The 72,089-nt window shown below is 34.4% G+C and overlaps 1 long non-coding RNA gene across 2 annotated transcripts; it reads left to right on the top strand.

Moving 5' to 3' along the window:
• Positions 1-33,327: 33,327 nt before the first annotated feature.
• LOC311609267 lies at positions 33,328-67,940 on the top strand. Of its 2 annotated transcripts, none has more exons than XR_014783334.1 (4): positions 33,328-33,364; positions 43,566-43,667; positions 45,858-45,919; positions 67,707-67,940. It is a non-coding gene; the product is annotated as an uncharacterized lncRNA (long non-coding RNA). The 2 variants fall into 2 exon arrangements; XR_014783335.1 differs by lacking the exon at positions 33,328-33,364 and adding an exon at positions 34,281-34,385.
• The last annotated feature ends 4,149 nt before the right edge of the window (positions 67,941-72,089 follow it).

Here is a 72,089-nt window from a genome sequence, read left to right as displayed (position 1 = left end):
TTGAATGATCATGCATAATGGTTTCATACACACTCAGATGATAATTTTGTGTTATTAAACCATCCCATATATTATTAAAATTGTAAGTTTGGTGGAATATAGTGTATAAATAAGCATGATTTTTAAGACAGTACTAAATCCTTTTCCCAAAAGGTTGTATCACTAAGAATTCTTACAAGAAGTAGATGGAAGGAATCTTATTTGATATTTCTGTTAACAATTAGTGTGCTAGTTTGGGAGCTTTCATATTTCTTCTGGAAAAAGTTGCCACACTGTGGCCTTGGCTGGTGTGGAGTTTGCTGGCTATGTAGACATAGCTGCTCTAAATCTCACAGACATCATATGCCTTTGCCTCCTACATGCTGAGATTAAAATGGGTGCCACCACACCCGCCTGTATAATTTAGTTGTCTGTCCTTATTTTTTCCATCATTGTTTAGATTTGTATTTATTCATGATATAACTTTTTCCATTTACTTATTAACTACACTTATTATTTTCATACTTTTGCAACTTGACTTTTCATAAATTTTAATTGCTTTTAATTATCTTATTCCCTTGTTACTACCTTTTTTGCACATTGCAAGCAAGTTTTATATCAAATTGGTCTTTTGAAAACACTTTCTTAAGTTTATAGCATCCCTTTTGATAATTTTAATAATGTTTTAGGCAGAACAGAACCTTCATTTTATTGTCATATGCTGCACTGAGGAGTTTCAGTCAGCACGAGATTTCTTGTCCTCCCATATTGCCTGACAGCATTTCATACAGCTGGGACTCCTCATACCACACCATTGCAAAATATTCTCCTGCTGCTTGGTTTAATTTCTTGTTTTGATTATCATGGCCCATTGCTAATTTTCACAGTTGGAGGTCATAGAAAACAACTGACCTGGAATTGATATTAAAAGTGATTAAGGGCTATGAAGGCTGAAATTCAGTAGTGGAAATTGCACACCAGAAAAGCAAGTATAATGCAGCTCTGGTGCAATAATGAAGAATAAGAACAAAGAATGAAAGATTTCAGAATTATCCATTGAAGTCAATTAGAGATGGCAATCTTGTAAAAGCCTTAACTTATAAGAAGGCTCATTACTAGCCACATAATGATGACTAAAACAAATACAAAATTTTTATCTTTGGTGTTGAAAGATAAGGCTGAACCTAACTAAAATATCAAAGTAATACTTATTGTTTTTAATGATTCATTTACAATATAGGGAGGAAATATATTACTAATGTATGTTAAAGTAGGTGAAAATCTTTTGGAAATTCTAAGCTAATTGCAGAACAAGATGGCCTCCTTAGAAGTCTTGTACACTACTCTTTTACATATGATTATATAAGTATAAAATTCACTCATTATTCAATATTCAGAATGTATTGACTCCTTAGGTTTTAAATCCAAATTTTGGGCATTTTCTTCATGGATCATATTTTCTGTTTGCTTGTTTGTATCCACAATTTAATCAAAAAGTACTATGTCCTGTAGAAGTATCTTATCTTTTCTTCCTCAATTTTGGTAGTTTTAGTTTTATAACCATGTTGAATTTATCTATTTCCCATATGAATGCACAGTTATTTTCAGCAAAAATTAAAAATTTTTAAACAATAATTTATTCAGATTACATCTATATTATTGTCCCTTCACTTGTATCTTACCTTTCCCTCCCTCTTCCACCCTATTCCCTTCCCCTAGGCCTGTGAAAGAAGGGGATCTCCTCCCCCACAATTTGATCACAGTCTATCAGGTCTCATCTTGGTAACCTGCTTCCCCTTCCTCTGAGTGGCACCAGGGTCAAGCAACATTTTTAAAGAAGGCTTAACATTTATATAATGCCTAATTGTTTCATGGTCCTTCTTTCTGTATGTCATTTATTGTATATATGTGCAATAATATAAATGTACATGTAAAAAAAAAGAAAAGAAAAGAAAAGAAAGTCTTACTTCCTCGATGAATTCCCTTTGCTGTTTGGTATGAAGTCAGTTGTCTGAATGAATGTGGACTCATTTGTATGCTAGATTCTGTTTCATACATCAAGCTTATGAAATTTTAACAGAATAATATTGATTCAATAATTATAGCAGTAGCATGCATCTTGAATTTGACCATGTGAGTAATTTTATTGAGGTATTTACTCTTACTTCTTTACATGCGTGCTTATAAAACCTTCTCTGTTTACGTACAAACAGCTTTCTATGGCTTTAAGTGACAATGTTGTTAACGTGTTAGAAATTCAAATGTTTACAAACAATGCTGAAAGTTTTTATGATGAGCACCTGGAATTACTCCAAACATATACCTTTCACTTTATTTTTCTAACCGCATCTATGCATATGCACACACACACACACACACACACACACACACACACACACACACACACACAAACAAACACCTTAGACAGGAAATTGGCAGAAAATGATACATTAAAATTTCTCTAGTTGCACTTAAAAGAATATGATATCACCCAAAGAAAGCTCTTTATCAAGTCTAGAAAAATGTTTTGCCTTTTGATTTTGGCTCTTTTGTTCTATTTGAAGGGTAAGGGTTGACAAGATACCTTCTATTTTCAAACCATGAGTAAAAGATGAAGATTTAATCATCTTTTATTATCATATCTTTTCATATTTTACTTCACATGTTACCTACTTAGTTTTTCTATTTTTTTTCTCAAAAATATGTTAATTGTTTAGTAATGGATGAACATTTTCTGGTCTTGACTTAGGAACATCCAAATCAGTGCAAACTTCTGTTCTGCTGAGGAAAGACTTTGTTATATGTGCCTTTATTTGTATGGTTTGTTCTTTCCATTACTACTCAATTTCATGAGACTTCTGTCAAACAATCAAGAAGGCAGCAGTATCACCGCTTTTCATTAACTCTTTTCTCCTGTCCACGGTGCTTGATTTAACAGTAGACACAAAACGGAAGCATGATCAAGCAGAAAAGGAATGAATGTAACCTTCGGTAGAATGGGGATTTCCCATTTGCCATAATATTTTAGGCTAGGTAAACTGGGAGCTTCAATACAAGAGAAAATAAAATCAGTATGAGGAATGATGAGAGCAACCAAGAACCTGATGAAATGAGTTAAGACAAGAGTTCCTTTTGAGCCTCAGACAGCATCTTTCTTTGGACTCTTAGAGGAGGCTCTTTCAATTATGTTAACTGAAACAGAATTGGAAGGTTAAACCTACTTGGTTTATATATGATGCTGTGTAAATATTACATTGACAACATGTTTCTTGTAATCAAATCAAACATATTTGGAATATTAAAATCATTTTTTTCTTGCAATTATAGAAGCATTTTTACCTGGTGATATTTATGAGCATCATAGCAAACAAAAAATGACTCAGGACAATAGTTATGACAGCACTGGCATATTTTAGAGGACTGTGTCTTGTGCATTGCAGATGACATAATACTTTATAAACTTGTAAGTTATTCGAGGCTGATGTAACTTCATGAGGAGTATTAGAATAATAATATTCCTGACAAACGGTTTGGTAAGGACTGATGGCAATATAATATTTAATTGCACAACTTCAATTACCTTGAGGTTCTCAATTATCAAATTTATTTACACCTCAAGTGACATGCACTTTACTGAACTACTTTGACGTTTTTTATTGATAGAAACATTGATTTTTCCAGAATGATATACAACAAAGTTTCAAGTTCAGGCAGCAGCTATTTCTACACTTCTTGATAACTCCGTGAGGAGGCAGAATGAGGACAGGACATCTACAGTGGCGTGGGAGGCTGTTAGCATACCCTCCTGTCTTCTCGGTCCATCTAGGTGATCCAGATGATCTCATTTCCTACGCTCCATTTCTCTTGCTTCTAATTAAGTGGAATATGACTCCCAGTGGTATTTGAATTTAATTACAAAAGTCACAGAATTGATAATTATTACCTGCAGAAATTAGGAGTAAATGGTACCAGAGGCCTTGTCTCCACAGCTCTACCCTTCCATCATTATAGATCAAGAACTCATGTAGTGATTTAGCAACATTCTCATAACTTTTTAAAAGTTGACAATTTCTTAGATCTTAAAGACAGTATTCTTTTATTTAAAATAGAAAGTTCTACCAGATCCAGAACTGTCCCTCATTTTTCTTAAGATTACTCTAAAATATAGTTGAAATACTAGGGGGCTGATATGGCATCTTAATAATACGTTTTCTAAAATTATCTCTATCGTTATGCCTAAAATTATCTTTAAAACATTTGTTTTATAATATATAGAATAAATTAAATAGATTAGTGGGGTTTTTTTTTGTCACTTTAAATTTTACTCTGTGAAGGGACACAGTAAAGGAAGCTACTGGATAATTCAGATGGTTCATAAACAAGATCACCATATTAAAGAAATGTACTTTTCTGGTTGTCATAATTTCCAAGTTGGCCGTGAGCATGGTCATGTTGTCCAGTTGGTGTGACTTGGACTTCATTGGTCCAGACGATCACTGATAGTAGTTGCAGCCAGTTATGTTGTTCTGAGGTTTATAGTACTTTATACGGAATTTCTCTGTGGTAGGCATTGGTCTACACTTAAAAGGATAAAAACAAAATAAAACAAACTGAGTCTAGGAGATTAAACAGCTTGTTCAAGGTCACATGTCAGCAGCACACAAAAGTTTAAAACTATCATATGCAGCATCTATGTTGCAAGAATATAAGGCTAACTAACTTTAAATCACTTTAAGTAATTGTTACTGGTGAGTGGAGAAGGAGATCTAACTTTCACACAAACTCTGGTGCCCCATATTTGAACATGTCCCTTGGATGGAGATGCCTGGTGGCACTCAGAGGAAAGATAATATGTCACCAAGGAGAGACTTGATACCGTATGAGCATATTCAGGGGGAGGAGGTCCCCCTCAAACACAGACTTAGGGGAAGGGAGGGGAGTAGGGGGGAAGTGGGAGGAAGGGAGGAATGGGAGGATATATGGGATGGGCTAACAACTGAGATGTAATATGAATAAATTAATTAAAAATGTATAAAAAAAGATTAGTGAGTTTAAAGTAAAATTAGAGATGTTTTGGACTTCTCATAACTTTTTTACATTCTGTTCCACTCGGTTCTTTTGTACACTGATAATTTTTTTCCTCTTTTTTTAAGCTTTCCTTTTGTGGTAAAAATGTCATAGGAAAATTATTAATAATAAATTTGTCATTTCTTTATGTTATTATTGCCAAATACGTTTTACTCTTGGAAAAAATGAAAACAATTGGTATTAATAACATCTAGATAGATTCTCTTACTTAAATTTTATAAACATTTTTTAAAAACTCTTCATAGATTTGTTTTTGGGTATGTTGCCTATTATCCCCATGTTTGTTAATTAGTGGCAACAACATCAGGGGCTAGGCCTCAGCTCCCAGGGCATGGCTGTGTGCTCTAATTGTTTCTCTCTATTGGAAAATATAAAGGAAGTATACAAATAGCATGCACAAAATATCTTTATGTTACATATCCTTCATGGAATACCTTCTTCTATCCTGAGGCACATGCCCCACCAAAGTGAATGGCGCCAGACCTCTTATTACTCTTTGCCCTTATGTTTCATATGGCTTTGCCTCCTGTCTCTGGAAATACTCCTCACATTCCATGGCCTGTCAACATTATCTAGTATCAGATGACCAGGGCCTGCATCTTTTCCAATCTCTCTGCCTTCTCTGTAGTGATATTTCTTGGGCCTTAGGCTTGGGGCTATGTTGTAGATGGATCAGCTTGGGTTGAACACCGCACAATTACTGATGTTCTGCATCTTCACAAGTTGTTGATCTCTGTAATGGTCTCCCTCTGTTACAAAAAGAGGCTTCTTTTATAAGGGGTGAGAGCTACATTTATCTGAGGGTATAAGGATAAGCATTTAGAAAACTGTTAGAAATTATATTGGTTTGGGAAAATGGCATTCTTGACCTCAGATGCAGCTTTGAGCACAGGCTTATCTGTTTTGCTAGGAAAGGAAACTCTTTTGAATGAAATCTCATTATTCCAGTACTTTTGAATGTCCTAAATCATCCTTAGTTATTTATATTGAGTTTATAATCTTACTGACTCAGTAAAAGAGTTCAAGAAAATGAAATAGACTTAGTATAACAATGCGGCTTGAATCAGAAAGGCAATGGATGTGTTGTTCTGTCAAATCCCATTGCGGCAATAGCTCCGCCAATTTATTTGAAAAATGCACAGGCCTGGATTTCTAGCATCACTTAACAGCTGGGGAAAACAAAGTGTATACAGTGAGATACAAATCTTCCATACCATTAGTTCAATGTATTTCTGCATAGAAGCTTTTCAAAGTCTAGAAGCATATATTGGGACCATGCTGTTCCAAAATAGAAAGTAAATCTATGAGCTATAAGCTAAAATCTGTCACTGCTTAGAAATATTGTTTAGAGTCTCATTGCAAAAAATCTGATGGGCTCAGTATTTTCATATTCATCTAAATTATATTAGCATGGCCTTTTCAAGCCAACTTGAAGTGTGTTAATTGTGTTTGTGCCTCTGCATCTCAACTTGGATAGGATAAGCCAGTCATTTCTTACTTAAAATTTTCTTGACTGAGGATATGACAGCATGATCTATAACTTACAAAAATTAAAGAAGAAAAACAACTAGAATGTTACAGCAAGTGCAATAAGTCACCTAAGGAGGACAATATAAGCAATATCTGTATTTTGTTTTAAAAACTAATAATCCTGTTATCAAAATTAAACAAAATAAAAAGTTAAGACAAAATTGTCACTTGACTTACTCAACAATACTTTTAAAAATGATTTTATGTGTGAGCTTTTTTTTCTTTAATGTATGAATATGCAAAGGTATGATGCCTTGTACCTTTGGAGGCAAGAAGATGGTGTCCTAGAGTTTTGCTTGGTTGTGAGCCACTGTGAGGTGCTAAGAACTGAACTCAGTTCCTGTGTAGTATTAGCAAGTGCTCATCAATACTGAGCCATTTCTTCAGGAACTCATTATCACTTTTTGATGCTCTAATGCACCTGTTTCCCATACTCATACACATATATTATACACCAAAAATAATACTAGTAAAATAAAATGAATATTTAACAATCTTAATTGGTTAAGGTGGAAAGTATATTCTGCAGAGTGTATCTTATAGGACATAAAATATGATTGGCTAGTACTATAAACCTTTTTTAAATGTATTTATTTATTTATTCACTTTAGATCCTGATAATATTCCCCTCCCTTCTCCCATGCTGCTTCTACCCTCCATCCCTTTTCCATCAACACCCCATTTCCCACACTTCAGAAAATGGAAGTCCACTCTATCCACCAACACAGCTCATCAAGTTGCATTAAGTTCTATCAATTTTAAGGCTGAACTTGCCAGAGTTGAAACCATTCCTGAGTCCCGGGGATCATATTGTCATCTGTAGCTTCCTTTTTCACTTGCAAGTGGTTGAAAGACAGGAGCCATATTGACACAAATGTAAATCACAAGGTGCAATTTAGTATACACCAAAGAAAGGATATGAGTTTCAGGGAAACCTCTAGGTTGCAAGTGAAAAGGAATTAAGAATTGAAGTGTTGCTTCATTTAGGACAGTAGTGTAGATGGCACTCTTTTTTTCTTTTTTAATAAATGGAGATGAAGAGTATCTGGGGTAATTTTGTGGAGTGCAAACCATGAAAACCATATATTGTGTGAGAAAATATTTTCAATAAAGAAGTATATATGAGTATCAGGGCTATGACAAAGCATGTGAGATTAGAGATAAGATGCTTGACTGACCTAAGTAAATATATGCCAAGGGTATGGTACATTTTAATGTAATGGAGGACAAACATTACAAACTCAGAGAAAACTAAAACTATAAAAAAAATGCCTCTACAAAAGTTTCTTAGGATACATTTTCTTACAAATTTATAATGTACATATAAATAGCAAGTGATGATTTATGAATAAACTGGTACCTTTTGGGTGTTTTCTTTTGTCTCTGACAAAAAGAAAGAGTCACCAATATAGGATAAAATTGAGATAAATAATTGTATCTCCTCAGCACATGTCATTAGCCATAAATGCATTTTTCTTGTATCAGTTTTGATTCAGCAAAGATGTATTGAGCATGCAATATGTAACAAAGGCTCATATGAGACAAAAGATATAAAATATTTTTTAAAAAGAACAGCTGGGTGTTGTGGTGTATACTTTTAATACCAGCACTTGGGAGGCAGATGCAGACAGATTTCTGTGGGTTTCTCTACCTAGGGAGTTTCAGGACTGTCAAAGTTACAAAGTAACACCCATCTCAAAACAAAGCAAAACAAACAAGGAAACTCAGATAAAATGAATAAACATAGTTATTATTACCCTGTATGGTCATCAGATATTATTCATGTAGGCTAGACAGAGTGGATAAATAGTTAATTGATGGGACTAATGGACTTACACCATTCTCTTTTGAGATTGCCATGGGAATTTATTATATACATAGAAACTAAGAATCAAATATCCATAATGAAAATTGATAGGATGTTTTGTAACTTAAATTTTATTATTAAATAAAAACTTGATGTTAAAACAGTAGTTTCTTGTAAAACAGAACTACATAAACTCAATTGACCATGCAGGGACTTAAAAGGCCAGAATATTATTATTAAGTATTGCAGTATTTAGTAAAACAGATATTTAGAAATAATTCAAATGATCATCTAATGATAAATTATTAATTAAAATGATGTATTCTATACAATGGGACACTATATTGAAGGACTTCAAAGGCATGCTAAAACATGAGTAATGATTAGGAATGTTTAGAAAAATGTTCAATGTTAGAAAAACTAAACAGTCAAAGAAAATCTGTATTCCAAGATTCAGTATATTTAGGTGAAATATACTGAAAATAATTTTTTATTTCTCTATTTTTTACAATTATAAATACTATGTAAAAGAAGATTAAGGGAGGAATAATGATTTGGACACACAGGATCCAAACCAGTTTTTAGTAAAAATTTCTTGATAAAACAACTTTGAGGCTGGTGGTCACATTATATTGGCAATCAGAAATTTAAAAAGAAAAAAACATTGTCCTCAACTTGATTTTATTTTTTATTCATTACAGGACCCCAGTAAATGGAATGTTTAGGCCCAGAACTACCGTGGCCTCTTTACTTCGGTGAACCTATTGTGAAGTATTCCTCACAAGGGTGCCCAGAGACTAATCCAATGTAGACAATCTCCATGAAGTATATTTGAAGCCATCTTTCAGTGACTTCTAAGATGTGTCACATTGATAGTTCACTTTAACCATCCATGAGAAAGATAGACAATTAGTTAGTGGTTTTTGAAATGATCATTTATTCTTTGATAATGGTAACACTTATAAAAATCTATGACTATTCTAAAAGATTGAGTTATTAACTTGTAACTTGAATGAGTGACTTTTTTAGTAGTATTATCTCATAAAGTAAGTGTTACTACAGAGAGCTTTACATACACACATACATCACACACATACACACACACACTACACAAGGCGCTTGTTTACCAAAGGACTACATTCCAAACTTTTTTGTGAAAAACAATAGATCTTGTCTAGTACACATTAGTAAGCTATACTTTTTCTTTGAGTAAGGGAATATAAACATTATATGCACATTCTGCTCAATTCAGACCAATGGTATTGAGGTGGTTAATGACTCTCCCTGCACACTTGCTCACTACATGCTACCAGGTTGGATGAAGGACTATAATATCAGCTTTATGGCTGATATTACACATGTACTGTGAGATTGACTATAACTTCTTCATTTTTTCCCATAAAATCTGCAGGATATAATCTCTCCAAAAGGAAAGAGGAAACTATTTAGCTATTATAGCTTCTATACGCGTTTTATCCTCAAGTCTCTGAAAGTCTAGATTTAGGCTAAATGCATCATTAATCTTTAACATACCCACCTAAGAACTCAATTAAAGTCAAACAGAATAATGAGTGTTATCACAAAGGCTTCAAAGTAGCATGCTCAAGAAAACATTCAACTTTTCCATATGCTGCATAATTACACTCACCCACCAACTTGCACAGTGCATAACCTAGAAAAAAGTTAACTCTTTGATGAATTAGAAATAGGATAGTTGCTGCTTGTGAGACCATGACTATTGGATAGCTCATACTGTTAGATCTTCTGATGCAGCAATTGTACTCTGGCATTATGTTACTGCCATACTTCTTCTGAACTCTCATTTTGTTTACTTCAATCTTGAATTTAGACACAAACATGCTGTTTAAAAGTTGAAAACTATTGATAAATTCTTAGCTGCTAATAAATCAATTTCTTGTACCCCCTAGTGAGACAATATAAGGAATTCTTATTATTCAATAACATAAAAAGACAAATGGCACATTTTCTCTTTTATTTGTAGATATCAGCATTGAATCATTACCTTTTAGAGCATTACATGAAATAACCGCAGCATTGAGGAATGGCGCAGGAGACCTTTGAAGCAAGGTTGGGAGGAAGGAGTTGCAGAAAAGTGACTAAGAGACAAGGATACAATAAAGGGAAAGGAAGCACATGGGAGAGACCAAAGTGTAGTGGAGGCTATACTGAGAGAGTTACAGAAGTTAATACTAAGAATATTTGAAATACTTACACTGAAACATTATCATAAGTTTAACATACACACACACACACACAGGGGGGATCATATATAGTGTTATGTCAAACATAGTGAAAATGCTCCCCCCAGAAACCATAGAATAACAAAAATGCCAGATTAAAAAAAAAAAAGTCCTTCATGATATGTATCAAAGGGATACAAGATCTCAGCATTTACATCTATTTTCCAGTGTTTTTGCTTGTGTTTCAGAACTTGAAGGTCAGACCATATTGCTGATGACACTAAGCACTTCAAAGAATGTGGAGAAATCAAGATGAAGTTAAAGCATTCTCCCTGAGTAATGCCTTTCATAAGTACTGAAGGTGCATGATTCCAAGGAAGAAAAGTAAACAAATAGCCTTATCCAGTAGTTAAGACTACCAAGCACAGTGAAAGGCCTAAACATCCTATAGGAAACCACCAACTGTTTAACTAAACTCAAGTCTAGCTCCATAAGAGAGTCTCATGACCTGCCACTCCCTCAGTTGGCATAACAGTTGGCAGGGCTGTCGTGAGTGCCTTGTGGTGTTGTTTTAGCATCTCTGCCAAGAAGAAAGTGGCTCAGCATCTCTGGTTGGAGGACAGGCTCAACCATGTGAAGGTTTTCCAGACAGCTGCAGGCTTGGAACAATTCTGTCTGCAGAATGCTCAACACGAACCTCTGCTGACTGGAGCATCTTCAAGGACAAATCACTTCTTGTAGTCACAACCAATGAATATTCAGGAGAACTAAATTTGAAGTCTTTATAAAAAGCCTTTTTATAACATGCACTATATTATACAATCTTCTACTCCTCAGGTCTTAGCAGCCACCTCTCTGTATTTTCATTGACTTCTGTTTGACAAGGTTTAACTATTTTATGTAAATTGACTGTAGCGTATGATAAAACAGCATACTGAGAGATAGATGAGAGAGAGAGAGAGAGAGAGAGAGAGAGAGAGAGAGAGAGAGAGAGAGAGAGAGAGAGAGAATTCATGCCTGTTCTTGCAAACCTAACTCAATGCTTATAACCAGAGTGATCGTAGTTTTCCCTAGTGAAGAAATTACTGGTAAAATGGACCTAAGTCACTATAGCTTCTAATTACATTCAAAACAATTTCCTTAATACTGACAATAAGCGTAGTTCTCATCCATTGTCAAAGAAGCGTATTTTTTAGAACATAGAAGCTACTACAGAGTTCCACACCAAACAAAATGCAGATAAGTCCTTGTGAGATTTTCAATTATAGTTACTACACATATATGTAATGTACATTACAACACAAATCCTACACCCAAGGATTTGAAATCATCATGGAGGAGGAGGTTAAGATTTTGATCTAAAATTTCAAAGCTCTTCAGATCTGTTGTTTGGTCAGAACTTACAAATAGATCCTAAGGAGAGCATGCCTGTAAAAATGGTTCATAGTTCATGGTTGAAATTCTTGGCCAAACTTTAAGATAACTTCTTCTCCTGATTATTCTTTCCTTTGAGGATAAGAAAAAAAACATTGCCTGGAATAGCAATAAAATGCATGATTGTGCATATGTTTAGAGTCCCAGAAGCCTCAAATTCACTCTTAGTAAGTGAGAATATTAGTGAGTTTTGCAATGCTTGTTGTTATATTTCTTGTTTAAGTCCTTTGTGAGTTTATAAGTAAAGTAACATCCATGATTGCCCTATTAAGTTAAATATTTCAAAAACACCTTAAAATGTACATTTTGCTCTGTGATATTTGCTTTAACACAGTCTCCTTTATCTTTCATTACAAGTGTTACATTCTGTTTCACATTTTCATTCTCACATATGTTCCAGGGCTGTCAAGTAATGTTTGCCCGATTTTGGTACATACTCTTATTCCATTTTAAAACAACTATTGACATCTTCTATAAATATTCAAGAGTAGATAAGGTTCATTAGATAAGATTCTTTTCTTCAGGATTAATGACCTGATTTCACTCCCTGGAATCCACATAGTGGAAGAAATAGATTCCTACAAGGTGTCCTATAAATATCCTAACCTGAGACATACTATATATGCAGATGGATACACACACACACACACACACACACAACACACACACACACACACACACACACACACACAGATACACACACAAGAGTGAGCAAAGAGTAAAAAAAATCTCACAACCATTAACAAGAAATTAAAAAGTACTACTAAACTAAAACAAATGAATAACTAAATTTAAGATATATGCATATTTTACCATTGTTAAATACTATAAATTTAAAATTAAAATGATATAGCCAACATTTGCAGGCATGTCCAACCAGTGGCCCAAGACTGATGCACTGAAAGATAGCTATAAATATGGCCCAAGTCCAAACAAAACTTCAGTTCTGATGAGTTTGTTACTTGTTTTTGTAATGCTATAGTGATCATTGATGACAAGGCCTAAGAGTGCAAGTGTGAAAACTGTTGGTACACATGAATCCTTTCCTTAAGTTGTCAGTGCTGCAGAATGTATCCAGAGTTGTTGACTCATTGAAGGATTCCAGGAAACATCTTATTGCTATAAAAATAATATTTCATTTATGTTTAAGTTAATAATGCCTTTTAAGTCTGAAATAGTATCCACTTAGATGACTATTCACTGCTATTAATGAGTATTTCTATCATATATCTTATATATGGTACTTTAAGTAAAAGTAGGTGACCACAGCTGACTTTAAGTGATGCATTAGATCTGGAACATTACACTGAAGATATTATACATACACATTGGCATGAATCCTCTCAGCAAACACTGTAAAACAAACTTATTATAAAATGAGTATAGTTATAAACAGAGAAAATATGCATTAACTCATGGAACTCTAGAAACATTACACAAACACGGTGCAAACACATACATGACAGACAGAATTTTGGAGAAAATCAAAGCTGAGGAAACTTTTTGGTTAGTATGTTTAATGACCATAATCCAGGAAGAACTAAGTAAAAATGAAATAAATGTTGGCATAAGGGACTTCCATAGTAACAGAGAGTGTGGGCAAGGAGGTCTACAACCTTGAAAATCAGTTAACTTTGTATTTAACAAAATGTATTTTCCTTTTTGAAACTATTACAAAACTAAACTGTTCTTAAAATAGAGACCATATCACTTACATAATCTCAAATACAGTGAAATAGAGTAAAATTGGTTCTAAAATAGAGAATATTATATTTAAAAAACCTTTCTTCAAATTCTCACTCCTTAATTCCCCTGTACTCCTCGACTCTCATCCAAATATATATAGACAAACATAGCATACAGATATTGACACATGAATATATAAATGTAGTATACATCTGGATATAAATGTAATAATTTCTTATAAACAACTAATAAATAATTAAGTAAATGATTTGACACTTGAAATGGAGAAGAAAAAATCCATACAAAAAATTGTTTCCTAGAGCTACATACTCTCCACATCTCAGAAACATCTTGTGGTAGAACAAAGAGAGCATGCAAGCTCTAATAGCAAAAGCCATGGGGAGATAAGCTAACAGGAAGATGATCAGGAAATACCGCTCAGAGTTAGAGAATGTGGTAGACTGAGCACGGGTTAATATTTGGTTCAAATAACTGAAAACAGATACCTGCTCGTGCACACAGGGAAAATAAAAGCAATTAAACATTAACTAGTTAATAAGGAAAAGGAAGGGAGAGAAGGCAAAGGAAGAGAAGTGAAGAATCATAAGAAATAACTAAAAGAAAAGGAAGAGACAAAATGTAAAATGATAGAATATAAGTATATTCATATACATAACCATCATGTATTCATGTAAAATGAAAACAACTTTAGAGAACAATAAAAAATACAAGAATGAGATTCTTTTTTCATTTTCAGTCTTAAGTTATGACATATTTTCATTACAAAGATATGGAAATGTATCTGTTTTTTTTTCAGGCAATAAAAAAGTAGAAATCATAAAGTTCAGCTCTCTCACTGATAACACATTTCTCAGAAATTACAACTTCTGTTACCCTGACATAAAAATGTTCTATTTTTCTATGTAGCTATGAATTTTGTTCAATAATTATTTTATGATAATGTAGAAATTTTACACAACATTATTTCAATAAAGTATCATTGACATCTATAATTTTTGAGTTTAGTATATTTTTACACCAGATAAAATAACAATCACACAATCTGAAAAATCAGGGCCAAATGAATACTTAATGTCATGGTATTAAACATGAGTATGCTCAATCAGGTTAAAAAAGAGAATACAAAGTAATTTAAGTTATTTGTAATTCAAACTACTCTTTTGGGTTGATTCTGTGTTCACAGACTTATACTGACATTCATATCTCTGTTGTGTTGAAGTGGCTACTCTTCCTTAGCTGTGCTGGTTAGTTATTTGTCAATCTGACACAAACTGGGCAGTGCCACCTCCGGGCTGTTGATGCTGTGATGTGTAAAATTTAGGCTGAATGAGCCATGAAGGTCAAGCCAGTAAACAATGTTCTGCTTTGGTCTCCAGTTCAGGTTCTACTTCCGTGTTCCTGCCCTGAATCTCTCTAGGATGAACTATTATCTGAGAGTTTCAAATTGATATAAGACCTTTGCTCCTTAAGTTTCTTGGGTCATAGAACTAGAAAGCAAAGTAGAACACTAGAGGATTGTAAAAGTGAAGCAGGCCCATCTTCTCAACAAATCTAGGGGCAATCTGTTCCATATTTTACTTTTCTCAAGGAACTAATAATATTCAAGTCTAACTTCCACCTCCTTTCATAAAGCAGTTGCCTCCCACAGATTCCTATGAGTGGTATATATTTAACTAACCTGCAGCATATAAAAAAGTTCAGGGTCTAAAATGATCAAATTAAGTGACAGAGGAACCTATGCTGTGGGTATAGACAGTTTTACACACTGTCTGGCCTCATAGGCTTCTTTATGGAATGCTTGTATAACTCACTATGGACTTAAAGCTATTGCAGTATACATGGCTACCAAACCAACACTACATGATGGGTACTTCAAATTTTGAACTGGATCAAGATGTAATATGACACACGTTGGGAAAAAAAAAACAACTGCAACAGGCTCATATGTGGTAGTCTGATGCTGGGAACACATTTGCCCAGTTATTCTTCTTGGACCTTATATGAATGAGTCTCACACGTGCATAGTCCCGCCATCAAGGTGCTGCTATTATCATTCCATTGTACACTGTGTGGTCTCCACTTAATTTAACTAATGTCTACAAAAAATACCATTGATTTTTCTGAAAACACTTTGGATTCATTGTTTTGGATATGTTTTTTTTTAATTCATTCACCTTTTCTTCACCAAATGTCATGTTTTACACATCCTTCTACTTTAACTATTCCTTCCCTCCCCCCAATTTTTTTCACTGCAAACTTAGCTACAGGAAATGAGTAATAACCATGGAAATGACTAAATGTTGTACTGCCATTAAATTTCTTTTAAAAAAAACAACATCTAATTAGTCCATTATCTGTTTAATTTAGCTTCATTCAAATATTCACGATGTGGAAAACATACAATTAAAATCCTTGCTATGGTGCAACACAAATGACCTTGGTTACGGTGGCCAATGGAGTCAGAATGTTCAAGAATAGAGAAATTAATGTTTGTCTTTGGCATTCTAGTCTTGTGAGTGCCTACCAGAAGGGTCCTTTAATCTCTGTAATAATATTCTAGGAGTTCTTTGACTATAGCTTCAGTCTTCATGCCACCTTTTCATTCTTCACCAATTATCTGTATTAGTTTTCTTAATGCTTGGACAGAAGAGCCTAACAGAGACTTCTTAATGTGGAAGGACTCCTTTTGGCTCATGATTAGATGACTGTATTCCATTGTGGTGGTCATTGTTCACTGTTGATCTTGAGAGAGTGAGAATGGGGAATGTTCTCATATAACAGCAGGTCAGAATACACAGAGCAGACCAGAAGCACAGCCAGGTAATATTAAAAACATTCCTGACACTCCATTTCCATATATGCAACAACAGACCATATGATGGATGGTTTCATTTTCTTCTAGACCATCACCACTAGTTACAACATCAGCACTGAAACATGCAAGACTAACGTTTCACACGTAAATGTTAAAGGAAGATGTCCCCAGAGAAGTTGAATGACCCTTGCCTTGTACGTTTTGAAAATACGCAACAATTACTGATGTGAAAGTACTGCTTTCTGTGTCTTATCCATTTTCACTGAGATTTAACTCCCTGAGAAGTTGTTCTGTCCATTCTGAGCTCTCTATGAGAGTTGTTAACCCATGTTGCTCTTCTTTTCCTAACATTCCTCTGGCCTTGCCCTCAGCTTCCTTTGTTAGTTTTCATGCATGGCCTGAACTGTGTTTCCTTCCTTGGTGTCATTTTCTTCATGTTAGAGCTTTACTGAGAAAAAAATAAGTAATGTCGTTGATGAAACCTGAACTAAAGTAGCCTTGCCTGTGGCACCACTGAATGATACTTCATGTAGTGCACTGAATGTTCTAGGTGTTACTGTGTTAGTCTAAGGGAATATGGAATTCAACTGACTACTGATTGTATTTAATGAAAAAAATTATTGATGAGTTGTGCTGTGTTTATTTTTTCAAAATGCCAAAAGACGTGTGGTTTTCTGCTAAAGATAACAAATTAACATTTATTGACTATTTCTAGAAATGCATAAAGATTTATAATTCAATAAATGTTCATATATGTTACTTTTCTGAGCCAAATACTCCTTCATTACTCTTCATAAAAATCTTACTTGAATAATTTTAAGCATTGAGGAAAATAAGTAAAACAATTTCTTTCTCATTTAACACTTTAATTTAAATCAGCTCCTTGCAAGAATGCAAAACTGCTCAAGAAAGATATAAGCAAACAATGAGTTAATTAATTACTTACCATTCATACTCAATATAACTTTTGGAAATAAATGTGATATCCTCATGTCAAATATCAAATAATCTTTTTCAGTTACAACTTAATTTTAGCATTCTTTAATGTTATTGACAATCTATGAAATAAAAACATTAAAATAGTTTTAAAATTCCTTTCATAAAGCTTGCCAGGTTTTAACACATCTTCACATGCATTTTAATAATATAGTGTCTTTCAAAGTCTTGACAGCTACATCTTAATAATGTTACTTAGAAATGTTCCATAATGTTGCTAATCAAAGAATGAAGCCATTAATATATGTGTTGTGGAGAGACTTATCCAACCGAGTATATTCTGTTCCTGAATCACATGGATTCATCCAATTCTCTGAAAACAAGATGCCTTGCATCCACCTTAAGTAGTCCTCAGCTTTATAGTACTAGTATTGCAAGAATCCAGGATCACATTAATTTCTGAGATTCAAACAGATTTTTGGTTCTTTATTTCATATACTAAATACTTCAAATACAAAATGATTAGTAGGCATCTATAACTAATTCCATCCCAACTGGGATAAAAAAACGCCAAGTGTTAGAATTCCTTCTGGACATCTTATCCGAGTAGAAAATGCATGATTTAATGTTCATAGTTTTAGCTTCTTGTACATGAACTCTTCTTGACAGAATGCTTATACATATTTTTTGCAGTTAAAAATGAATATTTTCAAATATTTCTCTACCTTTCACTCAGTGTAAATGCAGATAAAATTAGGTATTCATAGTTATGCTACTTCGGGTTGTTATGCCACTTTGAAATCCTTTTGATGTACTGGTCAATTTCATTTTAAGTAAGATGTACGTAGGCAAATCACATGTATCGTGCTGAACATAAGTATTCTCTACACTTCATTGACAGCTAAATGATAATCATTCTAAATGTTATATTGCCCACACTTGTATTAGCATTCTGTTCTGAAAACATATGAAAAAAATTATTTCCAGGGCTGGGAGGTGGATCAGTATGTAAGAATACTTGGTAAGCAAAAATAAAGACATGAGACCTAGTCCCCACCCTACAAAGCTGGGCATGATTGCAAATCCCATGAATGGGAGGAGATAAACAAATAAAAGAAGTATAGTGTCTACATAACATAATTAGTCACTTCCAGATCACTTAGCAGTCCTATATCAAAGTAGTTAGGTAGAGATGTAGAAGAAAATATCTAAATACCTTCTTATCTCCACATGTTTGGACACTGTCAAATGCAAAGTCACATGCATGGAACACACACACACACACACACACACACACACACACACACATGTGCACACACCACATTGTACACAAAACTACTCTCCAGTAAGGTAATACTATCCAAGAACTATGTTTGGAAAAACACCTGTTACACTAAAATGAAAACAACTGTATTAAGCTTGGTGTATTTATTGCTTTCCTAGTTCCTGAAATAAATACCATAAAAAAGAACAACATAAGGAACAGCTGGCATACCTCATTTTCAGGTTATGGGAGGGCATTGTGCTTGAGAAAGGACAAGAGAGAATCTTTCACTTTCCACTCACAATGACGAGGTGAATTTAGTTGCTAAATTCCTCAAGTCCACTACTCAATCTCACATAGTAGTCTGTGGTCTTACAGATTTAAGATGGACTTTCCCACATCATTAAACTATTTAGAAAATGCCTCACAGTCATACCCAGGGATTTTTTCCAGGTGATTCTAAATCTCATATAATTGATAATCTATATTAGTCATCACGTCTTACATGGAAGCCAAAGCTTTTAATCACAGCACTCTGGAAGCTGAGGAATGATCTCTGTGTGTAATCAGCAACCTGTGCTACATGACAATATTCTTTATCAGAACAAACAAAAAGGAAAAAGAAAAAGAAATCCAAGTTGACATATGCAAATATGGATTTATGAAACGTATTGAGTAATATGAAAGGAAACATAACTTTACAAAGAATGCCTGACTTTAGAACTAGATTGACTATGTTGTAGATATATTTATTTGCTCAGAATATTGGCCTGAGGACGTTCAATTGCATCAAGTTAAGAATAAAAAATATGTAGGGCTAGGGGAATAACGCAGATTCCCTAGAGATTTGACAGCACTGCGTGGCCTTATCTAAAAACTTGAATATGAACAAGGAGGCCTTTAAAATGAGACTTGGGCTTGAGCGGCTGTGGATGCCACAAGCTATTAAAGCTATAAAGTTTGTATTCTGAGGCTGTTGATTTCTGAAAGTGAGTAGGGAGATCTCATGGCCAAAATAAAACAGAAGTGAATGAGCTTTTGGCCTGTTTTGGGATTATGGGTTTGATTTTTTTTACATTATTCCTTCATAGTAGAAGAAGAAAACTATGAAGAGAAAAATTGAAAGCATTTAGAGTAGAAATCCAGAAGGAATCAGGAAGTAGAAAGTTTATTTTGAAAGGCCAGTATCATGGCAGGAGGAATTAGTTTGGATATTTCCCATGTTTGAATTGTCAGTCTGATTAATGAAAGAATTCACCATACAAAAAGGAAGCTGACTGGAAGAAGTTTGTCTCACAAAATTATGTCTGTCCCATAAATCCTGGCAGCAGATGAAGGACTATTCTAGGTTATATTGATTCTAGTAATCTGGCTTAAATTAATAGTTTATACATACCCAATAATATTTTTTAGGTATTTTTATTTTTATTTTATTGCTACTTTCTTGTTTGATACAGAAGCATTAGAAACAGTGTGAGGAATTCAAGTGGATGTTAAGACAAAATTATTTATCCTTCCTGGTTTTTAATCTTTTACCTTATCTTACCAAACTGCTGAAATTATTTGAAAAACTACCACTGAATACGTCTCTTTACATATAAACATATACATATATAAAAACAGCTTAAATGGAGTTATACAGTAACAAGGTGTCACAGGTAGAGTTACTGCTTCTGTGATGAAATAATTTAACCAAAACCACTTGGCAGAAGAAATGGCTATTTCAGTAACAGCTCCATATAACAGTTTATCATCAAAGAGACCAAAAATAGAAACACAATAGGACAGAAACCTGGAGGTAGGAACTGATGCAGAGGGCATGGAGACATGCTGCTTACTGGTTTGCTCCCCATGGCTTTTTTAAGTACAGAACACAGAACTAATAAGTAGCTATGGTGTAGGACCATTCACAATGGAATGGGCCTTCTCACATCAATAACTAATGAAGAACAATGTCCACAATCCTTTCCCATATCCCTATCTTAGGGAACCATTTTCCTCAACTTAGGTTCCCTCCACTCTGAAGACTCTAGCTTGTGTTGGGCTGGCATAAAACTAGCCAGCACACAATTAACAATGCCTCTACTAGGAAATATAAGATAACAGATAAATAGCCTAGTATCAGGTATGGGTTACATTTATTGGAGTTGCTGACTAGTAAAATATCATGAACCCTCAAATATTAAAGGATATTGTGATTCTTCCTTTTGACCACTCCTTGTGAACTTGATGACACTCAACTTTTACTGGAGATATTATTACTCATGTATCACTCATTTGAGTTATAAAACATGGGGAAATAAAGGATGGGACTGAGTTGAAATCTTCATCCCTTATGGGTAACTTCAGAGTACTAGATTTAGTATGCCTGCTAGAAGAGAATAAAGGTAGTCATCAGTGATGCACAGGTGTAAATTAAAGAGCTGGTAATAATGATATTTTGTCAAGATATGACCACTGGTACAATAGTGGCAGAAATGTCATGGAATTAATCTTAAAATTCTTTCTGATTGTGTTTGAAACCCACTTCACAAGCTGGAGTTCATATCTGGCACAGTAATCTGACCTAAAAACTTATGGTTAGACAAGTCCTGTGACTTAGACTAGAACATGTCAAGGCATTAAAGGAATACCTTGTGATTTTTAATGATACTCGTAGCTTATTATATCTCTCAAACATCTTCATAAAATCTGGCTTTTGTTGTGGTTGTTAATGGTCTTTATTTTGTTGTACAAGATGATTATCATTGAGACAAACAGCTGGTCAAGGTTCAGAAAATAAGTGACTACAGACTGCTAGATGGGATATATATATCACATAAGCCCTACCCCAAGTCACAAGGGTCATGTAGAAATGTTGTAAGAATCAAGAGTGGTAAATAAGTGCAAGGAGTAATACTCTCACAACAAAGAAGCATAGTTGCACATATGAACTTATAGAGATTATGACAGCATAAATAAGATCTTTGCAAAATCAAGACATATAACATCTCAGCCAGGAGAAGTCAACATGAAGCCCTTCCCCTACTTAAAATGATATTCGTAGTTGATAAGTACCCATACAGATAGCTTTATTTAAGTGTGCCTTTAGTAGGCCAACAAGCTCTGGTAGGTAGCCAAACAACCAAAAACATTTATTTAGCCAGCACTAATTGTACTTGATGGGTTTATAAAAGAAGATAAGGACACAAAGAATGATGATTATGACTCAAAGACTGGGTCAGTGAAGAGCTGTATAAGAGAGATGCATATGATCAAAATTAAAAATAAGTTGTTACCACATCCTAAAATTCTTAATAAAAATATAATATAGATTCTTCTGCTACTTATTTCGTAAACTTTTATCCACAGAACCAGACCCAAGGGCATCTTCTCTCATGCTCTATTGTGCTATATTTTATGCAAACTACTTTAATAATTGACAATTCCAAAATATGTGTACTTTAAAATAAGAAAGAAGAGATATATTAATGTATTTAAGTTTTTAAAATCTGAATGGTGGAAACTATTTTTTTCAGCCAGGATTTCACTCTTCACTCTTTATCTTGAAAAAATCTAATGCAAATAGTGATCTAAAACACAGGTTCAAAAATGATTATTTGAATTCTAATAAGTGAGAGCAGTAACACAGTGAGGATGTCAAAGACAATTATGGGAAGAGAATAAAGTTCAAACATGTTTATGACACAGAGGTAATTTTCTTTCTCTATGAAAACTGAAGTTATTCTTTCTGAGTAGTCAAAATAAATAAAGATTTAAATAGTGGTTTCTTCTGCAGATTGTTTCTTGCAAGCATAATTTTTATCTTTTTTTCAAAACACAGTGATGGCAAACATTTAGTAAATACAATAGACAATAGTCCTGTTGCAATAAAGCCACACACTTGGTCTTGAAGATAGCAACACTTCATAAAGGGGTGAATTTCTAAAGCTGTTAGGGGTAATGCACTCTTTCCCAAAGTATTGTTGTTTTTGTACATTATTCTGTTTATGCTCACTTCATCTTGTTTTTTTTGTCCTCATCATTTTCTTTGTCTTGCATGAGAATCAGCTTAACAATAGAACTCTTATTTAGTATAAAATTCTTTTCAATTTTGGTCCTAAACACTCACCACACACACACACACACACACACACACACACACACATGCATATTTGTAGTGTGTTCAATGTAAGACTAGCAATGTTCATATTAGCTAAGAATAAAGGGAATTTAATTCAATGATAAGAAATACTCATAGAGTAACTGAAAACTACTTTTCATAAAATACATTCCAAAACTGGAGTCTTCTTCAAGTTAAGAAATCTCACAGGCCCTCAATAAACAATGAACTCATCCCAAGACATTCCATGACTGGCAATTATTTGTGTCAAGAAAATGTTCTTTTATTTTTTAATCACGGAGACTGAAAAGGATAATGATTTTATATGTAGTTTTTACATTTATAAGTAGCCGACAGTTCTGGTCTTTGTCATATCCAGCAATTTTTTCACCTACCTTTGATAATAGGCTGCTCCTTCAGATCAATAGAGCAAAAAATAATAAACTGGAATAGTTCAAATAGAGCTAGGCCTCCTGCCACTGCCTACTTTCTTTACATATTCCATTCACATTTTTCTTGGAAATATATGAATGACTTCATGAATGTCAGCATGCATCAATTATAAATTGTGTCAAAATAATAAACCTTTGTTCTCTTTTTTACTAATTATCCTGGATTATACTTCATGATTTAAATTGGCTTATAGCCTTGACATTTAGATATTGATTAATAGCCAATTGAATATTCATTGAATGTCTACACCATAACAGATGCCTTATTTGGTACTGAGGAAATCAAGGTCAACAAGGGTAATAAATCCAAACTCTCTGTCTCTTTGCACTTGTAGAAAAGACAAGTGCAAAGCAAATCATCAAATGAGTTTAATTTACCACTCCAATAAATAGTCTGGAAGAAAACCAATGTCTTTGGAAGAGTGAGCCATAAGATATTTGTCTCATCATCTGGCTTTTAAATGTAGCCAGAGGAATAGGAAATGAACTGATATTCAGAAATGAGGGTAGAGATCAGTCCTGGGAAAAGCAGGGTCGGGAGAACAGAGAGTTTGCAAAGAGTAGAGAAACCATAGACAGAGGCATCTCTGTGACAAGCTGGAAACAAAGGGCAGGGTAGGCTTCTGGGAGAATATGAGGATGACTCTAGCTGAGTTTACTAGTAGTAGGGGTCATGGAGAATGAAGAGGACACCTTCTAGACAGGACTTCTAGTGGAGGGAAGGGAACACAAACTCAACGACAAAAATTTAGACCCCTAATTTACCCTACAAGATGTACATGGTAAAAGATAAAGCAGAGATTGAGAGAGTGTCCAACCATTTCTTAGCACAACTTGAGACCATGGGAGAAAGCCAAACCCTGACAGACAGGAACCTCGCACTATCATCCTCTGATTGGTTCTACCCGGCACCTGATGGAAACAGACACCGAGACCCGTACCTTCATGTGGGTCTCATAGTAAGTAGTGGCTGTCTCTGACATGGACTCTGTTGCCTGCTTTTTGATTACCTCCCTCGCCCTGGTGGGACTGCCTTGCCAGGCCACAAGGGAAGAGGACACATTCAGTCCTGATGTGACTTGTTGAGATGGGGTAGGTGGGTAGGAGGTCTTCCCTTTTCTGAGGAATAGGGGAGGAGTAAGGGAAGAGGGAGGGTGGGACTGGGCAGAGTGGAGGGAGGATATCACAACTGGGATTTAAAGCAGCGAATAAATACATTAATTAAAAAAACAAAGTAAATGGAAGTTGGAGAACCAGGTGAGAAGCAGATGTAGGCAATGCTTCCTGTAGCTACACTGACAGAGCCTGTGCTTAACATTTTTGATTTTTATAGACTCAGACACAGCACAAGACACACTTAGAGTGAAAATGTAAAACATGCTTTTATTAGCACTTCAGAAGTAAGTGAAAATAATTTTTTATAGTTTTAAAAGTTACCACAATGTGCATGGGAATACAGAGAAGATAAACAAAAGTCTTTATAATGTTTTGAGTTTCAAACATAATAAACAGAATCCACTGCATGGAGAAATGAAGGCATTTTCTAGAAAGTTTGTTCAATGTGCTGGCCTGTGTGAGTGTTCCTCTATATTCATGTGGTTTTTAAATAGAGATTTATATATTTTATATTAATATATAGGGAATGAGAATATTTTATTCGTATTAATAAATATGTTAACATTTATATTGTACCTCAATTTTCTATTAGTATTATGTTCTTATTTATGTTAATATATTTAATCTTACAACTAACATGATGAGATATAAAAGCTGCCTTTTCTTGATTTGGTTATGATGAGAATGATAGAGGGCATATGAATTTTTAAAGCTAGTGCACGGGGCAAACAAAAGGTCAGCAGTCAAACACTATTGTCTCTGTCTCAGTGCCTCAACTCTAGCAAATATACCATTATTGCTCTCAAGTAGTCATCCCCCTCCTGGTAAAATATTTCATATTTTATCTGATTTCTGTGACAAGGACTGGCTTCCTAAGAAAGATAGCTCCAGAATGAAGAGAAAATACAAGGCAAAGAAAAAATAATCCAATTTTACAATATATAGTTTTCCCTTCATTCTTTTTTTAAGTATAACTTAATTTCTGAATAATTTATATCATCTGGAATAACCAATGTCTCTGAGAAAATTATAAACTTTTCTGTATGGATTAAAAAATCTTTGCCATGAATCACACAAGTCATTAATTAGTGTCAGTGGTGGCTATACGCCAAAGAAGCCCGCTTCAAATACATAATCTAAGCCAGCCATGCGCATAAAAGAAAGCTATAATCAGGGCACAGCCTCAGAGCATAGTATAGAGATAAGCACAGCCAAAATTTGTCAAGCCACAGAAATCTACAACTTTAGAACATAAACTATTTTTTATCAAAAAATGCAGTCACTGTAACAAAACAAAGCTACCCTATTATTTAAGTGATAAACAATTTATAGAAGGAGACTAGGGAAAGCAGCGTATCCAACCATTTCCAGAGATATCCACACATGTTCCAGAGCCACCTTGGGGTGTCTGATAAGAACAGAATCTTCCTGGAGAAATGGTCCATCTCCTCGCTCTGCAGTTCTCACCCTCATAACATAGTACCTGAAATTATGTGTTTGTTCTGAGGTCATTTGTCTTTTTCCCATACTTTGTTTTAACTGTTAAAATACTTTTAATTGAAATATATCTGAAAAATAGGACTAAGAGTACCAGTTTTATGAAGTACCTTGGATGTACTCACTTTTACTTTTTGTGAACACTAATGACAAAAGGGCAAAAGAGTCAGACTAATACACTACTAAGTGACATCAACTCCTACGGCAGTTACAATGTTCTATATTTCCTAAGAACCATAGGCTCCTTACTATTTACAATATTATTCATGTCATATGCAAAATAGCATCAAATAATAATTCACAGGGATTCTGTAACCAAAAAAAAAAAGCATTTTCTATGCATAGACATTCCTGTCTCAGCCAGTCTCAGAGCTATTCCCATGTAGTTGGGTTAGCAATATGAGTTACCTGCTTGTTCTGCAGATTGAATTCTTCACATCCCGATTATATCCTCCTCCTTCATCCCCTCTCCATCCCCCTCCCTTCCTCGTCTAATTCCTAATTTTTTGTGGTTCTTGCTGTGGGTAGTTTATTGTATATATATAATAATACAAATGTATATGTAAAGTGAAAAATAACAAAAACAGTACTATACTGTTAGTAATTGCATCTTTAGGACAAGGAAAATAATATTACTCTGATGGGAAAAGCTATATGACCTATATTATAAAAATATATTAAAAGTTGACTTTTGCTATGGGATTAAAATGAATTCCACTATCCATTACTTTGAAAATTATCACGACTTTTTTTCACACATACAAAGTAATGCATCAGATATTTTAGTAGTACTTGAACAAATTACAAGGTAGGAAAGATGGAAATAATTAGGAATGTATTTAGCCTTCTGCATTGTCTTACTGCTTTTCTCCAATACTGAACACTAATTAAAATAATATGAATCTCCTCACTTGTTTTTTTTTTGGATATTGTATAATGTTATAAAACATATGCAGAAGCTTTAGTAAAAGTTAGAAAGAATTTAGAATTTAAACTCCCAGTATTTTTCTATTTTCTACCAGTACTGTGACTGATACAAACACTAAGTCTTGGGAAATTACCTTTCAAATGTAACTCAAAGCCATATATTTATGGTATATCATATATAATAAAATACAAACACACATACACACACACACACACACACACACAGAGAGAGAGAGAGAGAGAGAGAGAGAGAGAGAGACAGACAGACAGAGACAGACAGAGACAGAGACAGAGACAGAGAAACAGCATAAAACACATGATTTATATGTCCACTACAGATTAAATTTATTTACTTAAACTCTGTTTAGTATACTTAAGTTAATTTATATTTTATTTTTGATCATCTAAATGCCTCTACAGCTTTCTTCTCCTTTGTCCTTATAGTACTATTCATCAGATTTTCCTTTTTATTACATCTACTTGCTCCTAAAAATTTCTTATGATTTTTAGTCTCTTGTTTGTCTGAAAAAAACATTGCATTAATGTAAAAATTATTTTACATTAATCTTTATGGCATTATTTATATGGAAATGTTTGTATATTTTAATTTAAATTACACATTCTACAATTACTCCTAACATCAGGCATTTGTTCTATGTCCATTCATTTTTGTATTCCGGAAATCTCCCAAAATAATTATTCCAGAAGTTCTGTAATTCTCATTTTTTTATTCCTACAAGTCATCTTTGGTCCTCACTCCTTGGATGTTTTCACCCCATTTTTATCATTAAATAAGAATATCCTTGATGCCTTTATCTCTTTCTAAATGTTTTTAATCACTTGGAAAACAAACACATAAAATTAATTTGGTTTGAGCCATCATCCATGTCTGTATGCCTCCAGAAAAATGCACTACCTTGTTAATGGGAATCCCAAGTGACTTGAAGGTGAAAATTGTAAGGGAATGCTTGATGTTGTCGAATAGGACAGGATAATCTTTAGCTTAGTTTTGCACAGGCCACACTACCTCATTCTTCTAAATCTATACTATCCATTTGATATTGCCGCTTAATAGCTAGATTCTTACTTTTTTGAGTTAAAGAACAAGAAAAATTCTCAATAATCCACTACCGGCCAATGAATTTGTGTACCAACATATGGCGCATACTCCATCCACATAACCATGGGCAAACTGCACATGTTCCCAGATTCCCCACTGTATTGGGGCAATAATAATATGGAAGCAATCACATGTTGTATAATTCATGATACACACTGCAAAATTATCATTAACAGGCAAAATTAATACTTTTCTGCAGTTTCTTAAATACATCCAAACAATACTTGTCATTATCCCTGATTTAATCTACTTTTGGAAACTCACAATTCTCATTCAGCCTCTATAATTATATATAATGTGAATTTATTAAGTGGGATATTTTGCACATTGGTTCTATTTTTATTATTTTCATATGTTGTAAGCTATTTGATATATATATATATATCACTCCTTTCCACTATATTATGTTAACTCTTAAAGGAATAATAATAAGATTTTTTAGAGCATTAGTGACTTGATTTTATTCATGGGAAATAACTTACATCTAAAATTGTTTAATACATTTGAACCATAATCCCATACATACACATGTAAATTCAAATATTTTTAAATTATCCCTCAGATAATTTAGAAGCAACAGGTAATTCTGTGGACTGTAGAGAATATTGTGCGTTGGACTCAGTTGATCATGACGTATGACAGACAATAGATAGTTATATGTCTAAGAGCAATTTACAGCTCAGGATTTTCACATAACTGAACCTAACTCTCATAACTGTTTCCTGCTCTATGCTGTTAAAAGGCACCATACAGTTCTTAGGATCCCAACTGTTTATCACTTTTTTAACAGAAGATCTGGGTGTCCATCCTTTACCATTTTTTTCCTCTGATAGGATTAATTTCTCTGCCTTTTGCTCAGATTTTACTTCTTTTTCTCCTTTATTATCAGGAACTATACCTGTCGACATATGACTGGTCTGCATTCTTGCACACCGGGCATCTTTGAGCCAAGTACACCTGCTACGCAAGGGCTGATATGAGAAAAGTCCTCAATTTGATTCTGCAGTTCTGTGCCTTTAATTAATTTAATTATAAATTTAAAACCATATAAAATTATAAAACCAAGCACTTCAAATATTTATTTCTACTTTCATGGTTTTGGTATAGTGTCATTAGAATGAACGTATCATGTATTCAAAGGCCATGAAGCCCACTCATTGTGAAGGCTGCCCTGACAGTTCTAATCTATACTTATGTTTTTTTTCCTGAGGTGTTACAATGTTTGCATCACAAAAAAAATCGTCATGTATGTATGGATAGCATGTGGCTAGAGTAGTTACAGCCAGGTGCTAGATACTTATGAGAACTAGGCCTTTGTTTCTTGAGAAGTATGCTAAGCCCAAGATGTTTTTAAGTGTAAGAAAAATGGTTTGCTATATATGTTGTGTTATATGCAAACTGACTGCGGATTAATGGTCTTATCTTGAAGTTTCCTCTTATTGTAAATGAACTGAATGATTAAAGGAAAATATTTTACTGTGACATTCTTTGAGAAGTACTCAATGTTAATAGGCACTCTATTTCATATAAAACCACTGAGGTATCTGCTATCTTTTCCAAAACCCTCAGAGTTAATCCCTGTTTTTTTTCTTTTTCACACAACATATGATGAGACTGGTTTTACTGCTTATACCAATTATTCAATATCCTTTGTAGCTATATTGGTTTCTAAGACACTAAAAATAGTTCTTTGTGAAGTCCTGGCTTTTAACTCTTCCAATACTGTTTTAAACTTAGGTATTTTCATTTGAAATAAGTTTAAAACACTATTGTTCTATGCGTATAAGGTGTGTATTTTGTAGATAAAAAGTTCAACATGCCAGACACTGTTTTTAATCAGGAATCTATAAAGCTCCCTACCTAAAAATTTATAATTTTTAAAATATAACCATTACATCAAAATGATATCCAGTAAGACAATTACAACCCTTTCTTTTTCTTCCAGTTTTATCCTTGTAATTTTTTTAATCTAATACTTAAAGAAAAGTAGAGGGAACTGTCATGTGATCATACCAAAGGCCTTTTTCACTTACAGGGGAACCGATCATCTCAGTCTGAATCTACAGCAATAGGTCAGTTCTTTCAAATTAAAGTTAAAAACACAATTTTAGTTGTCTTTTACTTTTTTGCTGAAATTTCATATATAGCATGCTGGTAATTGCAATGAAAAATGTATATTTTATGGAACAGAATATTTTATTTTATTTTTTGTTTTCCTATAGTATTCCTTTTCTTACTATTCTCTGAGGCCATTAAATCCCCCTGTGATATTTTACCTGAAATAGAACCTATGAAAATAAAATTCTTCAAAAAGTTTATTAAAACAGCTCACAGTCTTGTTCCTGTGTGAGAAGCTCTATGCTGGCTCTCCTCCTCCTAACACCACTTGCCTTCCATTGTATCTAAGGACAGAATTCAGACTTTCCATGTGCTTACTCTGAGAAGAGATTTTCCTATTCGCAAGAGATTGAAATTGAGCATTAGCTTTACAAATTTGAAACTATACATGTTTCAGAAGCCAAAATCAGGTCACATTATGGATGGTTGTGAGACACTTGTGGTTACTGGGAATTAAACTCAGGACCTCTGTATTCGTAATGATGAATAAATCTTAAAAAGAAAAAAAAAAGGCAAGATCATGTGCAGAGTCTCTTCTTATTGTGTATGGATCAGGATGCAACTGTCAGCAGCCTCAGCACCCTGCCTGCCTGCCTGCCTCCATGTTCCTTGACATAATGATAACGGAGTAAATCTTCGAAACTGCAAGCAAGTTCCAACTGAATGTTTTCATTTATGTGAGTTGCTGTGGTTATATTGTCTCTTTACAGTAATAGAACACTGACCAAAATAGCCACACCCGAAGCTGAACAACAATTGTCTCTGTATATAAGTTTATTCAAAAGAAAAGAAAAGAAAAGAAAAAAGGCAAGTTCTTTTTATTAATCAAAAAAAATCTTTAAATTGTGTTTGCTTCTTTGAAGAGATTTATTCATTGAAAATTGAACTCTGTTATACTTTCAAATAGATATGCTTATGCTAAGGTTCATTCCTTTCTGTTTTTTGTTGTTGTTGTTGTTGTTGTTTTGTTTTTGTTTTTTTTTTTGTCTATTTGTTTGTTTGTCTTAGGATTTTCTTAGACCCCTCCCACAGGGATCACCCACAATGACTGTAGTAGCAGCATAGAAGTAAAGCAGTTGTGTTGCTTTATACATAATTTTTTATGTAAATGTAACTGAATAATTGAGCATCTGATCGCTTTTATTTTTTAGTACCTCTCCTTTGATTTCCCTTGCAAAACTAGACTTCTCATCAGAGCATAACAATGGTCTCCCGGAAAGCAACATCCTCTGGGCCTATTGGCCTTTCTCCAATAAACATGCTACTTCTCTATTTAAAACTGCCTAATGGAATCTCTATTTTAAAACTACAGCATATTACTAAACAGAATCTGTAGGAACCAGGCCTGACTGGGCTGCCTGCCTGTCTTGCTGTTTCATGTCCTGTTTCTAGCAGCTTCCATGTCTGTGTTTATCTTGGTTACCTAGTCCTGTTTACTGCTCTGAGAATGCGCCCCTCCCTTCCTCAAGACTTTTCCTCCTGTGTGCGATTACCTCTTGAGGGATTTCACCTGAGAGGAGGATTCCTGTTTGGCTGCCTATAAGAAGGCTCTTTGGAACTCTGGGAAAGAGAATAATAAACCGCTGCCCGGCTGCTGCTCTCTTAGCATGAAGGACCTGCTGTGTTAGTGTGTGTGTGTGCGTGCGTGTGTGTGTGTGTGTGCTTGAGTTAAATCCACAGTCCCCCGCCCTCGACTCGGTACCGTGGTGGCACGGGCGCCACAAGAATCTATATGGTCCAGACTCATCAGATCCATGCAGCCTCCCTCTGTGCTCTATCTGCTGCTTTTGTCTAACATGGCACTCGGTGTCTAGAGCTTCTGTAATGGAGTCTTTGCATAAATTCCTACTTTTCTACTTTAGCCTGGTACAGCTACTAAGTCCTGACAATTTTGCATATCAGACACTCTAATAAACCAACCCCTGTAAAGATCAGCTGTCTCCTCTAGTTCTCCAACTCTTCTCTTCCGAGCAGCCTGCCATGCTTGCCAATAAAAGGTATTTTAATTTTGAAATGAGCCATTTTCCCTTTCTTTTAATTCCTCAACTGATGGAGAAAAAGAACTGCCCAGCTATAGCATACTAAAAAGGGCTGTCAGCTGAGCACTTACTATATTTTTCACTTTATCCTCAAAACCGAACAGCTATTATTAACTCACATTTGCAAATGATTTTATGTAGATTGACATAGACTTAGCTCTACAACTTCTAAAATTCAGGAAAAGACCCAGAATACAAGTGTTTGCCCCATTCCCGTCATTATGGTCTCAATATTCTCAATGTGTTTATGGACAATTAGTGTATGCTCTAAACTGAGCTGTCTATGAAACTGTAACTATATTTAACTGTTTAGATTTCTGTGCTTAAATTTAAGTATTTATATACTAGTATGTAATTTAATTATGTTTTAGACCGTATTGCTTTCCTTCAGTTTATAGGGAAACCACAGTATCTTTGGAGAAGCATTAAAACAAGCTTGCTCAAAGTGAGATTTCTTTGTACACCCACTAACACACACACACACACACACACACACACACACACACACGAGCATACACACATACACACTCGTATGTTTATAATATATTAAACAATGAAGAAATAGTGCCATCTTCTGTCTATGGTTTATTCAACAGTTGGAAACGAAGAAATATTGAGTTAATGCAGATGAGGAAAAAAGAACTCAGAGTTTAAAGACTTTAGATCACGCGTAATGTGCTACATTTCTGAAGACTTGCAAAGAGGCTAATTATTTGAAAGGTCTCTAGGGGCAAGGATGTTTTTAAAACAGTTCCATGTGATTAATTATCCGAAACATTTGAATATCGAAACAATAGAGTGGAGAGGAAGGAAGCACTGGAGATATAACTGAGACAGAAGCAGCAGGTAAGTGTTTGCAGTAATTTCATGTTAACAGTGTTGAACAAAAGCAAGAAGTCTTTGGTGTTGTCGGTATTGTTTTATGATTGGTTAATCCTCTATTTACTAATCTCAAACTCCACAAGATTATCCAGGGAGGCAATAGAGTCAACTAACCTGGGTCCAGGCGGCATATGGAGACTGAAGATTGAAGCACCAACAACGGACCATGCATGGACTGGCTGTACCTCAGCTACGCAGATGTAGCCAATGAGAAGCGCAGCTCAGGCTTCATAAGGGTTGCCTAGTAAGAGCAGCAGGGTGGGGGCGTGGCTGTCTCTGACGTGAGCTCTGTGATGTTTTATCACTTACCCCTGGAGGGGCTGCCTTGCCTGGCCTCAATGGAAGAGGAGGTACTCAGTCCCAATGTGGCTTAATATGTCTGGGTTGATTCCAAAGTGGGGGTGGGGGCTCCCCTTTTCTGAGGAATAGGGGAATTGCGATAGGGGGAAGACGGAGGGAAGGTGAGACTAAGAGGAGAGGAGGGAGGAAAAGGGCCGATTAACTAGATGTAAAGTGAGAAAAAGAAGAAAGAAAGAAAGAAAGAAAGAAAGAAAGAAAGAAAGAAAGAAAGAAAGAGAATGAGTATGAAAAAGTTACAATAATTGTAATGATATTCAACAACGGGAAGCCGACATAGGTTTTGGTGACATATAGTAACTTTCACAGTAAGCATAGTTATAAATAAATAATACATGTTTTACATGCAAACATTTCTACTCACCTGTTTTCAAGGATAGTGTTAGGGTGCTTCTGGTTCAACATTAATAAATATCATTAATTTGCGTGTGTCTTGTATCTCCTAGACTTCAAATTTTAGTCAAATATCATAACAAATATAATATATTTAAATTTATTATTATTTGTGAGTGATTATAAGTATGGCTTAATATATATTTATTATTGCTACGCTATTTTCTAATTCACTATCAATCAATGAAAATAAAATCACTTGTGTACTTTAGCATGAGCCTTTACCTGCGGCAAGGCAGATATTAGCTCCTAAGCTATGCTCCAATAACTCCCAGTCTCTTCCCACTCCATCTGCTTCTAATAATTTATACTTGGTCTACCTCCCATCCATAATCCCAAAATGCTTGCTAATGCTCTGAGTTCCTCTCCACCTGGAGCTTAGGCGTCCCTTCTCTATTCCTATCTCATGGCGATCCTTCCCCTTCTTTCTCAGTCCCATCTCCTTTTCCCAGGATTCTCTCTGCCCGAAGATCTCAGGCCTTCTCTCCGCCCCTTTCTTCTTCGTTGTCCAGATATATTTATTCAGCTAATCGGGGAGGCAAGGTTCGGGGCAGTTAGGAAGATCTTAGGAGCCCTCATTTAGCATCACAACACAGCAGACCGACCTCCTACAATTACTAGGTAGGATGTCAAAAGTCTTTTTTTTCCCTTTTTTTAAAAAATTAATTTATTCATATTACATCTCAATGGTTATCCCATCCCTTGTATCCTCCCATTCTTCCCTCCCTCCCATTTTGCCCTTACTCCCCTCCCCTATGACTGTTCCTGAGGGGGACTTCCTCCCCCTGTATATGCTCATAGGGTATCAAGTCTCTTCTTGGTAACCTGCTGTCCTTCCTCTGAGTGCCACCAGGTCTCCCCCTCCAGGGGATATGGTCAAAGGTGAGGCACCAGCGTACTTGAGAAAGTCATATCCCACTCTCCACTCTACTGTGGAGAATGTTCTGACCATTGGCTAGATCTGGATAGGAGTTTAAAGTTTACAGCCTGTATTGTCCTTGGCTGGTGCCTTAGTTTGAGGGGGACCCCTGGGCCCAAATCTGCCATATTGCCATGCCAAAAGTCTTAACATTCACAATAATTAGAAAGTATATTCTTGAGTCTGAGACAGGAAAAAAAAAGGCAATTTATCAATGAGTTTTCAACAACGCTCATCATTATTACATAAAGATACTGGTCTTATAAGGAATTAGATTGTAGAAGCAGGCAATTGATGAGAAATTCTAAATTGAAGTGCTCTTAACTATGACCACAACTATATGAGAAAGAAAGGGTGTTAATTAAAGATATTTTTATTCCCTGTCTTCTCGTGAGACTCCAGGTAGTATGTGGTTGTTTTGCATATTTGTGTCCATGTCTCTCATTGGAACAGGAAAATACATGGAGGTACAAGTCAGAGATCACAGAAATTACATCTTATCTTCACATGCAAGAGAGGAAAGCAATCTCTCCCTTTCTGCCTCACTTTTTAATATTAATTTATTTGGCATAATATAATTTATGAAGAAATATTCTAATGACTCATAGTATATTTGTTAATCTTTCCCTAGAGATTCATTTCCATGTTATGAAGAATCTGCCCAAGTAGATTTTTATTTTGTTTAGGTTGTTAATTATGTCTAATAAATTGATTTGGCAGGTAAATCAGTAAAATTACACAATATTAGTGAAATAATTGTATACCAATCACTGGATAGCTGAGGTCTGCAAGGTTCTATGTCCTTATAGATTCTCCAGTTCGTTTCTGATTGGTCCTAGTGAGGGTTCAGAGACGACTGCAAATGTATGGTAGCATCCACTTGTTATTCATTTTATCTCAGAGTATAATAAACTGATTGGAAGGTAAGAATGACTCCATGGAAGAATCATAAATATGTCTGTTGTTCAATTTAATCAACTCAAAAAGTTATCAAATTTGAAATAATACCAGCATGCACACAAACACACACACACACTCAAGCTGTTGTATGTGTACTTGTGTATATGTGTATATTTCCAGTCCTCATTTTAAGGCATCTTGACTGGCATTGCTTCTATTTACAGTATTATTTAGAAAGATCAGTAGGTGTGAATATTTATAAAAATATTCCTTTCAATATATATGGACGTATTATGGCAATGTTTTTCATTTTATCTGAATGATGTTTAACCATCCCATTGTCTTTTATCTGGAAGGATTTTTTTCTAAGAATAAATATTGTGATTTTAATAAGGATGGGCATGATAGGATCTCTAATGAAATCTGAATGTTTTCCACTTGGTGGTCTGTTGAGGAAGGATTATGAAATGTGATCTGTTTGGAGGAAATGTGTCACTGGAGGTGGTTTTGAGGCTTCAAAACCTCAATTCCTAGCCTACTCTGACATTCTTTATCTGGAACTTGCATATCAAATATGAGGTCTTGGTTGTTTCTCCAGCATCATGTCTGCCCCTGCTACAAAGGGCTGTGCCTGATGCCTGATGGTAACGTATTATATTTTGAAACTCTGCATATGTCGTTAATTAAATGTTGTTGTTATTGTTGTTTTTTAATACTTTGCCTTGGTCATAGCATCTGCTCATAGTAATAGCACAGTAATGAAAAAATATATTATTGCAGATGCTTATTATTATAAGAAATACTTGAAGGTTTATGCATACTCATAAAAACAATTATTACTATTTCTTAAGGACCACACAAAGAGGTCAGACCACTTTCCAAAATATCACAAAATCAGATTGATGGCCACTTCCAGGTGCAATTGCTATGATCTTTCATATCCAAATGTTCAATAAAATTCATCTTTTTCTTCTTGATGCCCTCATTCTATGACCTACTACCCCTTAATTTATTTGAACCTCTATATTTGTTGCACGGATTCAATGATTATTCTACAGAAATCAAGAGTTTATCCTTACTTTTAAATCAGATCCATTTAATTGACCATACATTCCATTTAGGAAAATAAATAAATAAGTAAACAAAAAAACAAACAAAGATTTTTTTTACATACTTCTTTTTGATCACTTAAAATTCAATTATTATATACTATTTTTTATACAATTAGCAAGAAATCATAGAGGTATAGTCACATCCTCATGCTCATGTCAACACAGTTAGTTAGCTGCTGATTATCCAGATTCTGGTTTTATGTACAAATAAATATTTTCTTGTGTGTAATAAAGGTTATATGTAGCTGAATTAATTCTATTTATAAAACAGGAAGAGGATACCATGTAAGCTTCAGAAACTGTAAAACATTTCAGGCACATGTGAAACATGATTTGCACTTTGGAAGGCTTTTCATGAGTTGAACAGACAGAAAGAAAATGCTTAGGCAAAATAAAGCTGAAGACTTTCCTGTGAATGTATGTGAAAGACAAACACTTTTGATTCTATCAATATCATAAAAAGATGCAGTTGTCAAGAAACTAAACTTGAGATGTGTGACCAGTAGGAATCTTCAATTATACATATATAAAACTATTAAAATGAATCCTATGGCCTGTTCTATTAAGTGGAAATATTTTATTGCTTAGGTTTATGGTATTTTATGTATATGTATGTGTTCTATAGGTAGGTGTGTCGGGTACCCATGGAGATCAGAGGAGGATCCTGAATCTCCTGAAACTGGAGTTGCAGATTGTTGTGTGACCAAATTATGCAGTTGTTGGAAACTGAACCTGAAATGTTGAAAATAAAAATCAGTACTCTCAACCAGTGATCTACATATACAGCCCAAGAGAATTTTGGCCAATGAAAAGATTAGCATTACTACAACAGCCATGAGGTTAATGAAAGGGATATATTCCTGGTTTTAGATAAAAGATATCATTGTATTACTGGTAAATCTTGAAAGTACAGCAAAGGTCAGTACTATAATTCATTGATCATGTTTTCAGGCAAAGTGTAATCATTTTTAGAATAAAACTTAGCTAAATTTCTATTTTGTTACAAGTCAGAGTGAAGGAAAGAAGCCTCGATACTAAGGATTTTCAGCTTATGTAAAGGTTTATGTTTTGGAGTTTTGGATGCCACACATGTGAGGTGTTGTCCAAGCTTATTAGCTCAGTGATAATGTTAATAAATATATATTTAGTGGATATATGCAAGTTAAAAATATAAATTAAATAACACCTAAAGAAACATTTATATGCCTTATTAACATAAAACACTGAAATATATATGTAGAAATATGATCTCCAGTTGTAAAAGAATGATATTTGACAAAATATAAGTTGGTTCATTACTGAGTAATACCTATATTAGCTTTTCTTTTTTTAATTTGGAGGAACAAGAATATGGATGAGATCCACAAATTGAGTGCTTTATCCATTGGAGAAAAATTAAATCCTGGTTAAGTGATCATGATTCAAATGAAATAGAAATATTTATGCTACCCTGATAAGCAAAGAATAATTATCTCAAATAGAACTGAATTGAAAGGAATAGGAGTTATATTTTATATTAATGGAGAAAAAGAAAACAAAATAAAACTTCACATTCATTTGTAAGATAAAAGGAACACTGGGTTGCATGCTGCAAGTGTCAACCTTGTTAACATAACAATTTACACTTTTTAAAATATTTTCAAGTATGTGAAGCATTTTTTAAAATATTTTCAAGTATGTGAAGCATTTTCTCGACAACACAAGGCATTTTATTAAGCATTTATTTTATCAAAACAATCAAGTGCCTGTTTTTGCTGTTATTTTCTGACCCAAGGACATGCCTTGATCAAATTTTGGAGTTTAGAAAATAACATTGACATTAACCTGAGAAATGAAGTGACCTCTGATGCTAGAAATGATTGCAACAACCTGGTTGGGAACTTATGAATGCCTACAAAAATATTACAGTCAGTTTAGTAGAGGTCATGTCTGTAAATGATATGGTGGATATCTTTTGGACTTTTCCACGTGCTATGTAAGACACATGCAAAAAGAAAAAAAAAAGGAAAATTTGCAAATATTTTTGTCTGGGCATCTGAAAAAATGTTGTGTTTTCCTGGGAAAGAAAAATAAGTAAAAAATGCATTTCTTTTACATTATTATAGCAACATATATTCTAACACTCCATGGCTTAAAGATGCACTGGTTATTATGTTGTAGTTAGTGATTACATTGTTTTAATTGGCTCACCCTTAGCTGAAGTCAACTTGTTAGCAGGACTCTGTCTTTTCTTGGTATTCGAGGGATAGTGCTGTTTCCTCAGCTTTTCCTCGGACTGTGTCTATCTTCCTTTTCCACAGAAAAAGACCCATTTTAAAAGCCAATGTGGCACATGGAGCTTTTCACTCACATCATATTCTGGTATGAGTCTTGTATACACCTCTTTCCGTTTACAAACTCTATGTTAGCTACAGCAACAGCAACACAGAAATTGAAGCATTTTAAATTACACTGATAATTCCATTTAATAACTCAAATATCCCTTGTTATACAACAATATAAATTATCTATAGATTCTATGTATATATGTGTGTATATATGTATGTATATATATGTGTGTGTATGTATGTATGTATGTATGTATGTATGTATGTAGTTAGCTGTGTGTCAGAGAACAACCAGTAAGAGTCAGTTAACCGCATCTACCATGTAGGAGTCAAATTCACTTCAACAAACTTGGAGGATAGTGACTTTATCCACACATGCATATTGGTAGCCTTATTCTGGGATGCTCTATGATATTTTAAAATATTAATGTATTTAAAGGTCTATTCCTATATCTACCACATATTACAGAGTTACTAATGAGGCATTCAGAATGTGAAAAAGAAACTTGCCTACATGAGGACTGTTATATTATGAAAATAAATTCATATATTCATATACTATATTCATATAGTAATTTCCAGATAGCACTAAAATATTTGTAAATTAAGGATTTGAAAGCAGTATAAATAATTTCAATATATTTCTCCAGATGACAAATAAACAATGCTGAAATTATTCAATATTACCTTCTGAGAGTTCCATTATTACTAGTTGTGTGAATTTTATTTTACTCCATAAAAATTACTGAACACTTAGCGTGTTCACATTACAGTCTCTTATTGACTCATAGGTTAATGTTAGAATTTCACAATTTGATTTAATTTTCCTAGCTATGTTGTTGGAAATTTTAAACTGCCAAATCCTATCAGCATCTGCATGTAAGAGAAAACATGTTTCTAGGTTTATTATTTTATTAAAATTCATTTTTGCATAATATATTCTGATTATGTTTCTTCCTCTCCCAACTCCTCCCAGATAATTCTCACTTATACACCCATCTAAATCCATATCCTTTCTTGGTGTATTTCATTCAATTTTACTGTTAATTATATATTTAATTCATATAAGTGCCATATGATTCATCAGTGGTTCATAGTTACTCATTTTGTGATGTTGGAGAAAATTATATGGATTATATAATCCAACATTTATTAAATCGGAATGATATAAAATGGTAATATCTTATAAATCAGTCTATCACTGTAATAAAGAGAATAATTTGATAATGCAGCACTCCTATGGGATAAGTGCAATAGCTCTATGCATTTGTTTGGTAGCTTTATTATTTAAAACAGTTATAGTTGGGTTGGGTGGAGGTAAGGAGAGGCATCAACTTCAGATATATTGATTCAAAGCAATGGCAGGTATATTTAACTTTATGTCACAGCGAAGTGTCCATGACTAACATCCCCCATTTGAAATGGGTGAAATTAAATATCAGATTTTTGGAAATGAGTAGTATGCTGTTTCTCAGGCAGAATCATTGTATATGCTGCCTTGAAACTGCTTGGGGACATTAGGAAGGATCCTTTGGCAGGGAAGATGCACAGAAGCAAGCATAAAGTATTCCAGGGAACTAGGAAGAGAATGAAATCCTCAAAAAACTCAACAGAGGAAACTCTAGAAACTGGGAATGAGAAATGTCCCTTGTGCAAACAATTGTTGATTAAGTGTATTAAGTGGAAGAATCTAGGATCTTTCCTCTGAAGAGTCAACAGGACTCTATGAGCAGATGTGGATCCTGGTTGTACCTTGCTTCTTCTATGGAAAATAGTATTATTCTATTTTCCAGGTTATATCCAAGGTATAGAGAAATTCCAGCAAACTTCTGTGAGGTGTTTCAGAATTGGTCAAAGATTGCCTTAGAGGTAAAGGAATTCATTTTAGTCCTTGTGGATACTCAAATATGTTTAATATACACATAAATTTTGTGGACTGTAACATGAAGCAGCTTTACCTGCATAGCAGTATTTTTAATAAAGAAGTGAAGGTATGTTATTTTGTCTGATTATATATTAGTTATTACGCCTTAAGCCTAATTAATTGATATCAGTTATTTTGACAGAGAAGGTCATCTGGCCTCACTGATCTCGTTCCTAGGTCTTGGGAACAAATACTATGGCTGTATTTACACTCTTAGCTTTCCTACTCCTAACATCTTTGGACATGGAGGAGAAATAAACCTTTGCTTCTCCTTAAGAAATGATTGCTTATTTACAATACAGAAGTGACTTGCACATGGCCCCTTCCCCCTTCCCTCCACTCACCTTTTCTACTGTATGCTCACCACTTCCACTATTTCCTCTTCTCCTTTCAAACCACAATTGTTTTCCTTGAATATCCTTCACCCTCATTCCATGGCTGTATTTCTTAGGGACCATACATTCTAACGTAGTGGTCTATTATTTTCTTAATAGCATGAAAAAGGAATAAACATAGAAGTCTCTCAGCTTATGTTGAAAATATTGTACATAAGCACAATGGAATTTGATTCCAACACAAATATAAATTAACAATATAAAATTTGAAAAAAATATATGGAGCTTTCTAATTTTAAGTGAAGAAATTCAGGCATAGAAGTTAAATATGTGTTCTGTATTTTATGCAGGTTTAATTTTCTATACCATATCTCTTATAAGTCTAAGATTACCTTTTTCCACTAGGTAATAAGTAACATTAATAAATGAAATAAAATTAAAATGCTCAAATTTCAGAGCCAGGAAATAGTATTGTTTTATTCAATGCTTAAGTTTCTTTTTACTTGATATATTATTTCCCAGATTAGCAATAACAGAGTGGGAAAACTTAATGAGGGAGATTGATTATCACTTTTTAAAATATATAGACATGAGTGTGTATATAGCATTTGAGTCTTTCTGCTTCTGGGTTAACTCACTAATTATGATCATTTCTAGTTCAATCCATTTGTCCACAATTTTCAGGAATTCCTTGTTTTTAATAGCTGAGTAGTATTCCATAGTGTGAATGTACCACAGTTTCTTTATCCATTCTTCTACTGAGGGACATTTAGGATGTTTCCAGGTTCTGGCTATTATGAATAAGGCTGCTATGAATATGGTTGAGCAAATGTTCTTGTGTGTCGGCGCATCTTCTGGGTATATTCCAAGGAGTGGAATAGTTGGGTCTTGAGGAAGGCTTATTCCTAGTTTTCTAAGACAGTGCTGGACACTAGTCCAAGGGGCATGTCCCATGAAAGTATTCACTCATCAGGCAGGTGGGTCAGAGGGGAGGACATCATATTGGATCTCTAGGTGAGAGAAGCATGGGAGAATGGGGAAATAGGACGATCAAGAGGGTCTTAGAAACCTATAAAAAGAACATTAAGATGGGCAGATCTGGGCCCAGGTGTCCAGCCCAAACTATGGCACCAGCCAAGGACAATACATGCAGTAAACTTCAAACCCATACCCAGATCTAGACAATCGATAGGACACTCTTCACAGTTGAGTGGAGAGTGGGGTCTGACTTTCACATGAACTCTGGTGCCCCCATATTTGACCACGTCCCCTGGATGGGGTGGCCTGGTGTCACTCATAGGAAGGATAGCAGGCTACCAAGAAGAGACTTGATACCCTATGAGCATATACAGGGGGAGGAGGTCCCCCTCAGTCTCAGTTTTATGGGAGGGGAGTAAGGGGGAAATGGGACAGAGGGAGAAATGGGAGGATACAAGGGATGGAGAAACAATTGGGATGTAATATGAATAAATTAATAAAATATATTTTTAAAATAAAAATAAAATAAAATTAAGAATAAATAAATAAATAAATAAATAAATAAATAAAATATGTAGACATGCTCCTGAGAAATAAGAACATGTTATATATGGAAATGTACTACTAATTAGAAGTACTACCTTCTTCTAAAGTAAAGCCTAGAAAATGCATATGAAACTGTACTTCCTATGCATTGGCAATCTTTGACTTATGGAAAAATTTTTTAAAATTTCCATAAAGTTTTCTTTACATGATTTCATTAATTTCATAAGTGTGGAAGAAATTTCTTTTTTAATAATACAATTTTAGTAGTAGTGATAATCGGTTTTATAGGCACATTGACTGATAGAAAATTTCCCACTCTTGGATTACATACATACCATCAACAGACCCAGTAGGATGGGAAAGACTCAAAGCTACTGAGGGGAAGTAGCAGAACCATTGCTTTTGACATGTAGAGAAGTGAAAACATAGTAGTCATATTTGTAGATAGGATGACACATAAATGACAGATGTCAGAGGTAATTTCCAAAAAGACAAAGGACTGCTTTGGTCCTTTACATAAATTTGCTGAATGTTTATGGAAATGTTTAAATAACATAAGATTCAGGAAAATATTGCTTGAGGAGCTTTTGTGTCATCCAAATTTGAAATGTTTATAGTAAATGAATATAGTAAAGGATTAGATGTTCACAGAAATTTAAATTCATATCAGTAAACAAATTATGTTATTTTCAGGGTAGGATCAGATAAAAGTCAAGGCAAGGGTCATATTAAACATTAAAATGATTTTCATTATTTTCAGATTTGCCTATCAACTTACATGGATCTGTATCGGACTCTCCACAGACGTCATCACATTGGGTGTTTGAAGAAAGAGAGAAGGGTGTGGACAAAAATGCATGAGGTAAAGAAGGAATTGGTGTTACCTTAAATTGTGATTTATGCATAGAAAAATGCATTTAAAACAAGAAAAAATAACTTCATGTTGTTAAATATAAGTAAATCTTATACATTTAATCCTGCTGTGAGTTGAGAGGATTAAATACATACATACACACATACATACATAAACAAGAAATTTGTTTTTGGAATTTGGATCATGTAAAACATCATTAAAATATTTTACAGCCTGATCCAGACTCCTTTCTCCTATTTTCCCAGTCACACCCTCATGCCCCCTCCTCCATTCCCCCCTCCTCCTTCTAAGAAAGGAGGAGGCCCCCAAGAGGTACCAAACCCTAACATCTCAACTCACAGCAGGACTAAAAATATCCACTTCCAATGAAACCTGACAAGGCAGCTCAGTTAGAGGAAAGGGATCCAAAGGCAGGAACAGGGTCAGAAACAGCCCCTACTCTCATTGTTAGGGGACACAAATATTAGTCAGGTTGCACATCTGCTAAATAAGTGTAAGGGGTGTAGGTCCACCAAGTGCATGCTCTTTGGTTATTGGATAGAAGCCCTGTGAACCCCATATGCCGAGCTTAGTTATTCTATAGGTCTTTGCTGTCCTTTATCCCGTCATCTCCTGTCCTCCCTTCTCTTCCACAAAACTCCCTGAGCTTGGTCAATTGTCTGTCTTTTGTCTCTGCATCTGTTTCCATCAGTTGGTAGATGAAGCCTCTCGGGAGACACTTAGGCTATTCTCCTATCTGCACTCATAGCAGAGTGCCATTAATAGTGTTAGTGGTTGGCTCTCTCCCATAGGGAGTGTCTCAAGTTGTGCTAGGCATGGGTTTGCCATTTCTTCAATTCCTGTTTCATCTTTTTACCTATACTTCTTGTTGATGAGACAAATTTGGGGTGTAAGGTTTTATGGATAGGCTGGTGTCCCCCTTCCCTCCATGGGAAGCCCCACCTGGATACAAGGTGTGTTAAATTCAGGTTCCCTTAGCCCCATTGCTATACCTTTCAGCTCAGGTCACCACTGTAGGCCTTTTAGAGATTTTCCTGTCCCAGAGATGTCCCTGTCAACTTCCATTCTACCTCAAAGTGTTATTCTTACTCTCCCATCTCCACTTTTTCCACACCTGATCCCCACATTATTACTCTCCCACCCACTCTCTTACCCTCTTCCCTCCCTCCATCCACTACATATATCGATGATATTTCTCCTATGACTGAGATTCAAGCATCTTCCCTTTGTCCCTCCTCAGCTTCTGTGGGTCTCTGGATTGTATCATTGCTGTCCTTACTTTATGGCTAATACCCACTCATAAGTGAGTACATATGTACCATTTGTTTTTCTAGACCTGAGTAACCTCACTCAGGCAGATCTTTTCTAGTACTATCCATTTGTCTACAAATTGAATCATGTCTTTTTTTTTTTAATGGCTGAGTAGTACTCCATTGTGTGAATGAACCACATTTTCTTCATCCATTCTTTGATAGAGGGTCATCTAGGTTATTTCCAGTCTATGGCTATTACAAATAAAGCTTCTATGAACACAGTTAGGCACATGCCCTTGTGGTTTGGTGGAGCATCTTTTGGGTAATGGCCATGAGTGTATCTGGGTCTTGAGTTAAATCTACTGTCAGTTTTCTAGGAAACCTCCAGGTTGATTTCCATAGTGGTTTTACAAATTTGCACTTCCACCAGTAATTGAAGAATGTTCCCCCTTTCTCCATATCCTCACCAGCATGTGCTATAACTAGAGTTTTTTTTTTTTTTTTTTAACCTCAGCCGTTCTGACAAGTGTAAGATGGAATCTCAGAATCATTTTGATTTCTATTTCCCTATTGTCTAAAGATGTTGAACATTTAAGTATTTTTCAACCATCAGACATTCCTTTCTTGGGAATTCTCTGTTTAGCTCTGTACCCCATTATTAAATCGGGTTATTTGGTTTGTGAGTATCAAATTTCTTATTTCTTTATCTATTTTGGATATTAACCCTCTAAAGAATGTAGGGTTGGCGAAGATCTTGTCCCATTGTCATGATGACATGGATCTTTGCTTTGAAGAAGCTTTGCAGTTTCCTGAGGTCCTATTTGTGAATTGTTGCTCTTAGTGACTGAACTGTTGGACTACTGTTCAGAAAACTATCTCCTGTACCAAAGAATTCAAGGATTTTTACCACTTTCTGTTCTATCAGATTTCATCTATAGAGCTTTATGTTGAGGACTTTGACTCGCCTGGACTTGAATTTTGTGCAAGGTAATATATATGAATATAATTGTTATCATTAAGGCAGTATCATTAAAATATTGTTTTGTCAGATGGCAGTTAGACTCACAAATAATTTATTGAGATGCACTTTAGCTGTAGTCACAATTATCATACCTTGGAAATATGGTTTGGATTGCCTCTTGGCAGTTTAGCTAATATGTCATGGATCTGTTCCTAACAGTTGAATATCTTATGTATTTTCTGTTAAGGAAAATATCCTAAATTGATTTTTGAAGCAAAGGCACAGAATAAGAGCCTGCCCAGATTTCTTTCTACATTGACATTGTAGCTCAGTGTTTCCAAAAACAGTAGTCCTCCTCAGATGAAACAAATACTATTCAAAAGTATGTAGGAATGAAAGAAACCACAATATATAATGCATGTCCAAGTCATTCTTATTTGTGTAAATTATCAGAATGCTTAGTTGGGAAAATTAATAGGAATACTGCTTATGGGTATATACAGAAACTAGAGAGTCAACAAAAGCTGACATTCTATATGTCTTAGGATTGTCACAGAGAGAAGAGTCATCCTATGAATTTGTCCATACTAATCCCAGGTCTTAAATTCTTATATCTAACTTTTGTTATGAGCATTGCTGCTTCTTTGGTCTTATAAGCACACTGATGGACACTTTTGTTCAAGCTTTCCTATGCTCAAATTGTGTTCTTACAATTACTGAAGTGTCAGTGCTGGTTTGGGTAACCTGTAGCTTTTTTGTACTAGAGTCAAATTTTTTCTATCTTCTTTATTATTAAGAACCATTTATAAATCTTTCATTATGTTCTCTATACTAGCTCTATGCATTTTTATTACCAAAGCTGGATTTTATCCTTACCATAGTTGATATACCCAAATAAAAGATACTATGTTTGAACTCTTAAAAAGAATACATACTTGACAAATATCCAATTTATTTGTCTGGAATCTGGAAGCTAAAGGGCCTGAGAGTCTCTTAGGAGTTTTGCTTCTACTGGTTGTATATGGCCATTCAAACATTTTAAGTTCTTATGTGAATAATCTCAGATATAAAATCAAACACAAAAAAATGTTGTTTTATCCATGGTGATTTAACTGTGAGTCACTTTACATTGAGCCTGAGGAAATGATGAGGAACAAAACAAGATAAATGACATTTCCAAATTTGTACAATCTCTTACAGGCTTTTATTTTCTCTCTTCCTCACATTTTTCCTTATGGAGCCCTGAATCATGATTTGATTACTGGTTCTGTTTGTGTTATTCCATCCAGGAAGAGCTGCATAAAAGTCTTATGGTGTTGTTCAAATCGTTGAACAATAAAGTAATGATAGCTCAAAAACCCATTGGTAGTTATCATCAAAGACGATATTGTTTTCTTTTTGCATGAATTTACACACAGTCTTTAAAGAAAAAACCCTACAATGTATCATTTAAAATGACTTATTCATGATAGGATACTTTCTACAATGCAAACTATAAATTACCATCATTTGGAAGGTTGTCTCTAATGGATGAACTGGGAAAATGACTATACCTATAAAAGAAACATAAAGAGACTGTGTTACAAATATATTTTAAATACTTTACAAAGGAAAATACATGGGATTGTCTCCAGACTGGAACTTCTGGGTTACAAATGCTGACTGGAAGAATTTGTAGCATATTATTTTGTTTATAAAATCATAGCATGGAACTTAGGAACTTCAGAACTTACTAATTTTCATACTTTTAATTTATAAATTTATATTAGAAGACAAACTTTGCCAAAGTTTTATCATGTATAATTACTATTTATAAAACCCTATCAATTATGTATAGAAAAAATCAGAGCCCTCAAAATCACAAAATATGGTGACTGGCAACTTATCCTGAGTCATTGTTGATATTCTTCAACTCCTAAGCTTCAGTTTTTAACAAACATGAGATACTTCCTTCTATGGTCTCAACGTTGATTTCTTTTTTGTTGTTGTTGTTTTGTTTTTGTTTTGGTTTTTTGGTTGTTTTGTTTTGTTTTGTTGTTGTTCAAAGCTACTCAGAATGTGATCATTTCAGCCGTCAAACTTTTTTTGTGTGATGAAATTTCTTACAGGTCCTTATCTATTCTACCATTTGTAACAGATAGAAGGCTCTCTCTATTAAACTAAAATATTAAGCTAAAAAAATCACACTTTGTGCACATATTTACATAGAACAATACTTTTTTTAAGTTAATGTGGAATGGGTAATAATAAGTGTAGGATGAATGATTATCACATTGGATACAGTGGACCACTGACATTGTTGCATAAATTGAATTACAATGTGTTCCATAATAAGGTTGACAGGAAATCATCCTCCTGTTCCCTGGCCAACAAAGAAAACTAAGTGAAAAAAGTAGTAGCCAATGAATGAATGAATATATATTCATTTACATTTCAAATGCAGCCACTTCCACCTTCCCTCCTGTTCCAACCCTCTTACCCATTTCAACTCTTTCCCATTCTGTGGATTTAGTTTGTCATTTTTGGTTTGTCTGTAGTCTGATAGAAACTAAAGCATTCAGTACTGAAAATATGTTATTCAAACATTATCTGTGTGCCTCATTCAACACATATAGAAGTTATTTGTCATATAAGATCCCCTTTTCCTTCTTGCTACTTTTTGAAAATGATTAATTATTACAACATACATATGTCCATAAACACATACATATATACCTGTCTTTCTAGACAAGGGGCATGGAGGAATTTAATTTGAGGTATTGTCATTCATTAGTTTAGGTATATAATATGATTACATGGGAAATCCATGACAAGTAATATTGTTTGTTTCATTGTTCTTGTGATGTTACCTTATTTGTGATGTATTATTAATTCAGGTAAGAGTTTCAGCTAAAGTTCCAGTCTCTTGGAATGTTAGAGACATTTTTAGAGACTATATTACCACAATGTAAAGAGCCAATCATCCTACATCTTCAAACTGCAGGTATATTTAATCTCTTCCTGTTATTTGGCAATGATAATCGTATAGTGAAACTCAAAAGCTATTGCTGCATTTTCTTCCTAGGTCAGGAACTTGAGAGGGATTTATTGGGTGCACATGAGGAGTTGGAGTGGAGAGAATGAAAGCTAAAAGCCATATATATGTATATATATATATATATATATATATATATATATATATATATATCTCCACATATATATATGAAATTTATTATTCAAAAAATTTTAAATTCTATTTAATTTGAAAGTATAATAATTTACAAATGCATTGTTTTTCAATTCATAAACAAGTAGTTTTAGTCATAAAATTAAATGAATTATTGTAAGAAAGTAACTTAATATTTTGGAAAAATTACTCATATATTACTTTATGTAACTACTACTCTGGGTTATTAAAGAATAAGGGTATGCTCTGATAATTCTTCACATACACCATGTGTGAAACCGATTCAGTTATGGTAATCATCAGTAATCATCACTTATTTTTATGTTTAATCAACTGTTACCAAATAGTTACTGAGATTATTATGCTATATCTTTTTGGTATGTTGACTGTTTGAAGTTATTGTAACTTGAAATGCTGAGATGAAAATGGGTGTTTCTTCCCTTTCATATCTGGGTCTTCGATTCTCACAATTTCCGTAGGCTGGAAGCCCTGATACTTCACTGGTGTGGATGGCAGGAGGTTAGCCCTGTCGTTTTGGGCTCTCACAGCCAGTGATCCTCAGCTCCCCTTTGTTGTGGGTCCTGAAATTGTTCTGGGTCTCTGAATGAGCGTTGGATCAGGCCAAGGTATCCACAGCCTTTTGGCTTCCCTGCCAAGTCCAGCCAGGGATACTGGGCCCGAACCACGCGTCGAGCTCAGCTAGTTTCTCAGGGCCTGAACAGTCAGCCACAGCAGGAGAACTGCGACTGCACTGAGCAAGCACCCAGGGTGGAAGTGAGCGCTCCACCCAGCTTAAACAATAACAATTATGATTAAAAAAAAAAAAAAGAAAATGGGTGTTTCAACTTTTTTTAAGCAGACAATGAGGTGCATCAAATATCCTACCAATACTAGAAATAACATTTTCATCATTAAAGGACAGAAGTGAGATGCTAATAATCTCTAGGCATGTTAAAATTTAAACACCCTCACATAATCTTATTTTTCAAATATATTATTACTATGACTTAATACGTGTATTTAGCTCTAATTCTTGTTACTATAGTTTCCTATAACAAATAAAACATGTCTAATCCCCCAAACAAACCAATACCAAAAAGCATTTCAAATAACTGAGTATAATTTCATCTTCAATTTAGTCCTCAGATCATCTATTATACATCACTGATGTAGAGAATGTGAGATTTTTGCCTTCTATATAGGTTGAAGTTTGAACCATCTGTAGGAATTCTACATAAACAAAATTTTTGTTGTGGATCACCACTTCTGAAAATAAGTGCTAGAATTGGGTGCACTAGAATTCAATTTGTTTTTAGATGCCAATGTCTTAGCTATTTGGTGTCACCTTCAAAACATTGTCGGTTAGGATGTCTCATATTGCCCTAAAATGTATATCCATACATCCCACCTCCCTCTGACACTCTAAGGAGTCTGTCACTGCATGTCATCACTACTTAAGCGCACTTTACTAGCAGGGGTAATAAAAGCTCAATGTATTTTCTAGGAATATTTCAACTGGATAGTAAGTCTTTCTTTGATGGAGCAAATGAATGATTCTAAGAAGCTCATATTACACAGATGCTGTTACATGTAAATTGGCCACTAAAATTCATATGGGGTAAATGGCCTACAAGAAAATACTGAGAAACCATCATCACAGTATATGGTCATGGTCCTGACACTCAGGTAGCTGAGGTACAAATACTAGGAGTTCAAGACCAGCCTACTCTATGTAGTGAAACTATGTCTTGAAAAAAAATATCAGTAAACACACAATACAGCATGACGTCTAATGAAATAGTAAGGATAAGGAAAATAATGAATAATTTAATAAGGAATGCAAAATAATAAAGATAAAATAATTGAAAATAATCTTTGTTTCACTGCTTCTTTAATAAGCAGTGCCTCATAGTGCAGAGGATTCTTTCATTTTTCTCTCTGCAGATCTACAACTATGATAGATAACTCCTGGTTTATTTCAAGATAGCAGTTGTTTATTTGTGAATCCCTCTTTTTGTCACTCTTAATCTCATTGTGATTAAGCATCTCTCAAATTTATGGGCAATTTTCATTCTGCTAACATGTCTCAGAATTGAATTACTCTGGATATTAAAATTCATGACACAAATAATCGAGTGTAAGAAAGAAGAGAGTCCTCAGATGTCACCAGAAAAAAAAATAGACAAGCAAAGTGTCAGTATTTTAATATTCACAAAACACAAGATGTCAAAATTAGTATACGTCAATAACATGTAATTTGATTTTTCTCAAAAATAAATTGTTAACTCATAGAATTATGCAAAAGATATACTTGGATCCTAGATTCTCTGGTACATTAAAACCAGTCACCACAACTATGACTATCACTGCTTTATTTTGGGTGAGAAACTGGATTATTAATGATGTTAAATAGCAAACATATAGGAAACTAATATTTTTAAAGCAATTAGAACTACCATTTTTACTATCATGCCAGAGAATTATTGATTTTGTTTTCCTAAATTTTAAGTTCTTCTATTATTCAAACATGAAATCTTTGGAATATATGTTAATGATAACTCCTCACATAATTAGCTTATGGTAATTTTCTTACACACTGTTGTTTCTCCTGCTTTGAATGATCTGTAAAAAGCTTCACTTAAAAAGGATGTTATCATATCACCTTCAGCTTTTCATTATTTTTTTAAGTATGTGGAGAAACTACTTTTAACTATAATCTCAAGTTCCTCCAAAATTCTCTTTTGGATTTATTAACATGCATGTTATCAATTGTTTTTTGTCCAAACTTTGCTCATGAATTTCCCAAGTGCCTATTTTTCCAATTGAATACTCCCATATCTGGGATATGAACACAATTTTTCTACAAATAAAGATGTTCCCTATGTTTATCTTGAATAATTATCTAATTTTTCTTCTGTAGGCATCTATTTAAATTAACAAAGTAATTAGAACATTCTTTGTTTGCGTTAGTGCAAACATGGAGTTCACGCCGTTAACAAATGTGAACAAGACTTGTGAAGCATATATGTCCACTGGTCATTGCTTAGCCAATCCATTCTATCCTATGAGATTAGACTAGATATATCACACATGTAAAACTTAAAACAGTCTTCCCATTCAACCCTTCATGGTATTCAGTATTACATAATGATAACATAGTCCTCTATGGTATTAAAGCCATGCTTTTATGTCAGTTGCATCTACCCAAAAAGTTATTTCTTTTTTATTGTCATTCAATAATATCATTTGTCTCCTTGGTTTTGTACACTGTGTGCTACTTTTGTTTTCTTACAAAAATTTAACATATTTATTATGTTAAGTGGATTCACCCCAGTGTAGATCACATTAAAGTGATATAACAAGAGATCACAAACTGAGTGGCTTAAAATACATGAAATGTATTACTCAGCGACATCAGCTATGTTCTCTTATTAAGTTCTAGAAAATTTATTTCATAAAAGCATTATGTTGTCAAGACTTCCAGTAACTGTAATTACAAGGAACATTTACTAGGGGAAAGGTAAGTGAGTTAGTGCAAATTTCTCAGTACCACGGAATATAAATTACACTCCTCATTATCCTTTGGGCTATTCATTCTAGAATCACCCTCATTTGGCTGGCACCTGTCCTCATCTGCTAACAAAAAGGTCTCAAATACCAGTTGGCAGCCATACATTTAATGTTAACAGAAAATCATATGTCCCTTGGCAATAGTCTATGAAAATGATAACAGTTTCTTAGATCTATGGCAACTCATGTTGCTAAGGAAAAAGTCACACTTATTTCACACTGATCATTCAGTGTGCAACTAAAGTAAACACAATCTCCCTCCTTCTTGGTTTCTGTGTATTCTCCATTTGGGGGAACAATCACTTTTCAGACGACCTCTTGGATGTGTTTTATGGAGTAACGCCGCTTTTATTCCAGGGTAAGAGTTTCTAGATGCACTGGGAAATAACATAATCATTGAACTCAATCAATCTAATACATCCAACGCTGACAGCTCATTTTCTTCAACATAGTCTGTTTTACCATCCCACCGTATCTGATATGTATGTTAAATAGTCTCTGAATCTTCTAATAAATAAATTTTATAAAGTAAAAAATAATAAAACATTTACTCATTTTATGCCTACAGTAATAGGCTATTTCTTTTTCAATTGAAGTGAGGACTGTCTTTATGAAAACTGTCTCCAAGAATACTGAGGTTTTAATGTTATCTTTCAACGTGTTTGCATACTATGACATGCAGTTATGCACATATACACAAAAGAAACAAATAAATAAATACATGCAGGATGACTCAAAATATGATCAAGAAACAAATGTTTACTCACTCAAGATTAAAGAAAGTTGCTTTCCTGGCTGGAAATGAGAGGCCATTATAACTTCAACGTAATTGTGTGTTAATGTGTGTGGGGATGTTTGTATGTGTGTATGTGTGTATTATTATATAGAAACATGGGACAGCAGGCTACCAAGGAGAGACTGGATACCCTATGAGCATATAAAGGGGGAGGCAGTCCCCCTCACTCACAGTCATAGGGGAGGGGAGTATGGGGAAAATGGGAGGGAGGGAGGAATGGCAGGATACAAGGGATGGGATAGCCATTGAGATGTAATAAGAATAAATTAATAAAATAATATTTAAAAATTAAAAAATAAAGAAAGCAAGAAAAGAAAAAAATACCTCAGTATTTATCTACTTCTACAATGTGGGTTCTGAGTATCAAACACAGGTCTTCTGTCTTGATGGTAAAAGTTTTTGTTTCTCTGATCATCTGACTAGCCTAAGGATTATCTTTTATAAACTTATTTTAGCCCACAATTTTCTTTAGTGTAGACTAACTCATGGCTTGTCATTCTAGAATAACATCTTTAAAAAATAATTTATAAAGCATATGTTGTAACAAATAATTTATTACAACATCACATATTTATCTAATTAAACAAAATGTGTATAGAAATGGAAATATTCATATTTTAGCATAATCATTAGAGATATAAGTAAAATGGTTAATTATAGCAGTGTCTGGCAGCAAAGCAGTCACATTTAAATGCTAGCGGATATGTTGCCATTCCTTATTATTGGAGGGCATTGCTCTTTCTTATAATGTATTAATTAATTTTTCATGTCACATGACAAAATGTTAAAACAGAATTATATTTAACGGTTATGAAATACTCTTCCCATATTAAAAATTTTCAGCTTCCATTTACTTATAATTTTTAAATTCAATTATTTTTTTCAGTGCATGCATTAAATCAATTACTTGGAATTATTTTGATGAAGATAGGACAATACAGAGTTGATGTAAGTTTGAATTAAAGAATGCAAGCATAGCATATGTAATCAAAAATGATCATTACTATTTTTGGCAAGTACATGAAAGTATTTAGACTTTTAATCTCTGATACTATCCTTACATCATTAGTGCTGTAGCAGAAACAATGACAAGAAACACTTCCATGAATATGGAGGATACCATCTTTTCTTTTATTCTATGGAATAGTCTAAGCATAAAGGGAATTCGAGGTCCCAGTAGAGGTTAAAATTTAGTCCACTGTATATAATATTTGCATCTGTCAAGGGTGCTAGGTGAAGAATTAATGCTCAAATTTGTACAGGCCAGTCACTTCCCTGCCACGGGTAGTCATGATTAAACAGTAGAGGACATGAGCCTCACTAGACATTGGATGTCTATATTTGTGTAAGGATGTCAATACCATATGTTTCACTGGAAAGTTTGGAACATAGAAATTGTGAAAGGACAGATATCAGTCTTTAAAATTATCAGTAACACACATGTAGGTGAGTTTGGGTGGATAGATGAAGCATTTTTCTTTTAAATATTTTACTATTCAATGAACTTGCAATTTACTTTATTATTGAGAAAATTTTAATACAATGTTATCCTGATGATGACCATGCTTTATCTCTGTAAGTTTATCACTTTGGCATTTATTATTAGAAAAAAAAACCCACTCATAATGTTAAATGTATTTTCCAGAAGTCTGTATAAATAATAATATTTTGAAATTATAATACTCAAAACATAAACTAGGCATATTTTCTTTATTCCTCTTACGTACATCTAGACCACACCTTCCCCTCCTTCTACTCCTCCAAGTCCCTCCTCCACCACCCCTCTCCCACAAATCCCCTACTGATCCATTATTCTTAGGGGAAGAAAAGGCCTTCAACTGATATCAACTGAACAAGGCATAACAAGATGCAATAAGAGTAGATCAATACCTAGCTATACCATTACAAGGCATATGCCCAAAAGACACCCCATCATTCTACCACAAGGACACTTGCTCAACTATGTTTATTGTGGCTTCATTTATAATAGCCAGAAAGAGGAGACAGCCTATATTACCCTCAATATTTACACAAAAATTATTTCTCCACTGTTAGAAAAATGGCATCATGAGATTTATAACCACATGGATAAAACTGGGAAAAATCATCCTAGATGAGGCAACCCAATCCCAGAAAAGAAACATGACCTGTACTCACTTAAAAATGGATATTAGCTGTCAAGTAAAGGATAATCACACTACAATCCATACACCGAGAGAAATTAGACATATTTTTCTACTTTCATAATTTTAACAGTAAATTATTTTCATTTCCACCAGTTTAACTGAGTACTTAAGCAAAAGGCTGTTTCCTTAACATTGCAAGTTTAATTATTTTCTTTACGTGATCTCTTTTCTTGGAAACATTGCATATTCATATATGTGTAAATTATTTACTCTCTTAAAGAGTAGGGAACTTGAATTGAATGAAATGAAAACAGGTGTTTTCAATTTTGTCCTCACTTCTAAACCATTCTCCTGTGTGGGGGGAAAAGAATCTATAAAATGAAAGGTCAGCTGACAGTGTTTTATTCAGAAATGCCAACTCCTTGAGGCAAAATAACTAGTGAACAGAAATTAGTAACAAGAGATTTAAATTGCACACATTTGAATGTCACAAGAAAAAAAAATACTTGAGTTTTCATCCAGACCTGTCAATAGCTTCACAAACAGTCAAAAGTCCCATACAGAGACACACATACATAGCACAGACACACAGTCATGACACAGACACGCAGACACACACTCATAACGAGAGAGGGCCAGGGACTCTCACAATCTTACAGGGAATGATCTTCAGAAATCTAAACACACACTTTTCAAGAATTGTGTCTTAAAATATCACTTCAAGAACGTCTTTCTTTGTTTTGAAAGTGTAAATATGTTTGTGTTAATTGTATTTAATAAAACTAACAGGTTTCATGCATTTTTGTTAAAATAAGCATCACTTAGCCCTATTCTGAGCAAAATGAGGAAAGAACCTCATTGCCTTTGCAGTCTATCCTTCCCACTGAGAAGTCAACACCTCCTCAGAATAGGGCTCATGAAACACATGAGAAATGCCATTGCAGTGAAGAAAACAGTGAAAGAACAGAAAAAGAGAGAGAAAATTTGTGTGTGTGTGTGTGTGTGTGTGTGTGTGTGTGTGTGTGTGTGTGTAGAATTAAAGACTATGCTTTGTTTTTCATACAACGTATCTGACTACTGTTTCCACTCCCTCCATTTTCCCAGCTCCCAGACCAGACCCCCAGATCCCATCTCCTCCAGGTCCCCTCTTCCTCCATTTCTCTTTTAAAAAGAGCTGGCCTCCAAGAGACAACGACCAAACACCCAAAGACAACAAAGCGTGTTACATTAAGACAGGGAAAGAGCTCTCATATGGAAATTGAACAAAGCAACCCAGTAGGAAGAAGAGGCCCAAGAGCAAACAAAACATGCAGAGACATGCAGAGGCCAGCCAATGTCTTATTTAAATTGAGCACCAGGGGGAGCTCATGTCCTACACAGCCTGGATGGCCAGGAACTAGAGACTGGATATCCCAGAGACCCTAGAGGAAAGTGGATCTTCCTGGGAAAGGAAATTTTCTGGTAGCCTGTGGATGGATGGATGGATGGATAGGGACAGGAGCAAGAATGAGTAGGTGTGTGTGGGTGGGGGGGCATGTGATGGTACAGAATGAGGGTAGAGGAAGCATTAGGTGGATATGGTAACCCAGTGCACTGGCAACCTCCTGAAATCTATCAGTGTGACTCTTGTGAGACTCCTATTAAGAGGAAGATGTGGGGTCTGAACTGCTATCTTTTGTAGCTATCCAAGGGTGCCAGTGGTGGGACTGGGTTATATTTGGTCAAGTTATTGGCCAAGGAGGCAGTCCAGTGGGGATGCTTAAACAACCCAGGCTGATGCTAGGACAGAAGGTTTCTTTCTGAAAACTGACAGTAGGGCTGCCATTGAAAAGAGTAATACAGAGATGTTGAGCTGTTGCCTGCTAGAGCCTGAGTGCTAGTCTCCTTGGGATGGGAAAGTAAGCTGTAGGCTATGGAAAGAGAGACCTTCAAAAACACTTAAAAAGAAAGATGAAAGCAACAGCAAACAAATATTTTCTTTAGTAGGACCAATAGAAATTAAAGTCTAAAGTATTTTTTGGGAGTCTAAGGTTTCAGTTCTGTCCATAGTTGATTATTGGTTTAGAATGTGGAAGACACAGGATTCATTTTCTAGTACAAAAAAAAAGAAGAAACTATTATTGATAGTAATAACTTTAATTCCAGAAAGTAAAACATGCATGAAGAACTAATACAATATATATACAATATATATATATAAAATATATATATTGTACAATATATAGTATATATATATATATATTAAAAAACAATTAGGGAGCAGAGAAGAATAATTTTGTGTTTAAAAATGCTCTCTGATATAATTCAATAAATTAATAGGACAAGATTTATATGTGCTTATACATTCAGTTCATTATATAAAATAATGGGATCAAAGATTATAAAATTTACACCATGAAAAAATATTAAAAAGGTAAAAATAGTCTAAAATCTTATTTGTGTAACTGTAAATAGTCTTTGATTTTATATTAGTCACACTGTACAGTATGCTGCTTAAGAAATATATTTGTCCATTTACTATATAATTCACTGATATCCTTTTCATTTAAAATGAGTCTTGTACTCATGTCTCATTTTGTAGAATGATCTTTGAGTTAGGTGGGTGGGTGGGGTTTCCCTTCCTCTGGGGAGTAGTGGAGGGGAGAAGGGGGAAACACGCAGAGAGAATGGAACCTATGGGAGAGGAGGCAGGGAGCGACAACCAGGATGTAAAAAGAATAATTAAAATTTAAAAACATTGAAAAGAAACCTGATGCCAAAAATTTATTAATTATTTTAAAAAATAAAATGAAACGCCTCCAAAAATACCCTGAAAAAACCTGCATGGATGAGTAGATACATCATGTGGTGTGTGATGTTTTTTTATGAGAGTTAGTACTATTACTCATTACAATTAGAATAAAAGAACTGCATTCACAAGATTACCAGGATAAGCTTAATAGGAAAATTGCTGCTATAGAAACTGCTGCACCATCTGTATTTTCATTCAACAATTTTTAATCATTGTAAAGAGCTGTAAACCCATTTGACTTTTTTTTTTTTTGCATAGTACACACAGGATAATTTTTGGTTTTGATTTTTTGGGAAAGTTAATTGTCATGAGAATCTCCATAATATAATTCACAAGTATTCTAAACTTCACCAAGGTAAGAATGTTGGTTCTCTAGTGTGTCAGTTTCTGTACCTATCTCCCCTTTTCTCTCAGTCATGACCACACCAGTCCTCAGTGTCTACTTAACAGGGTACTTGCTCTTACTCATAAGGAAAACAAACCTCAGGCGGCTTGTCTATTGTGTATAAACTGTATATTTTAGTTACTTGGAAAATATTATCTCAATAAAAAAACAGCCTATATTATAAAGTGATCCCAATTTGTGCTTAACCAGTCCCCATGCCAGGTTATTAAATAAATTCACAGCACTCTAGAAGCCTGCCTATAGCTGGAAATATGAGAAACTGTACAATTCTCACTGATAATAAAAATTACTTATCACTAGCCATTTAAAGTATCCCATTTTCCTGGAACTAAATGATAATGGCAATGTATCAGTGTAGCAGTTGTTAGAACATTTAGCTAAGTTGTAAAATGTCTGATGATTTTTTTGTGTGTGTGATGGGAACTGTCATATAGAAATTAATTCATACCATTGAGGTCACATAGTGATAAATCAGATATCAAAGCTTGCCCAGTTGAAGACACGAGAACAGCCCTTATTATATGAGAATACTCATTTTCCAAATCATCAATTAATTTAAATATGAATGGTCTCATTTAATCATTGGAAAGTGGATGTGTGCATGTGAAATGACCTCCTTTAAGAAGTTCACACTTAACGGCCTGCACTTGCCCTATCACTTTACACATTTTTGATAAATCAGAAGGTTTCTCTTACCAAAAGTCCCTCTTTCTCCTATTTAATTCGGAGCACATTTACAAGTGGTAGCTAGGCTCCCGGACACTTTGCTATGACCTCAGGGTACAAAGTTTGTGCACTGTTCATTTAGTCCGTTACAGAGCTCAGCTTGGGTTGCCCTGTGTGGTGACACTCCCTCTGCGGAGGGGTTCTCATCATCTGCAGAAGCAGTGTTTGCGGAAACACTCATGGGGCTTCACAGAAGCCAAATGGAGGGATTCAGAGAGCACTTAATTCACCAGGGAAGCAGATTGAGTTTTAGAATAGGCAATATATTCAGATACATCCTGGAAAATATCACTCTAGTGTCATGTATTTAATCTGAGATTTTAATTTCATTTCCAGGTGAGAACTGTATTTTCAAAAATGCTAATTTGAAATTTCTTAAGAGTCAAATGGCTTTTTCTTTTCTTCAGAATTTCAGCATGGAGTCAACATTCAGAGTAAATATTGCTACCCATGGAGGGTGGTTTCTTCAGGCCTATTGCTCAGGAGGAAAGCTCAGGGCATTATTCATCTTTGTCTCAAGATTCGTTCTATCCAGGGCTAGAGAGGTAGCGCCATAGTTAAGAACACTTACCTCACATTCATTTCCCGGAACCCACAGTGTGACTCACAGGAATCTCATGAACTTTTCAGCCTTCCGCTAGCACATGAGCACATGCGGTGCCCATATAGTGGAGCAGACACCTGCACACATGATGTGCACATACACACAACCAAGCACACACATATACACAGCATAGAAAATGTAAAGAATAAAGATTATCTTCATCCAATTTAGTGATTTCAGTGGAATAACATCAATTAGCCTTACGGCTTCAGAGACTGAAAGGCTGAAATAAAGTGATACATAGTTTCTCTATTTTAACATCATTAATTTATGAATAAAAAACTAATTTGGCATCATGCTTTAGTAGAAAGACAGAAGAGATGCTATGATTCTGACCTGTAAATAGAACATCTATGTGTCTATTCATTCACTTACATTTTCCAAAACACTGCACGCTCTCTTCATCACCCTGTGAGTGGATTATAACTCTGCTTTAGCACAGCTTTTAAGGAGTGCACCTGCCATTTGGATCTGAGCAACATGTGAGTTCACCAATGCTCTCGGGAACTGAATATTACTAACATCATTGAGTTTCCTGAATTGGACACTAATAAATTATCTTTAAGTAACTCTAAAGTAATGAGTTTGGTTCAGCACATTAAGAGATATACCTTTATGCTGCAAGTGAGCGTTTTCCTTAATTTTCAAACTGGCAGACACACCACATGCATTTCATAGTGATAATATACTTTTGAGCTAAATTTTGATAATATTAAAGATTCAAGACTATGTATAACAAAAAACATTAGATGAATATTTTTCAAATTGCAAAAATAAATCTTTTGCTTTTCTACCTGTAATATGTACACACACACACACATACACATGTATACACACACACACACACACACACACACACACACACACCAACCAATTCATCTGGCAAGAAGATCAGTTAACATCTTATAATCATTTGTATCTAATTTTACTGAATGTAGCTTTGCTTAAGCAGATATCTACAGTTGCAATTCAAACATCATTAACAAGGAACTTTTCTATCGTTATTTTCAAATCAAAAACTGACTTGGCTGATTAATTGATGCACATATATTTAAATATTCATCATCCATTTCTTCTTTATGTTGAGTACTATGCTCTGGGTATAAATTAAAGTTTTAATTGAAATCAAATATAATTACGTATGTACAAAGCATGTTTCAATGAGGTACAAATTGATACTTCAATATATGTGCATGCCTTATTTTTCTTAAAACAGGTTAAATATAACAATCTCCTTTAACATTTCTGATAAAAACATAAGTATTCTTTAACTTTGTGAAATGTACAGCTCATTGTGTATTTATACCATTCATTGCACTTCTGGATTCTATCTAACTATAACAAAGGGTAACCTCTGTTCTCCACTGTGGATTCTTTACAATGCTCAACTACTTCCTGTGGCTTGTGGATTATTTTCTTCCAAATAAGCAAAGACTGTTTGGCTCAAATACTCATGCCATTTATCACATATTTTGTGTTGCTTTAGTAAATTGTGCTTTAATTATTTTTAAAGTTGTTGTAAAAATATGCAGTTGGGGCTGTTCTAACAGTTACCATTGCATGATAATGTGTTTAATGTATTACTCATCCGTCCACCCACGCAGCTTTCACCAATCTCTGGCATGCAGTAGTCTACTTCCACTTCCTATAACACTAATTTCTGCGGATTTCTTAAAATTTAGATCATGAAACACTAGTTTTTCTTTGCTTAGCTTACTTGCTTAACTTACTGGCTTCTATGTCCATCATAGGGTAAATGCATATGATTATATGACACACTTCATTTTTCCATTCATTGGCTAAGTAAACACTGAGATGATTTCCATTTCTTGGCTTTTAATGTAGAGCTACAATAACCCGGGGCATGGCAATGTCTGTGTTAGCCACTGACTTTGTATTCAATTGATACATAGGTCAGGATTACTAGGGCATATGACACACTGTCTTTTTGTTTTTTAAAGGCAAATATAATTATTTCCCCATAATCTAGTATTTCAAAGTTTAGTGGGGGAGATACATGTCGAAGCCAGCACACCAAATGTCTTTTAAACAGAAAGGTATTCAGACAGAAAAGAAGGTGTACTTTTCTTTTTTGACAAGGCAAAGATTTTACAAGAAAGAATAGGCAATATGAGTTTCTGGCTCATTGTGACTTTATCCATTTGTTTGTAGTGGATGCTATAAAGAATAACCTCTGTTCTTTACTGCTGTTTTTTTACAATACTCAACTATTTCCTGTGGTTTGTGGACTATTTTCTTCCACATAAGTAGAAAAAGGTTGGCTCAAATATTCATTTCATTCAATATACATTTAATTTTTCTGTGATGTTTTAATAAAATGCATTTTCATTATTTTTAATTTTTTTGAAAATATATATACTTGTTGCCAAGTTTTGACAATTACCATTATGATAATATTGCTTAATGTATGCTTATCTGTTTTTCTTAAATGAAGTAACTCACCTCCAAAATATAGTGCCCTAAGATGAGCTCAGGGTTCCAGGAAGCCAGATATTTTGGAGTCTGCAAAAGAAAAACAGCTAACCCTTACCTCAGACACTGGTGGTTTCAGAGAAAACAAAACCTCAAGGTTCACTCACAGTTTTCAAAGGAAACAGCTGCTTCCCCATTCTGCCACTAACACTGCCCACTTTCCTATCATTAGTTACAGAAACCCCAGCTTGAAGGATGTGTTCTGCATTCTCTGGAGCCTTGGTCATTGTGATGTTTGGTCCTGACCCTAATCACTCTGTAGCTAGATGGGAGTTGCTGTTCTTCAGGTGTAATGATGCTCTAGCTATATTAAGCTAAACTAAACTTTCATTCTTTCTTTATTCCTACAATCTTTATTCTTACATTGATGACATGATAATTAATCATATATCAAAGCTCATGAATCTTTAAAGAATAGTCATTATTATTAAAATCATCTTCATTTTCTAATCAACAGTAAGATTTACTGACTTTAAACTTATATTTATTTTACTTTATGTGTATGAGTGTTTGTATGGATGTAAATTTGTATATTATTTTCATGCCTCCAATTTGGGAATCACTGGAGGTGGAGTTACCAATGTGAGGGACCATGTGCACATTTGAAACCGAATGCATTTAATTTCCCAAACTAACAAGTGTTTTTAACAGCTGAGCCAGCTCTAAAGCCTATATGATGTAAAAGCCATCCCATTAAAAATTCTATTATTATTTGAAAAATGAAAACTACAACACAATAGCATTATCAGATACTTCCAAATAAGAATTAAGTAAGATCCACTCATCAAACATAGTGGATGTTACTACTTAAGCATCAAGTTTGTGTTTCACAGAAATATTTGCTCTTAGAACAACTCTACTGAGTTATGTCCACCAACTTTGTCATTCAAATGCAAAGGTGTTTGTATTTTAAGCAAGATTAAAATACTGACATGAAAATATTATATAGAGATATATTACTTAGACTATTATGTAAACTAAACAACTAAATCATATTAAGGTTTATCCCATAAAATAAAACACATGCCTAGTACTGACTCCTGGTAGGTACATGAAACAGGCAATGAGCCACAGAGAAGAACCTTCTACTATTATTTCCTAAATGGACATTGTATCAAACTGATTCTAGGTAGTTATCTCTGTAGTCACAGATTAGTGCCTCTTTCATTCCTTATCAGAGAATCAGTGTTCAATAGGTAGCCCTTAATGCAGAAATCCACAGGTAGTCAAAGTAAAGAACACAAGTGACTGTGAAGTTCTTAGCTCTAAATAAGATGTCTACATCACTCCCTCCTCCAAGGTTCATAGCACATAGCAGAAGAAGAAACAGAATATAAAATCCAGTGGTGTGGAGAACTGCTGGGAATCATTGCCTTGTAACAGGAATATGGCATTCATGTATTTAAAGAACCAGTACAGTGCTGAGCAAGATCAAACAGTTTAACACGGTGATAATGGGTTAGTTAAACACCCTCCTCTTTCCAATAGATAGGTCATTCAGAACTAAGAAAAACCAGACAGGGCACTGGATATTATTTAGATAGAGGATGTATAAGCAGGTGAGGAATGTTTTAGATGCAGCCTTAAATCCAACTGTACGTCAATATAATCACAATTGGTATGGAAGCAAGAAAACATCCATTAAGGCTTAAAAAAAAAAGAAGCTACACTTTCAATCTTAATCTGGCAGTAGGGATAAAACTTTAATATATATTTTTGAACATCTGTAGGCATAATTAAATGATGAGATATCATCAATAGGCGATACAAATAAACCCTTTTGATAGGAAATGCAAATAATACAAATATAATGTCATTTACACACACACACACACACACACACACACATATATATATATATATATATATATATATATATATATATATATCAGGAAAATATTCAAAGTAAACATTGCTGGAAATATTGCTAAGGAAGATATGCACAAGATGAGTTGTCCTAGTAATCATAAGGTTGCCCTCAATTTATGTCTCCTAGTCTATCACTTCTAGGCATGAAGTGTTTCTAAAAGCCTGTCCAACATAGGTTGACCCCTGATATATCTCTTTATATTGTCCAGTTTATGTCAATTATGTAAATATTGCTACATTGAAGAAGATCAGACACACATAGTTCATTATCTGTCACATAGGAAGGTGCCATCCAGCTGGAGGTCTTGAGTGTAGTAACATAGATTTTCTCCTTAAACTAATCTATCAGTAGTCACCATGGCAATACAAAGACCATGATACTTAATTCACAATAAGCACTAGGATGGGAAATCCCAAAGGTTTGGGATAACCTTGAAGCATTCCAGAACCATAAATAGCCTTTGCCCTTTGATCACGAAACATTCAACTATTCGAGGGCGAATATCACAAGATAAATCTCAGCAAGATCATGTGGTAGCAAATAATGAGAGCAGAAATAGAAGTTGGATTTATTCAATAATAAATTATGTGAAAGCATAAATTTGGTCAATATTATTTGGACTGTACATATTGCTTAATTCTTTTTTAAAAATAAGAGAAAGCATTTAATTTGAACTTAGGAATGAAATAAGCACACAAATGAACAAAACACAATGAAGTCAACTTATAAAAGAAAGTATTTAACATGGAGTCCATTGCCCCAGAGGATTACAGGCCAAGGCCATCACAGTGGGCATCATGATGGCAGGCAGGAAGGCAGCAGTGCCTCTGGAGTAGTAGCTGAGAGCTCTCTAATTGGAAACAGTGTGGACTTTTTGAGACATCAAAGTCCTCGTACAGTGAAATACCTTCTCCAACAAGAGCACACGTCCTTATCCTTCCCAAACAGTTATACCCACTGGGGACCAAGCAAACATACGAGCCTATGGGGACCATTATATTCAGGGACAGAAGATGCATATGTTTTGAGATTTTCAATGGACAGTTAAGTTTGACTGCTGTGTAAGGATAGCCATGACTCATGCTGCTCTGGAGACAAGAATCTTACTTAGTGCTTTGGAACTTATAACAATGCCAAGAAAGGAATAACTCCTTGGCTGATAGTATGTCTCCAAGCTCTACTTTTCTTTAAACAATATCACATACTTGGCCATAGTAATGGAATGCTGCTTGGTTTTTGCTTACTTCCTTTCAATTAAGCATTTCTCTTCCTACCCACCCTTTTTGTGACAAAATACAATTCTAAAATTACTAAGAATCAGGCACTCTTCTTTGTTGAGTGAGCACATGCCTATTGCAGCATATTTTACCCCATTGTGAAACCTGAAATTATGAACTGTAAAAATCTATTTCTAATTGTGTCTTGGGTCAGTCTTTGAACCTAGAGGTTTCTGTTTACTGTAACCAAGTACTTGTGGTGTGGTTCAGCACCCCTAGCACACACATTTTATTTTTTGCAATATTAAAATTATATTTCCTTTTTACATATAAATTTATATTATTACACATAAATTAAATAAACCACTTACAGCAAAAAGAACCGTGAAACCATCAGGAATTATATAAATGTTGCATTTATAGTGTTTCAGCTATTTGTATTGGCAAACTTGAAGAAACATTTTCCTATCTCGGTGAGTCAAAAATTCTGAATGTAAATCAATATTTATCATATCTCATCTCTATCAACTTAAAACATCTATCTAGACTGAAAGGCATCCTAACCCCTAAACAACAAAACTTAATTGTAAGACTAAACTATCTGGTGTTCTAACCCATCATAGACCTTGAGAAGGAATCAAACTTAATTACCTGAATAAACCTGAAGTGCAGGTTAGCAGCTTCTTAAATAAGAAGATGAAATTGCTTAATTCTTAATAAAACATAATAGATAAAATAATGAAAGTAAAAGAATCTATTTTGGTTTTTTGTGACATGCTTAGTTAAATCAGAATCCTACGTGTGACCACAGGTTTGGAACTGTCCGTTGATGCATGCTAGGTTCTTCAAAAGGTACTGAGGATAATGACTCCTTGAGAATTTATCAACAGTCAACAGTTAATTTTTGAGAGGCAAGGCTCCTATGTCCTTTCCTATGTCCCTAAATTCATTGACAGTTTACAAGCCTAGTCTCCTATAAGATCTTTACAGGAAGTCACAGCTGCTGTGATCTAAGAACCATTGTAGTACTGCCAAATCCATAAAACAGTATTTCACAGGACTTCACTGTATCTCCTGGATCTTAGATTATGCATGTTTTCTTGCCAGCTTTAAAAGCTCAAATTAAATGAAAATAACAAAGAATGCTTATAGACCATGATACTATTTGATTAAGTACCTACACATCAAGCCAGTTAACTCGATACAAACTATCTTTGTCCAATGGGTACAGTTTATTTATCATTGCTAAAGATTATACTGGTTTAGTAAAATAAAGGTTTATTTCAACAATCATGACTTTACTATGACCTAGTAGATAGCTATGTTTCCAGTACTGAGCACAGTATCCCTTGTAGAGTGGAGTTTCAGTTCAATTAAAGTGCTCTTGGTTACCATGAAGGAAAATATGCCACTGCTGATCCTTCTGGGTTCCCTAGTAATTCATGTGGTTCATCAAAAGTGTGCCTCCATGAGACTGTCAGTTTCTCCCACCTTTGGAAGTAGCATGGTGCCTTCTGGAACCACTTAAACACTCTTCAGGGAAGAAGCAATCAGAGCAATTCTAGCTTAGAAGCTTGTGGCTGTTTCTGAAGTGCATTTGTGCCTGATTGTTTTGTGTCAACTGGACGCAAGTTAGTGTTCTCAAAAAGGAGAAAACATCAACTGAGAAAATGTCTTCATAATGTCTTCCTACAGGTTATTTTCTTGATTAGTGATTGAGAGGGAGGGACCATCCCATAGAGGGTAGTGCAATGCCTATGCTGGTAGACCTAGTTTCTATAAGAAAGAAGGCTGAGCCAGCTGTGGTGGGCAAGCCAATCAGCAGCAATTCTTCATGACCTCTGAAATGGCTCCTTTCTCTTGGTTCCTATCATGTTTAAGTGTCTGTCCTGACTTCTTTTTATGATAAACAGTGATATGGAAGTGTAAGTCAAATAAATAATTTCCTCCAAAACTTGCTTTTTGTTCATGGAATTTCATAGCACCAATAAAAACCTTAACTAAGAGATGTGATACATAAAATCTTCTATTTTACTGTCCAAATATAGGATTCAATTTCAATAACTTCTGTGACCTGAAAGATCTAGAGATTTCTTCTCACCAGCAAGCAAGAAATTCTTCACTGAATACCAGCTGTAATCCTGTAATTTTACTGAATATTTTTTTCTGTCTACCTGGAAATGGCAACAGATCCCATAATTTAAAGACTTAATCTTTTCGGTAGAGCTATACTATGCTGAGAAATATGCCCAAATTATTATTACCACACAGATATGTACATATTCTTGTCCATTGCTACTTTATTCATAATTTCAATGAAATAAAATCAATCAATCCAGATGTTCTTCAACTGACATATGAATAATGAAAATGTGCTTCATATAAACAACCCTAAGACTACATTGGTCATGGGCCCTAGGGGAAAACCTAATTCTGCTTAATGATCATGGTGATAAAATGACTCATAATAACTTACTATTGCTAAACCCTTAAGCCAGTACATTGCTCAACCTGCAAAAAAAAAAAAAAAAAAAAAAAAAAAAAGCTTTTTTTTCTTCTTTTTTGTAGATGGTAATTAACAGGGCCACTCACAACTAGCCAATGTGCAAAAAGTAAGACTCGTTGTAGTACTTGAGTCTAAATGGGATTTCCTTACCAGACAAAAACTTTCAAGACTCAGCAATCTATATGGAAGAGTGTATGGAAAGTGTCTAAGACCCAGATGTGGTGAATTACTCCATGAAAACTGTGTTTCCCAAACAAAAGCGTGCTGATACACCTATGAATTCACAGAGACTGAAGCAGTACACTCATGATCTTCACAAGTTCAAGCTTTATGAAGTTCCAGGACTGAAATATGGAAGTAAGCTTAAAGTTCCATCCTTATCCAAGAAGTTATTTATTATTGGCAGCTTCTGGAAGAAAGGAAATCTGTTTTCTTCAACAGAGTAACACTGGATAGGTGTACCAACCAGAACACGCTCATGGGCATAAGTAGTTGGCCAATGATAAATGGGCACCACCATGTTTTTGTTTTATTTTTTCTTATTATGCATTGTTTATTTCTTTGTTTGTTTGTTTGTTTTTTGGAGTTGTGGTAAAACATGTTGGAGGATCTTGAAGACCTGGCAAAGAGGAAAATTACAATAAAATGTACTGTATGAAAAATTGAAATGACGAAATAACAACAACTTAAAGAATGGGTACATTATCAGAGAATCTCAAAGAATATCAAGGTTGCATAAATATAATTTTAGGATATAGAAAGAGGCAGGTAAGTAAGGGGAGGAAGTGTGTGTTCGTGGTTATCAGTGTCAGTGGGAGCATCCCTAAACTGAAAGATGAAAAATTCCATATGATGCAAAATTGAAAGTTTTAATCAAGTTTGCTTCACACAGAAAGTTTTACATCATGAATGTTTAAATCCTATAAGAACTATTGAATATATATGTCAATATTCAAATGAGTGATTTGTTTGGACAAAGGACCACATCATCCAGGCACCCACAAAATATGAACCTTAATCTTGGTGTTTCACCAAATTCCAATGAGTGTCTGCTATTTTTGATGGGCTACTGCACCCTTTATGATAGTTCACTCTCAGCAGATAGCTCACAGAAAATCATGCCATACCTAACACTTTTAGCATGAGAGAGAAAAATAACAGTATAACTAACCATGAATTTGCTGGTGAGATTTTAGATCACATTGAATCTGAATAGTTCCAAAACAATAACCACTTATAAAAACAAATCAATCTCATTTGCGTAATGAAACCCTAGGAATACATCCAGACACTACTGCTTTGTTGAACTTCCATAGTTGACTCTGTTCTCTGTGTGTTGAAATATACAATGTTTAGGAGTAGGTACTTGTGTCCTCATAGAAAAGACAATTGGGAACTTGGTAGTTCAATCTTGCTGAGTGTTATGTAAATCATCCCTTTTATTTCTTCTTCTAGTTCATATTATTTTTCTTTCATAAACATGGCTTTAAGTATGTCATATTTCAGTAAACTTTGCTAACAACAGACTTTTGAATGGGTTGAACTTACAATTTGCACTAAAAACAAAAGATGCCCTTATGAATGGTTGGAAGAGTGTTTGTCCTGCCAGCCTGTATATTCCAAGACAGCAATTCAGTTTTACCAGACCTCTAACATTGTATGAAATTACTCACAGATATTGTACAATGAAGTCAAATGAAATTTTCTTCGAAGTGGAACTTGATGCCAAAATGCAAATTTTCTTGAATGGCTATATAATGTGTACTAAATAAAATGTATTTTATAATACTTTTGGGCCCTCTTAAGTAAATAGATCTGTTAAGCTAATAAAACATTGGCACAATAAAATAATCTATTTAGCAGGTTTTTCGTGCATTTTGCTAAATTGCCCTCACAAACTTGCAATCACAGGGCTTGGAATTTTCAAAAACTTAATGATTTGAATCATCATAAGGGAAATTTAAATTTTTATGTTCTTATTAAATACAGACTCTCCAAATGTGACTTTTTATGGAAACTGTTTCGGCCTGAGGGTCAAGTCTACTTAAGCTACAGTTAGAAATGTAGAACTGGCCTTTTTACTGCCAGAATCACAGTCTTGTCATTTTGATACTTAACTATAATATTTTAAACTGTCAGTTGTCATATCACAGACTTCAAAGCACTAGTATTATTTGTGGTCTTTTTATAAAAATTAATGCTCTGGATTCTGTACAATTAAAGGACAAGTTAACAATTGTCAAGTGATGCATTTGCAACTTAAGGCTTTTATCTGGTTTCTGCCAAAGTCCAAAATGAGAGAGATGAGCAATTTTTAGCATTCTCCTTTTTATTCCTCCTAAACGTACTGTTCACAACTGCGTTACTATTTTACCCTACAGGAACTTAGGGCTCCATTAAATGTTGTTCTTCTTCATCAGATGGTTCCAAGTGTCTTACTATTAAAATCTCTTAATGGATTGTGTTAACTTTCTGGAAGTTTTGTCAGCTTGAATTTTTTTCAGGCCTGTGTGGTTTACAATGAAATATTAGTCATCCTCTCCTTTGCTTTGTTTAGCAGTTAGTATGTATGAAAACATGAACATACCTGATTTTGCTTCTCCTCTATGATCTTCATATATTATATTAAAACAGCTTCCCTTCTCAGCTATGTTTTCCCTTCTATTGTGAAGCCATCGGTCTGTTTGATTCATAGAAAACCAATTACAAAGGATAGATTAAAATCTTTTGAAATCCGTGTCTCTAGTTATTATCACATGACAAGAAATGAAAAAAATATGTTAAAGTATCTGATATAAAGAGCAAATGAATCAAACCCTGCCAACTGTCACTTCGAAATTACATGACGGGTGAGTGATTCATCATACTGAAGTTGTGTAGCAGCTTCTGACTTTAAAGTTACTGAAGAGGATGAGGGGTTTGAAAAGAAGTTTTAATTACTTGGACAAAATCCTTTGGCAGAAGGTGTCACAGGTTCTTGTGGAGAATATGCTTATTAAACTAAATGCACATATGCCCTGTGTCTGTGATAAAATAATGTTTAATTACAGGCTTATACAGGCTCAAAGGCTGGAGAAGTAATATGTGCTTGTATCCTCTGTTCTTGTTCTTATCACAGAAATGTCTCAGTCTTAAGAACAAAACAGAACAACAACAAAAAAGAATAATACTAATGAAAGGTGACAGGCATGTCTTGTTTTTGCTGCAGTTTGTGATGTAGGATACCTATGTGGTAGTTTGCCTCAAAATGAAGCTACTTTAAGTTTTGGTAGACTAGTATTTGTTTTGCTACAATCTAATCCACTCCTATTTGCCAAGTACACACACACACACACACACTGACTGTGAAGCATGCTTCTGAGTGTATGATTAAGCCAAGAAAAAGAAGACAACATGATTTTCTAGGATGGTAAAAAAAAAAAACAATGATAAACAGAAAATAACTAAAGATAACATAATATAATCAAGGGAAAAATAAATATCTTTTAATATCAAAGATGAATGTGTAAGCTTAAGCGTAATAACATGTTTTCCATGTTGGGAGTAATTATTTCAGACCTACAACTTCATCTAAAGGTACATTATTAAAGTATGATGATGGGAATTGAAACTATTTCAGGGAATGAATATAGTAAAAGATGAATTCATCCTATAGTGCTATATCCCATAAGAGCACTAAATACTTTATACATACATATACATACATATATATATATATATATATATATATATATATATATATATTTGCTTTATCATGAATATTGCTGAAATAAGAAATTTATACTTTTTTAATTTCTTCACTTTACATCTCCACTGTAGACCCCTCGCTCATCTCCTCCAGGTCTCACCCTCGCTCTCTTATTCCCTCTCCTCCCTCCCCTAATCTTCAAAATGGAGGGAGCCATCCTCACCTAACATCCGAACT

This window comes from Acomys minous (genome assembly GCF_964271855.1).
Source record: "Acomys minous genome assembly, chromosome: 11".
Taxonomy (NCBI): domain Eukaryota; kingdom Metazoa; phylum Chordata; class Mammalia; order Rodentia; family Muridae; genus Acomys; species Acomys minous.
This window is presented reverse-complemented; position numbering and strand designations above follow the sequence as displayed.